Below are 53,045 nucleotides of genomic sequence, written 5' to 3'. Positions count from 1 at the left end.
CCAGTACTTGATCACGTTTGCCTCAAGCATACGTGGATCTGTAATGAAGGATGTAATAACCGCGCAGCCAGGTAAGAATAGTAGGACTGAGCAGTCAGCATGGGTTTATGAAAGGGAAATCATGTTTGACTGATCTGCTGGAGATCTTTGAGGATGTGCAGTAGAATAGATAAGGGGTAACCACAGTGGATGTGGTGTACTTAGGTTTCCAGAAGGCTTTCAATCAGATCAAATTAATGTTAAAATTTTGACAAAAAAAGTGAAAAGTAAATAATAGTTTAAATTCTCATTTTTCTGGTTGTGTATCTGAATTGCAGAAGGTTGTGGTTTGGAGTGAGTGAGCTGCCTATCCTAACTCTGATGACACTAAAGGAAGGAGAAGAATATCTGTGTGGTGTGTTCCTGACACCCAACACACCTCACAGAGAGGCGCAGCATCACAACAAGGTTGCCGTGATTGATTGTATAATGAGATAGAAAACGAAGAAACTCATCCCATCCAAGAGGGACAATGAAGTCCAGATGAAGGATCTTGACCCGAAAAGTTGACTGTTCATTCCCCTCCACCGACGCTGCTTGACTTGCAGAGTTCCTCAAGCATTTTGTGTGTTGCTCCAGGTTCCAGCATCTGCAGTCTCTTGTGTCTCCATGTAGCGAAGCCAGGTTGGTTTTAATGGGTAGTTTAATTTCCAGATAGCTTGGAATAAGCACTCAAGTTCATATCTTAAAAAGTAATGAATTTCTGGGATCCACAGTGACTTGGCCATTTGGATTCAGAATTGGCTTGGAGAAGACAGAGGGTAGTGGTCGATGGGACACTCTGGAGGTCCGTGATTAGTGGTGTTCTGCAGGGATCTGTACTGGGACCTCTGCTGTTTGTGATATATATAAATGACCTGGATGAAAACGTGGATAGTGGGTTAGTAAGTTCGCAGATGATACGAAGATTGGCAGTGTTGTGGATAGTGTAGAAGACTGGCAAAGGAAACAGCAGGACATGGATCATTTGCAGATATGGTGGAGAAATGGCAGATGGAGTTTAATCTGGCCAAGTGTGAGGTATTGCACTTTGGTAGATCTGATGTAAAGGGACAGTACACAGTTAATGGAAAGACCCTTAACAGTTTTGATGTACAGAGGGATCTTTTGAGTCCAAATCCATAGCTTCCTGAAAGTGGTTGCACAGGTTGATAGGGTGGTAAAGAAGGCATATGGCATACTTGCCTTTATTAGTCAAGGCATTAAGTTTAAGAGTCAGGAAGTTTATGTTGCAGCTAGAGTATTGCATTCAATTCTGGTCACCCCATTACAGGAAGGTTGTGGAGGCTTTGGAGAGGTTTACCAGGATGCTGCCTGGATTAGAGGGCATGTGCTCTATGGAGAGGTTGGACAAACTTGGGTTGTTTTCTCTTCAGCGGTGGAAGCTGAGGGGAGGTCTGACAGAAGTTTGTAAGATTATGAGAAGCAAGAACAACCTGTATCTTTTTCCCAGGGTCGAAATGTCTAATACTAGGGGACATGCATTTAAGGTGAGAGGGAGTAAACTCAAAGGAGATGTGCGGGGCAAGTTTTTTTTTACACAAAAGTGGTGGGTGCTTGGAATGGGCTGCCAGGGGCAGTAGTGGAGGCAGAGGCATTTAAGAGGCTCTTAGATAGGCAAGTGAATATGCAGAGAATGGAGGGATATGGATATTGTATAGGCAGAAGAGATTAGTTAGGCGTTTAATTAATTCAGCACAACATCGTGAGCTGAAGGGCCTGTTCCTGTGCTGTACTGTTCTGTTTTCTATATTCTGAAGTTTTCAGGATATTATTCAGCAACAATATGCACTAGGAGCAGCAAGGGTGGCCAACCATAGTGTAGAGCAGTAAGCCACATACTGTATTGTTGAAGCACAGATCATACAAGAACAACAAAAATATTATTGAAGCCAATGTTTAAATGGGAGATTAGTTTCCAAGATTCTAGATTTTAGAGAATTATATCATTGTTGAGGTGTAGGGGAGACCATTTAGCCCATCGATTTAATACCAGTTGTTTGTAGAAGAATCCAGTTAAGCCCATGCTCTTGCTCTTTTCCCATAGCTCTGCAAATTATTTTCCCTATCCACCTTCCTCTTGAAAGCCCTGATCAAAGGGACATGTGGAACTGATCTTTCGAGAGAGATCATATGCGATCTCTGTATAAAACATTTTTTCTCACATCCTCCCTATACCTTTCGCTCATCACTTTGAGTCTGTCTCTCCTAGTTCTTGAACTACCAGTTAATGGGAGCGGTTTTCTTTTATATGCCTTTCCTAAACTAGTCACGATCTTGTGCACCACTAGCAAATCTCCTTTTAACCTTCTTTACTACAACAAAAACTACCCTAGCTTTTCCAGTCTAACTTTTTAGCTCAATTCATGCCAGTAAATCTCTTCTGCTCCCTCACTAATGCGAGGTGCCCAGACTGAATGCAGTACTCCAATTAAAGCCTAACCAGTCTTTATGAAACTTCAAATAACTTCCCTGCTTTTATATCTTATCTTGCTTTCTTTTATGAACCCCAGATCCCCGTATACTTTTACTAGCTACTTTCTCAATGAGTGTGGCACTTTCAGGAATTTATACACCTGGACCATACTCCTGCACACCCTTTAGAACTGTGCCATTTAGTCCACATTGTTGGATTTGGTTAAACTTTGACTAATACTTCACTCTGTATTAAACTTCATCTGCCTTATTTCCATTCACTGTCACCAGTTGCATCCTCTTGCTGTCTATTATTTGCCTCCTCAGCACACCCCTGAGTCTTGTTACATCTGCACATTCTGAAATGTTGCCCTGCATGTCCATATCCAGGTCATTAATATGTATAACGGAATAGCAGGGGTCCTGGCTCTGGACCCGGTGGAGGACAACCACTGTCTGACTACCATCTGCCGATCTGAGAAACAACATTTTACAACACTTTCTGCTTTCTGTCCTTAAGCCATTTTTTCTATTCTGGCAGCCAGTGACCTAACCTTTACTGAATTGCGCTGGTTCAGCTTTACTAGCACAAACTTCACAAAGAGCTGATTGTTTTTTTTCTTTATTATTTCTAAAAGCTTCCCCTTCACTGAGGTTAACTGATGGGCCTGTAGTTTCCTGGCATGCCATTATAGCCCTTTCTGATCTAGGATATTACATTTGCTATTCTCCAGTCCTCTGGCACCTTTCCTCCACCTAGGAAGGAATGGAAGACTCCGGTGAGCTCTTTTGCAATCTTCAGCCCCAGTTCCCTCAGTAGCCTAGAATGTATCCCATTTGGTCTTGGTCTTCCTCCTTATCAATTTTCCTGTTCTCCATTACTTCTATACCACCACTGCTGAGAGTTTGGTAACATTCTCTTGTCATAAACTAGTACTAAGTGCTCATCAATATTCTAGCCTTGCCCTCTGTCTCTATACACACATCCTTATTGGTCCTCAGCCCACCCCACTTCTTCCTAATGTCCGCTGAGTATTTACATACTTATAGAAAACATTGTTCCATTCATGCAGTCAATGACCCTTTTCCATTGGTCTTTGTATTCTCACATTCTTGTTTTACCAATTTCATTTCCCTGTTCATCTTCCCTTTCAGTTTACTAGACAGCCTGATTCTCAGCTTATTTATTCACTGAAATGCATAATTTACTCTTTTTTATTATACTCTCTCTCTCCTTTGTCATCTAGGGAGCTCTGGCTTTGGTTTCCCTGCCTTTCCGCTCTATGGGAATGTATCTAACCCGTATCTGAAACATCTCCTGTTTATAATAGTTCTAACAGCCAATCTTTGGTTCCACACTGCACTAGCCAGATCTTCTCATCCCTTTAAAATTATGCAGTTCTGCTCTAGATGTCTCCTTGCTCTCTCAGTTATCAACCTAAGCTTTACAAAAATTCTTTCAACAGGTTCACAGTGAAGAAAATATGGCTGAAGTGTTGTATGTGGACTTTCAAAAGTATTTTGATCAACCCCACATTAAAGGCTTGTTATTAAGATTACAGACATGCATACAAATTAGGAGCAGGAGTAGATCACTTGGCCCCTTAAGACAGCTCTTTCATTCAATAAAATCGTGGTTGATCCAGCTGAAAACTCAGCTCCACATTGCTGATTCTTCCACATCCTCTCCAAGACTTGACAGGTTCTTTATAAGTTTCCAAAACATCACTTTTCACACCTATGTTTGATATTTTGATATCCAGCACATTCCCAGTATCAGTCTGGTGAACCTTCCCTGAAATGAAGTCCATGGAATAAAAGAAGCAATCGCAGCATTGATACAAAAATGGTGAAGAGGCAGGAAATTGAGAAGCAATAGACGGTTGCTTTTCAGACTGGTGACAAGTGTAGAGAGGAGCTCTTCAAGGATGTAACTAGGAACACTGCTTTCTGTAATGTACATGAAAGATGGATTTAAGTGCATGGACACTATGTGCAAATTTGCAGGCAACAAAGGAACTGTAGTGAATTGTAAGGTGGATAGCAATGGACTTCCAAGAGGTTATAGATGAACGAAGGAATGAGCAAAGAGGTGCCAAATGAAATCCAATGCTAAAAAAATATGAACTGTAACATTTTAGAACAAAGAGCAGCAATACAAGAGGGCACAGCTCAAAGAGGGAACATTAACAGAGAGAGCTTGGGGGGCTTTGAACATAATGTTGAAAATGGCAGGGCAGAACAAAAATGGGATTTTGACTCATAAAATGGAGGCGGGTGCAAAGAGAAGGAAATCACGAACTTCTATAAAATGCTCGTTTGCCCACAACTCAAGCATTGATTCCAGTTTTGGGCACAACTCTTTCGGAAAGGTATGAAGGCTCTAGAAGATGCACAAGGCATTTTCTAGAATAATTTCAGGAATGAGGATACATTGTTACTTGGATAGACTGGAGAAGCTGGGGTTGTTCTTCTTGGAACAGAGGAAGTTGAGAGGGGATCTGATAGAGGTTGTTAAAATCATTAAGGGCATAGACAGAGCAGATCAAAAAAACTACATGCAAAAAATGTGAGACTGTCTAATAGGGAAAAAACAACAGGGGTAATTTTTAAACGATACGAGACTGAAAAGTGCTGGTGTTGAGAGGGATCTGGGTGTGCTTATACACAAATTACTGAAAGATACTATGCAAGTTCAGTAAGCAATTAGGAAGGCAGATGGTATTGTTATGATAACAGGATTTGAGTACAAGTGATGTCTTGCTCCAATTACATTTGGGCCCACTGAGGTCATATCCGGAACACTGTGAACAGGTCTGGTCTCCCTTTCTAAGACGCCCTTGCAATGGAGGGATTACAGCAAAGGTTCACCTGATTCATTCCTGGGATGGCAGGCTTGTATGAGCAGAGATTAGCAGATTTGTGCCTAGACTCCAGAGTTTAGAAGAATGAGATTAACTCATTGAGACAAAGAATTCTCATGAAGCTTGGGTAAATGTAGGGATGGTTTCTCCTGGCTGGGGTGTCTAGAATCAGGGATTAGAGTCTCAAATTGAGCAAATAGCCAGAAAAGAAAGCAGAGGAATATGATCATGCACAGTTTATTTGTAAATCACATCATCGTTTATATGAAAATCAGAAAACACAAAGTAATTTGTAAAGATTTGCATTTATATAGCACCTTTCACCAATTTAAAAACAACCAAAAGCGCTTTATGGCCAATGAGGTACTTTTGAACTGCAGTTGCTGTTGTAATGTAGGAATTATGGCATGCAATGTGTGCACAGCAAGATCCCAAAACAACAATGCAACGATGACCAGAAAATTGGGTTTATTCCCCCACGAAGGAATAAAACTGGCCGGGCTGCCATGGTTCATTTCTCCCCTGTTCTTCAGAACAGTGCAGTGGGATCTTGTATCTTTATCTATCCAAAAGGACAGATAGGACCTCATTTTGATGTTTCCCCTGAAAGGTGGCTTGTGGACAGCGTGTTCCTCCCTCAGTATTGCACTGGTTTCAGGTCTTATAGAGTGGAACTCAATTGCATAGCCTTACCAGTGAGCAATAACTGACAGCTATGTAACAGAGAAGGCCAACAAGTACAAATTAGTCAAGCCCTAGTGGATGATGATGGTTTGAGAATTGTTAGTAGACCCTCCCAAAAAAGCAATTGGTTGAGGGCAAATACTGATCAAGCCTAAAGCGCGCACACGTCAGAATGACTGATGGCTATCTCTATTCCGTCAAATTCCTTTCATGCAAAGTGGTGTCGGGTGTGCAGATGCTGCTGCCTCCTCACGGTCTAAGTGAGCAACCAAATCTCCAACTGGCATTAGGAATCTATAGAGGGTCGGTGTTACTGGTCAGTACTTCATTCTTGTGAAACTTCTATCAATTCCTGAACTGAGATTCAGCAGGATAACATCAAACCATAAGTACAATAGTCTGATTTGAACATTTGATCCAGAGATATCTGGAACATCTCAACATCATATCGGCCAGTTTGGAACAGCAAAATATTTTCAATGATTTAAATATTCCTGTTATTACATAACTGCCTTAATAAGTCTTTCTTTTAAAAACATCTGAACATGTCTCATACTAGTACTGTATTGGAAAAATTAAAAATTTTCACCTATTTCTTGGTTTAAAAAAATAACTAGCAGCAGGAGCCTGTTAGGCCTTTAGGTCTGTTCCACTGTTCAATTAGACGATGGTTGTTGAGCATTTCTTTTCCATCGACCCAAATTACTTCACAGCCCTACCTAACAAGCCCACCGATGTCAGTTATGGCATTTTCAACTACCTCAAACTGTTGAGGCCGGAGCATAGCCCTGGATTTCCTCTACACTGACCTTACCTGTCGCCCTTGGCCTGGGACATTTTAACAATGAAAATGTCTGGTGCACGAGGTCCTGAAACCCAAAATGGCCATGCACCCACTGCTGCTGTAGCCACAAGTGTACAAGCATTTCCAGGCAGTGTCCTCCTATCAAGTTCTTCAACATTTCAAAGAGCTTGATCAGATTTATCTTTAGTCTAACTAATTAAAACTCTCCTTCAGATTCTTTATCTTCTCCCCAACCTCCAATTCAATTATTGTTCCTTTTGCTGCAGCTACCCAGCCTCTGATTATCTGCTGGATGAGCCCAATCTCAATGGGGTTTACAGACAGCTGGGTACGTTCACACCTGCAGCACTACAGGCTGACAGTCTGCAGTGGGCAGCCTGTCTGGCTCCTTTTCCCTCAAAGTCCCAGGGCACAGGCAAATATCAGCTTTTCTAATGTTATGCTGATATAAGCTCACTGCCTAACCTGCAACAGTTCATCTCTGCACAGGGTTTAGAGGAGGGGGAGTGCTGTTCAGACTTTGTGTAAATTATTCACAGAGAGAAAGGGAAGCCTACAGACCCAACTGGTTTTTATAAGAAAATGAAGGGTTCATTATGTGGCATTTACTAGCCAGTGGAATTGTTACCTCTGGCTGTCTCCTATGGGGAGAAAGGAGACTCCGGCACTATGTGACAGCCAAAAGACACCAGCTTAGTTTGGAATAAGTACTGTAGAGTAGCAAATATGGCACCATCATCAGTGCAAATTGAAGGTACAATGTGCATGTGCCACAGAGAGATAAAATTTAACAGTAAGAACATCTTGACAGTGACAATTGCAGAGCATCGACAGTGTAAAGGTTTGCTTTGAACTATTCTGTGTTAATCCACTTTCATCTAAAGAACTGCTCTGGGAAGCAATACAACAGAGGCACCTATGACCTATCTGAACTTGTAGGAAAGATGGTTTTGTGGTGGGGATGATGAAGGACAACAAAAAGAGTTGGTTGAGGTTACCAAGGAGTAACTTATTGAAAATTGACACTTTACTGACAATATTTACTTGAATTCTTATGAGCATAGGATATTCCATCTGCACATTTTGGGGACTCTTCCTTCCCTCCTATCTCACCCCCATATTCCATTCCACATAATTTTAAAAGAATGTGCTCTATGGGAATTTTGTTGCTGTTCAAATGTATGGGAGTCAGGCAATACATTTAACACAATCACATGCCAATGCAGATAAATGCCACAGTGCACAGAAGCCCAAGAACAAGAAGTACTTTTAATACGACTCTTGAATAGCATTTATCCAAGCCCAAGGTGGTTCCACAGTTGTGAACTCATTACCCATTCAGCCTGTGCATAGTGAGACAAGCAGGGGTGGGTCAGCCACTACACAAATGTGAGACTGTTGCAGACAGTCCCAAGTTCTTCAGTCCTGATGCCCGAAACTAAAAACTAATGGGCTGCACCATACTAGTCCAACACCTGGTCCTCAGTGGCTACCTGTGACCCCATCATACATTTTGTTCCCTCATAGCACCCAAGGAAACATTTCCCCAAGAGGAGCAGTTAATGCTAGGAGTTTCTGCGCTGTGAATTCTCACAGAATTTACTGGACATGATCTAAACCTAATCACGGATTCCTCTCTCCTCTACTGAAAGCTGATGGGGTCGGGGAAATCAGAGAGATAACAGTGACCATGGCTTTCAGTAGATGAATAACTGTTGTTTGTTGCACAAGTTGTTTAACTACTGAAAGCACCACAGCCCAGCACAATCCTGGCCATACCTTTGATCTGCACATACTCCAGATGAAAGCAGGAATTTGGTCTTGATTTTACTGATCCTGTGACCAATTGCGATTAGCTGACTCTGGACAGATCAATAAAACTGGGGTCTTGTGGTTTGCTTGGCCAGCAGTGTACCCGGCAGCCTTCTTTACACACCCAAACCATCAAGGGCACTGTGCAGGAGAAATATGAACTTACTAGGAAGTCAAAGGCCCTGAAACCCTCTTTCCCAAGTCCAAGGAAAACAATATTCTTCTATCCTGTGGGGAACAGTGTTAGGTGCAACCCTGTACTTCCAACGTTCATATGGCCCTGCTTAAATCCCTCAGCATTTCTGTGAATGAACAATTTAAAAATAAATCAAGAGACATTCAGTGGTGACCCCGAAGGTGAAAAATACAACAGTGATTGCTAGGAAGATGGATGGGGTGCAGAAACTCTTCATACTCAGCAACCAAAGGCCCAGGGCCCGGCCAACCCAGATTGTAGCACCAGAGAGTGGCAGGCTCCTCTTCTGTCCTCCCTCTTACCACTCCCTCCTCCTCTATTCATCTCTTGCACAAACAGTTCAGGTCAGAGACTACTGACTTAGAGAGCAAAGAACAATATCAGCACCACAACCAGGATGATCAGTAAAACGATGATTCCACACCACTGCCGTCGATCTGAGGAATGAAAGAAAAAGAAAAGCTTAATAAAAATATATCTTGTTTTCCTTCTCTATGTTGACTTCTCGGGAAGTTGGCCCAGTTTATGGCAGGTACAAAGAATGCATAATACAGAAGGCAAGTCTTTTTATAGATAACACTCAGTCTGTGTTGTTTCCTCATTTGGTTTTGATTGTGTGGAGAGTGATTTTTCAAACTCTTTCCCCCTCATCAGCCTGGGTTTGTTGTTTGGCTGCTTCCAGGCAAAGCCAAGCAGGAGAAGGAACTGTTTGGTCACAATGCTCCAAGCTCTCGCACTGAGAAGACTGGAGAATAGCCATTGATGTTACTTTCTGTAAGAACGGCAACAGGGACAAACCAGGAAATTATGGGCCAGAGAGCCTTGCATCAGTGGTAAGGAAATTTTTGGAGAGGATTCTCAGGGCCTGGATTTACTCACATTTGGAAAAGCATTGACTTATGAGGGATAGTCAGCATGGCGAGGGAAGTCATATCTTATAAATTTGACTGAGTTTTTTTTGAGGAGGTAACAAAGATGACTGATGAGGGTAGGGCAGTGGATGTTGTATACATGGACTTTAGTGAGCATCTGACAAGGTCCCTCATGGTAGGTTGGTCCAAAAGAGTAAGGCACATAGGATCCACAGTGAGCTGGTAGATAAGGATCCAAAATTGGCTCGGTCATAGAAGACTGAGGGAAGTGGCACCAGACTGTTTTTCTAACTGGAGATGTGACCAGTGGTGTCCCACAAGGATCAGAGCTGAGACCTCAGTTGTTTGTAACATAGTTTAATGATCTGGATGAAAATGTTGGTGGTCTGCAGATGACATGAAAACTGGATTTATAGCAAGGAAGGTTGTCAAAGGATACAGCAGGACAGATCAGTTGGAAATTTGGGCACAGAAATGACAGTTGGAGTTTTGGATGTCAAATGCAAGAGGAGAGTATAAAGTAAATGGCAGGACCCTTATAAGCATTGATGTACAGAGGGATCTTGGGGTGCAAGTCCATAGCTCCCTGAAAGTGGCAACAAGCTGCTGGGTAAAGAAGGTGTACAGCATGCTTGCCTTCATCAGTTGTGGCATTGAGTATAAAAGTTGGGAAGTCATATTGGAGCTGTATAAAATTTTGATTAGGCTAAAGATTCTGGTTGCCACACTATGAGGAGGATGTGGAGGCTTTGGAAAGGGTGCAGGTGAGATTTACCAGGATGTTGCCTGGAGTGGATATATTAGCAATAAGAAGTTGGACAAACTTGGACTGTTTTCTCTAGAGCATTGGAGGCTGAAGGGAATATAAAATTATAAGAGGCACAGATAGGGTAGAGTCTTTTTCCAGGGTGGAAATGTCAAATAGCAGAGGGATGCATTTAAAGTGAGAGGGGAAAAGTTTAAAGGAGATTTGTGAAGCAAGTTTTTTTTAATTATACTCCGAGAGTGGTAGGTGCCTGGAAATGCATTGCCAGGGGAAGTGGTACAAACAGATATGATAGCAACAGTTAAGAGGTGTTTAGACAGACACGTGAACAAGCAGGGAATGGAGGTGTACAGAACACGTGCAGACAGATGGGATTAGACAGACTGGCATCATGGTCAGCACAGACATGGTGGGCTGAAGGGCCTGTTCCTTTGCTGTACTGTTCTATGTTCCTCCTTGTGAGCTTCCATCATTATAACTTCATCTTCCTGCCCTGTGTAAACAGAGCTCGAAATGTGCCTTTTGTCTGCTGACAAGCGTGCAGGTAGTCAGAGCCAATGAAGACCCATCTTACCCACAGTGGCCATTGTTAACTAAGACTCAGTGGCTGCATTTTGCCCAAGTGAAAAAACAAGTCCCAGAGGTTTGTGCATTGCAATGCAATATGGAAGGACGGCTGCACTGAAGGAGGTACCACCACTGGGATTAGACTGTAGGCTGAGGCATGGACATAAAAGAATCCCATTTCAGAGGAGCAAGGGATTTCTTCCTGGTGCTCCGATGCTAATATTTATCTCAACCAACATCTAAAAATAATTTGTGCTATGTTTGCATATTGTTGATGGTGAGATATCACTGCCTGAGTTGCCCACTGTGTTTCCTATTTAACACTTCCAAAATACTTTTTGTGCAAGGGCAATCCAAGATCATGAAACGCACTGAGCATATACAAGGTCTTCCTCTGTAACCCGTCAAAGAAGAGTCTGCATTGATGTAATCTCCTCTTGTTGGGAGGTCACATGAGGACGAGAGGAGATGCAAGGAGTGAACAGCAAAGATAAAACACAACAAAGATAAGTGAAGCAAACACTTTGCACTGTGTAATAATGGGCATCAGCACCACCACTTTTAAATAAACCCCAACAAGAATACCCTCCCGAATACTGATACATTGAGGCCTATTCTATGAGAGAACAAGGCAGTGAAAGGAATCAGTGCCAGGGGTCACGGATAACTGCATCTGTCCGCTCAGCACACTACATATCATGGTCACTGGTTAGTTCTGTTCTGTAGTAATGCTCATGCAGCAGGTATTGGTCATCTTCAAATAAAAACACTCTCAAAATGCATTTCTTCATGAGTGCCTCAACATTCAGACACAACCAGGCTTCCAGTTACTTCAAGTGTTACCAGCTGGCTTGGAACAGGCATCATGAAAGCCTGGTTCATTTGCTGGTAGGGCCAGAGAGTGTGTCAGGAAGGGCACTGCCAGAGGGGTTATGTGCAGCCTCTGTTACCTAGGCTAGTGAGCAAGATCACGGAACAAAAACTATAACTGGCTATAACTTAGTTATTTCCTAAATTGCTTCTGGCAAGAATTACCTTCTTTTCAGGGCGACCTGGCCTGGATGGACAACTCTCCATGCCAGAATATCCAGGACACTCCCTGTTTAGACTCACCACTTTGTCAGGAGAGCCATGGTCTGCATAAACATGCTCTTAGTACAGAGTGATGACGTTAGTCCTGGTACAACACTATCTGAGGCCTGTCCCGCCACATACATGCACCGATCACACAATGTAGCCCACACAGGAAGCCAGGGCTGAAAGCAGGAAGCAGCCTATGTTATTCAAAGGGATCCTTAATTACTTGCAGGTTTGCTGGAGCCAGACATGGAAGAATGTTTTTTTAAACGCACTGTGGACTAACCTTTGGATCCGTGAGAATTGAAAAATTTGACTGTCATTAGTGAAGACCTCGACACTCCAGCATTACAAGATCATTACATCTGCTGTCTACGACCCAGACAACCCCTCAGCGCAGGAGTTTGAAGATAGAGTAGCCCAGGAATAATGCTCTACAACTACAGCGGCATGCAAAAGTTTGGGCACCCCTGGTCAAAATTTCTGTTACTGTGAATAGCTAAGCGAGTAAAAGATGACACATGTCCTTAATATTGTAAGCAAGATTACTTTTTTATTTCCATCTTTTACAGTTTCAAAATAACAAAGAAAGAAAAGGGCCCAAAGCAAAAGTTTAGGCACCCTGCATAGTCAGTACTTGGTAACACCCCCTTTGGCAAGTATCACAGCTTGTAAACACTTTCTGAAGCCAGCTAAGAGTCTTTCAATTCTTGTTTGAGGGATTTTCACCCATTCTTCCTTGCAAAAGGCTTCTAGTTCTGTGAGGTTCTTGGGCTGTCTTGCATGCACTGCTCTTTTGAGGTCTATCCACAGATTTTCGATGATGTTTAGGTCGGGGGACTGTGAGAGCCATGGCAGAACCTTCAGCTTGTGCCTCTTGAGGTAGTCCATTGTGGATTTTGAGGTGTGTTTAGGATCATTATCCTGTTGTAGAAGCCATCCTCTTCATCTTCAGCTTTTTTTTTACAGAACGGTGCGATGTTTGCTCCCAGAATTTGCTGGTATTTAATTGAACTCATTCTTCCCTCTACCAGTGAAATGTTCCCTGAGCCACTGGCTGCAACACAAGCCCAAAGCATAATTGATCTACCTCCGTGCTTAGCAGTTGGAGAGGTGTTCTTTTCATGAAATTTTGCACCCTTTTTTCTCCAAACATACCTTTGCTCATTGTGGCCAAAAAGTTCTATGTTAACTTCATCAGTCCACAGGACTTGTTTCCAAAATGCATCAGGCTTTTTTTAGATGTTCCTTTGCAAACTTCTGATGCTGAAGTTTGTGGTGAGGACGCAGGAAAGTTTGGAGAAAAAAGGGTGCAGAATTTCATTCTGGATAGACCTCAAAAGAGCAGTGCATGCAAGACAGCCCAAGAATCTCACAGAACTAGAAGCCTTTTGCAAGGAAGAATGGGCGAAAATCCCCCAAACAAGAATTGAAAGACTCTTAGCTGGCTACAGAAAGTGTTTACAAGCTGTGATACTTGCCAAAAGGGGTGTTACTAAGTATTGACCATGCAGGGTGCGCAAACTTTTGCTTTGGGCCCTTTTCCTTTTTTGTTATTTTGAAACTGTAAAAGGTGGAAATAAAAAAAGTAATCTTGCTTAAAATATTAAAGGAATGTCACCTTTAGCTTTATGCCTTTTGGAAATCAGGTCATCTTTTACTCGCTTAGCTATTCACAGTAACAGAAATTTTGACCAGGGGTGCCCAAACTTTTGCATGCCACTGTACATGCAGAAGTGAAGATCTGTGAGCACCATTCCTGGACTGCTCCATCTGTGGAGATCAGGGTCAGGAAGGTCCTGCATCTTGTGGCCTCAGGACTTTTCCAAGCAGTGGCCAGAGATTGATGCCACATCTTGCAGCATTAGCACCTTCAAGTAAACTCGCGACCCAAGGGGAAGGAAATTCATATCCTGCAGCAGGCAGCAATGATCACCGATCTGTTGAGATCGATCATTTGTTCTGTGTGTGGGTGGCACTAAGGGGTACACATGTGAACCATGAGTTATTCATCAACAGAAATGCTCTAAACTAACTGAACCTGCAATGGCCTGTCACCACAGTTAACTGATCCTAGTGATTAATTCTGTGCACCCAAGAAGCTCACACGAATCATTCATTCAGGGCAATATACCATGCACTCACCCCCCTCCCCCAACACAGCCACCATGTTGGATGAGTGGATGGCTCCTGGGGGAGGGGGGGGGGGGGAGAGAGTACAACAACAACCCCCTGTACCAATGGATCCTCTCTCCTGTCCAGACTCCTGTTAGTGCTGAATACTGCAATTACAACTAGAGCCATGGACCACCAGGAACATCTTGGAGATACCTACTGAGGATCTTAGAAATGTCATTGTTTGGACTAGTGAGAGTGCATCCACTTGGCTACTCCAAAGGGTCCTCAGCAACTCTAACCTCCACAGTGCTGCCTATCTTGTAAACATCACATCCAACTGTGCTGCAATAGAAGGGAGAGGAAGAACATGACAAGTGATAAAGAGAGGCACATGATGGCCATGCCTAATCATCCTAGTTCAAGTGAGGACCCAACTACATTGAATGAAGAAAGTAGTCAATGGCCAAATGCTGCAAGATTTTGTCACCATTCACCTTTGGCATACTTGGTAATATACCATGGCACCACACTAGTGCCAATCAATGACTACACTCAGCAACAGAGGAACTCACCATTTCGTCTTGGCGTTCAACATTATTGGGTTCTTTCACTCGTAATATCCTGAGGATTATCATTAACCAGAAACTGATCTGAACCAGGAACTAAACTTAACACGTCACAAGCTGTGCTTTCTGCAGTGTGGGAATAAATTCCTGACCTGTAAACACTTTCTACAATCTGCAAGGCAGGGTTGTGAAAAGTTAACCATGTGCCTGCATGCAAGACAATGAAGATTGAATCCATTTAGGACACCACTTCAATGCACCATCCAGTGTCGTCAGTGTTTGATGCTCTCCCCTATCGATCCATTGGCTGTGGTATGGAGCATCAAATTTACATAAGCAACCCTGTCAAGGCCTTCTGAGAAATACATGGAGAGAACTCAGACTCTACCATCTTGGCAGGAGCAGCAAGGTATTTATTAAGGAAATGTACAAGGGGAGATGATAGAAGTAATGGATGGGGTGAATAGTGGCAGGTACTAGAAATGCTGGTTATGCCAAGATGTTGCAAGGCATCTGATCCAGATTGCTTGCATTCCAGATTGCAAAAGAAAGTTGAAGACAATGCAAAACAGGTGAGCTGGTCATTGAGTTGAAGAAGGTGGGGGGGGGGGGGGGGGGGGAGCACAGCACAGTGCACACACTCTTGTCTACATCAACATTGCTGAGGTCAAGAGGGTTGAGAGCTTCAAGTTCCTAGGAGTGAACATCACCAATAGCCTGTCCTGGTGAAACCACATAGATGCCATGGCCAAGAAAGCTCACCAGCACCTCTTATTCTTCAGGAGGCTAAAGAAATTTGGCACATCCCTTTTTGACACTCACCAATTTTTAATCGATGCACCATAGAAAGTATCCTATTGGGATGCATCATGGCTTGGTATGGTAACTGCTCTGCCCGAGACCACTTCTACGCTAAAGATGAACTTTTGATCTCTCAATCTACCTTGTCATGGTGTTTGTATCTTATTTGTTGACCCGCACTGCACTTTCTCTGTAATTGTAGAACTTTATTCTGCATTCTGTTTTTTTTCTTTGTTACTGTCTTGATGTACTTGTGGAAATGGAATGATCTGTATGGATGGCACGCAAAACAGAACTTTTTCACTGTATCTTGGTACATGTGACAAAAATAAACTAATTTACCAATCTTTCAATTTTCCCCAGGGAAAGAAGGGCAAGAGAAACTTGGAAAGTGGCAAATCTGATACATCTGTTCAAGGATCAGTAGACTGGAAAACCACAAATGTGACACCATTGTTCAGGAAGGGAGAAGACAAAAAGCTGGCCCATTAGCTTAACATCTGTTGTCGGCAAGGTGTTGGAGTCTATAATCAAGGCAGAATTAGCTAGTCATTTGGAGAAGCTTCATGTAATCAAGCCCAGTCAAATCGGCTTTATGAAAGGCAAATCAAGTTTGACAAATTTGCAAGTGTTCTTAGAGAGTGTAGCATGCAGGGTCAATAGAGGGGAATCAGATGCAGTGTTCTTGGATATTCAGAGTGCTTTTGACAAGTTGCTATACAAAAGGCTGATACACAAGAGCTCATGGTATTCAGGAAAGTGTGTTAGCGTGGATTAGTTAATGCATCAAAGATGAGAGTTAGAATAAATGGAAATGAAAAAGAACTGAAGATGCTTTAAATCTGCCTCAGAAATAAGCCAGCATAATTAAGGACCACTCCCACCCCAGTCATTCTCACTTCCCCCTCCCGTCGGGCAGAAGATACTAAAGCTTCAGAGCACGAACCACTAAGCTCAAGGACAGCTTCTACTCTGCTGTTATCAGACTCTTGAACGCACCTCTCATACACTAGATGAACTCTTGATCTCCCAACCCACCTCATTGTGGCCCTTGCACTTTATTTGTCCACCTGCACTGCACTCTCTCTGTAACTGTAACACTATCTTCTGCATTCTGTCTTCCTTTTTACTACCTAAATGTACTTATGTATGGAATGATCCACCTGGATGGCATGCAAACAGAAGCTTTTTGCTGTTTCTCAGTACATGTGACAATAATACACCAATTCCAAATCTAAAACAAAAACAGAAAATGCTGTAAATACTCAGCAGGTCAGGCAGCATCTGTGGGAAGAGGAACAGAGTCCACGTTTCAGGTCAGAGGGTACAAAAAAAGCTCATTAAGCTGCAGAAAGGATGGGGGAGAGGACGTCTTTGATAGGCAAAACTAGGGTGACCATGGGGATAAGATGTAAACTGGGTATCTGTTTGAGTGTGAATGGGAGCAGTTAGTGAGAACATAGACAAAAGAACAGAGACAAAAGACTGTGCAAGTAATGAAATGCAGTGCAGAAGGACACAAGCAGCAGGACAGGGTGGGCATATCCTTCACTGCCAGAGAGACAAAAAAAGGAAAATAAAAGGAAAAAAAAGAAAAACAAGCTGAGCTATTACTACAGATGGCCAGCTGATACAAATTGAAAAATCAAGTTACCTGAAGTTATAGAATTCAACTTTGAGCCCAGGAGGCTGCACTGTTCCCAGATGGTTTCACCCTGGTCTTACCCTATCAGAGACATCCCCCCTCTCCCACCCTCCCTGCAGCTTTACCAGCTTTGTCTCCTTTCCAATTCTGACAAAGTGTCTCCACCTGCAACGTTGACTCTGTTTCTCTTCCCACAGATTCAGCCCAACTCGTTGCGCATTTCCAGCATTTTCTGGTTTAGTGTTAGAATAAGTCATTTTCAGGTTGGAAGGATGCAACTAGTGGAGTGCCCCAAAGATTAGATCTTGGCCCTCAATTAGTTACGATTTATATCAATGACTTGTGAGGTAACCAAGTTTGCCTATGATATGAAAATGGGATTTCATGTTATGAGGAGGATATTTGGACCCTACAACAGGATATAGATTAGTTGAGTGGGTGGGTAAAAAATTGCAGTTTAATGTGTTAAGATGTGAGGTCATACACTTTGGTAAGAGGAAAGTAAAGGTAGACTATTATCTAAATGGAGAAGGATTGCAGATCAGCAAAGTACAGAGATAACTCAGTGTTCTTGTGCACAAATCACTAAAAGGGGGGTGGTGCACGTTCCTGTTTACATCAACGGTGCTGAGGTCGAGAGGGTTGGGAGCATCAATTTCCTAAGAGTGAACACACCAATAGTCTTTCCTGGTCCAACCACGTAGATGGCATGGCGAAGAAAGTTCATCAGTGCCTCTACTTCCTCAGGAGGCTAAAGCAATTTGGTATGTCCCCTTTTGACCCATCAATTTTTAATCGATGCACCATAGAAAGCATCCTAACTGGATCCATCATGGCAACTGCCCTGTCCGTGACCACAAGAAACTGCAGAGAATTGTGGACACAGCTCAGCACATCACAGAAACCAGCCTTCCCTCCACCTGACTGTCTATACTTCTCGCTGCCTCAGTAAAGCAGCCAGCATAATCAAAGACCCTACCCACCTCGGAACATTCTCTCTTCTCCCTCTCCCATCAGGCAGAAGATACAAAAGCCTGAAAGCACGTACCAGCAGGCTCAAGGTCAACTTCTACCCTGCTGTTACAATATTGAATGGTTCCCTGGTATGTTAAGGTGGACTCTTGACCTCACAACCTACCTCATTATGACCTTACACTTTATTGTCTGCCTGCACTGCACTTTATCTGTAACTGTAACACTTCATTCTGCATTCAGTTATTGCTTTACCTTGTACTACCTCAATGCACTGTGTAATGAATTGATCTGTATGAATGCTATGCAAGACAAGCTTTTCACTGTACCTTGGTACATGTGACAATAATAAATCAATTCCAAGTTAGCAGGGCATGTGCAGCAGATGGTTAGGAAGGTAAATGGCCACATTGGCCTCCATTGCAAGAAGGTTGGAGTTTATAAACAGGGAAGTATTGTTACAGTTGTACAGGACGTGGGCAAGGCTGCACCTGGAGTACCACGCACAGTTTAGGTGTCCTTCTTTAAGAAGTGATATACTGACTTGGAGGCAGTCCAAAAGAGATTCACTGGGATAATTCCTGGGATGAGTGTGATGAACTGCAGGATGAAACCAATCATCTACAACAGAATGGGCAAACAAGTGACTGTTAGAACTTAAGAGAGAAGTGTTTGGTGATGTACTCAGGGAGCAGGACTGGGAAGAGATGATACAGACAATTGCATAGTTCTAGGGGGTGCAGGAACAAAGATATCTGGTGGTTCACATGCACAGACCATGCATGCACTTAGCGAGGCACAGAGAGAGAGTACTTACCAAAGCACATTAGGATCTTGGGCTTCATAAACAGGAGGTATTGAGTACAAAAGCAGGGAAGTCAACCTCAACATTTATGAAGATTTATATTGTGGGTAGAGCACTGTGTCCAGATCTGGACACCACACTTTAGGGAGGAGTTGAAGGAACTGGAGAGAGCACAGGGAAGATTTACCAGAATGGTTCCAGAGAAGAGGGAACTTAGCTTCAAGGTTTGGTTGGAGAACCTGGGGTTGTTTTACTTGGAACAAAGGAGGTTGTGGAGAGATTTGATAGAGGTGCACAATATTATCACAGGTTTAGATAAGGTAGGTAGAGAAAAGCTGAGGACACAGTTTTAAGGCTTCAGGGAAGAGGTACAGGGAGATGAGAGGAAATACTTTTTTAGTGGGATGATAGTGTCCCGGAATTTGTTGCCTATGAGCAGGTGGAAATGGAGCTTCATCTGGACTCGCAATCCTGGATATATCGCGATTCCTTCATTATTGTTGCACCTAAATCCTAGAACTACCGTTGTCTCCCAATGGAATTGCAGGAATACCTTCACCAAGAGGAATGCAGCAGTTCAAGGCAAAGCTCATCACCACCTTCTCAAGGGCAATTAGGGATGTGCAATGAATGCTGGCCTTGCCAGCTATGTCCACTCTCCCAGAAGTGAATTTTAAAGAACTTTTCTCAGGGTTCATAAACATGCTCACTATGATACTTCTACGGAGTACAGATACAAGACTCCTGCAGTTGTAATTATCCCAACAGGTGCAGTGGTGCTAGAATTTTATGTTATTCCCCTCCCTAGAAGATGCAGCTTAATGTCAGTATTTTTAGTACAGATTCCGGTAATTCATCACTTGCAATGGATAGTTTACATCCTCATCCCACATTGCCAACACCTGAGATCTGGTGGAATATGGATTCACAGAAGCTTAGATTGTGAGGCCTGTGTGAAAAATAGTCCAGAACTGCTTTGTACAGGGGACTATTTTTCACACTGGCCTCACAATCTAAGACAGCAGGCAGTGCAGTCACGGAAGTGTACAGATACATTACACGTTTCGAGAGGCTGGTCATGGAACACATCAGCTCCAGGCTCCCAGAAAACCTCAACCCACTGCAATTCACCTACCACCAAAACAGGTAGGAGGCAGATGCCACCTCTCTGGCCCTACACTCGTCTCTGGAGCACCTGGATAACAAAGACACCTACATCAGACTCCTGTTTATTGCCTATAGCTCCATCTTCAATACTGTATCCAAAGAAACTCATCTCCAAACTCCATGAGGTAATGTTGCAGCTCCATAAAACCCTGGTTAGACCATACTTATAATATCGTTTTCAGTTCTGGTTGCCTCACTATAGGAAGGATGTGGAAGTTTTAGAAAAGGTGCAGGGAAGATTTATCAGGATGCTTATGTTTCACCATATGGCTTGCGGAACTGAACTTTAAGAACCATTGTTGAACTTGGAGTTTGGGACTTGCCACACACACACACACGAAGAGTTTAGTTTTTGGGGTTAATGTTCAAGGTTTAACTTTTTTTTTGAATTCTAACATAATAACATTTTTACTTTTATTTAGTATTATTATAAGTAATGATTAATAAAATAGTTGTTAACACTGAATCATGACTCAGTGTGTTTCTTTTGTTGCTGGTTCGTGACAAAATTGCACAGCGCATGTCTTGAGGATAGGTTGAGCCAGCTAGGGCTTTTCTCTTTGGAGCGGAGGATGAGAGGTGGCCTGATAGAGGTGTACAAGATGACAAGAGGCATAGATCTAGCAGACAGCCAGAGACTTTTTCCCAGGGTGGAAATGGCTAACACGAGGGGGCATAATTGTAAGGTGATTGGAGAAAAGTACGGTGGGGGGGGGGGGAGAGAGATCAGAGGCAAGGCAAGTTGTTTTTTTTTGTACAGAGGCTGGTGGGTGCATGGAACACGCTGCCAGGGGTGCTGGTAGAGGCAGACACACTAGGGACATTTAAGAGACTCTTAGATAGACGATGATAGAAAAATGGAGGGGTATGTGGGAGGGAATGGTTAGATTGATCTTAGATAGGTTAAAAAGTCAGCACAACATCGTGAGCCGAAGGGCCTGTTCTGTGCTATAATGTTCTATGTCCTAGATCTCAGACTCAGCACCTCTCTCTGCAACTGGATCCCTGACCAACAGATCAGTTAGGATAGGCAGTAACACCTCCACCACAATTATCCTCAACACTGGTGCCCCGCAAAACTGCGTCCTCAGCCACTTACTTTACTCCCCATGCACTCAAGATTGTGTGGACAGATTCCGTTCCAACTCCAAGTTTGAGGATGACACCACTGTGGTGGGCCGGATCTCAAACAACGATGAGGCAGAGTATAGGAAAGAGATAGGGAGCTTACTGGCAGTGTGTCAAGACAACCTTTCTCTCAACATCAACAAAACCAAAGAGCTAGTCATTGACTTCGGAAAACAGGGCACAGTACATGCCCCTGTCTGTATCAATGGTGCTGAGGTAGAGATGGTTGAGAGCTTTAAGTTCCTAGGTGTAAATATCACCAACAATTTGTCCTGGTCCAGCCACGTAGACTCTATGGTCAAGAAAGCACACCGATGCCTCCACCTTCTCTTAGCCTTAAGGAAATTTGACATGTCTCTGATGACCCTCACCAATTTTTACAGATGCACCATAAAAAGTATCCTATCCAGATGCATCACAGCTTGGTATGGCAATTGCTCTGCGCAGGACAACAAGAAATTGCAGAGAATTGTGAATGCATCCCAGTCCATCATAAAAACCAGCCTCCCCTCCACGGACTCTGTCTACACTTCCCGCTTCCTTGGGAAAGCGGCCAACATAATCAAAGACCCCTCCCACCCTGGGCATTCTCTCTTCTCCCCCCCTCCCATCGGGAGGGGGGGAAACATGTACCGCCAGGCTCATGGACAGCTTCTATCTTGCTGTTATAAGACTCTTGAACAGACCTCTTGTAAATGAAGATGAACTCTTGATCTCTGTCTACCTTGTCATGCCCCTTGCACTTTATTTGTCAACCTGCACTGCACTCCCTCTGTAACTGTAACACTATATTCTTCATTCAGTTTTATTTTTCCATGCGTACCACCTCGAGGTACTTATGTATGGAATGATCCGTTTGGATGGCATGCAAAACAAAGTTTTCACTGTATCTAGGCACATGAGACAATAATAAACCAATTACCACACAATCCACAGGTTCTTGTCAGTGTCAGGAATGGATACCTCAGTTAGGAATTCCCTCCAAGCAACCACACTTATAATATTGCCACTACATGTTGCCTTTGAGAACGTTGTTCTACCAATACATTTAAAATAAAGGTAATGCAATTCTATTCTTGCTCAGTCTTTGTTACAAGTGTCTAGTGCTACAAGCCTGTGTTTACAGGGACTACTGGTACAATGTGCAGTTAAGGCACTAATTTCTGCAAGTTTCTCAGGGATTTAACAATGAATGAGTCAGTGACCAGGCAGGAAACAAATTACTTACACCCTGGTGTCATTTCCTGGCAAGATCCCCCTTCACACTTCCTGTTCCATTCTGCGACTTCCTGCTGCGAATCAAAACCCCCACCATATTTGGGCATTTTCAACCAGCTGGCTACATATTCGGGGTGATAAGCAGATACTGTATAGCACTCCACTATTAGAAATCTGAGCAGCCTCAAACTTAAAAATCATATTTATCATTTTGCTTCTAAGACACTGATTTGAATACAGCAATTCATGAACATGCCCAGATCATGAACGCTGCATAAATTAACGAGGCTGTTTTAGTTAGAGAAGACCGCTTGTTTCTCAGTAATAAGCAACATTCATGCTAGGATTTTATCTGTTTTTAATTGGTCTTCTCCTGAAGGCAGGACTTCCCTAAGGAGGAATAGGGAAAAACAAATGTACAGCAGGCTATATAGCTCCTGTGAAGAGAGATTTAACATTTCAAATTGACGATGCTTCGACAGAAATGTAAAACAGAAAAATTGTGTGTTTTAAGTTGCAAAGTGGGGGGGAATGAACATCTGTGACAGGATGGGGACCAAGTGACACAATTGCTTTCAGTGCCATCTACAAGAGGGAAATGGATGTCTGTAAATGACAGCGGATCTCTCTGGAGGACTGTGAGTAGAGGAAGATAAGTGAAGGCATCAGAGAGAAAGAAAACAACAACAAATGGGTCACTGGGCTTGTATGTTAGTTGCTAACCTATCCTCTCAATTGGAAACGGATGTCTGGATCTGTGAGATGTAGAGCACAGTAGCTGAAAAACATGGTGATGCTGGAGGAACTCAGCAGGCCAGGCAGCATCCGTGGAGAAAAGCAGGTGATCAATGTTTTGGGTCAGGACCCTTCTTCAGGACTGAAGATAGGAAAAGGGAAACCCCAATATATAGGAGAGAAAAGCAGAGCAGTGATAGGTGGATAAAAGAGAGAATGTGGGGTGGGCACAAGGTGGTGATAGGTAAATAGGTAAATGCAGTTAAGAGAGGGTGATAGGTAGGTGCAGGGGAGGAGGGGAAAACAGATCCACTGGGGGATGGGTCAAAGGTAAGGAGGAAAAAAGGGGGGTAGAAAAAAAAGAGATAGGCTAGGAGAGGGAAGAAGAGGCATGGTTGGGGGTAGGTGTGGGGGGGGGGGGGGCGAGAGAGAGGGGTTGTTATGGGAATTACTTAAAGTGGGAGAATGCAATGCTCATGCTGTTAGGCTGCAAGGTTCCAAGATGGAAAACGAGGTGCTGTTCCTCCAGTTCGTGCTTGGAATTCTCCTGGCAGTGGAGGTGGCCGAGGACTGACATACCTGTGATGGAGTGGGAGGGGGAGTTCCAGTGACTGACAACAGGGAGATGCAGATCACGGTTACGGATGGAGCGCAGGTGTTCTGCAAAACAGTGACCAAGTCTGCGTTTGGTCTCACCAATGTAGAGGAGGCCACACTTGGAGCACCGAATGCAGTAGATGATATTAAGGAAGGTGCACGGAGCGATGTGCATAGCAGGAAGGGCGAGGAAGCAGAATCAATGACTATTTTAAAAAGTAAAATGGATATATACTTGAAAGAGAAAATATGCCCAAGTATGGGGAAAAATAGGGGAGTGGAATAACTGAATAGGTTTTGTTAAAGAGCCAAACAATTGGTCAAATGCCTTTCATGTACCAAAATACTTTCTATCTGAAACATTAACTTTGTTTTTTTTTCCCTCCACAGATGCTCCCCTTTCCATTAGTTTATTTCAGATTTCAGCATTGACAACATTTTTGCCACATAGTTATCACCCTGTTTGTTGTTGACTTTGATTTATGAACAAAACCAGATGTTTTAATTCTGTTCATAATAAATAAGTTTACTTAGATGTGATTAGTTAAAAACTTCCATAATTTCAAGCATATTAAATAATTCTCCTCAGTTTCTCTTCAAGAGGAAAGACCTGGGGAAGGCAAATCTTCCTATATTATTCTCTTAGGCTTTGGATCAAGGAGTGTTTAACTAAATTCATACATTTCAGTCTACAGGGAAAGTTTAGCTCCACAAGCTTACCACTGGTCATGTGGGACACTTTGGCCAGCTTCTTCATTACATTATCCATCCGTGACTGTGTGCTATCCAACTCATAGGAGAACTCATCAAGCATACTGTGGGAAAACAGAGCATACAGTGAAACCTTAAGCTAAGGAGTGGGGTCCAATTTCACCCTCCACACACACTAAATAATTTATAGAACTTGTTATTGGCTCCACTTTATATGAGATTTTCCACTTCTCGCTCAGATGAGGAACCCAGTTACAATGCCTTGCCGTGACTGTTCTAGAAATAAAGCTACTGTGACTTCATCCTTGGTAACAGCCCCACCAGCATACACCTTCCTTACCTTTCCCTTCAAACAGATACACAAAGAAAACCACTCTCCTTCACCAACAATAAATATATTTCATCTCCTTATATATCCATGGTATTCCAACACCTACAAATAAACCCCATCACACCCACCATCCCCTCAAAACATACACATGGACAGAAACATCTCTGTTCTAAGAACAAGGTAAAATATGTGGCATCATGGTTCCCCCTGCACACCATGCTTATACTCTTAAGTTCTTGTTCTTCACAATTATACAAGACTCTCTCAGTCAATTCCATCTGTATATATCACTGTCTTTATTTTTTTTAATGAAAACCCAGTTCTCACGCCAAAGGAGTTCCATACTGTCACAGCTCTGATGCTATTCCTGCTTGTCCTGTCACTCAAATGAATAACAGCATCATTCCCCAGAAGCTGGTCAGCAGAGCACTGAAAAGGCAGGAAATCCCCAGTAGGCATTAGCAAGTGTTGTATTTGTTTAGGCTTAAGGGAAATGGCTCAGGAAGAGAACAACCCCCATCCAAGTCAGCAGTTTAATGCTGAAACTAGCATCACTCACTCCTAAAGGCTTGTATAAAGGCACTGTATTCTCTCAAGTTTCCCAGTTCATTTCATACCTTATCCTGTAAGCAGACAGCACCATGATGGGCATCAGACACTAAACCAAAAACGCAATTCTGCCAAGGCTCCTTTTTTTTAAAAAAAAAATTAATTCATTTCTGGGATCTCAATGTCACTGGCAAGGTTACCACTTATTGACCCATCCCCAACTTCCTCTGAATTAAGTATTTTTACCAACCCATTTCAGAAGGCATATAAGAGTCAACCTAATTACTTTTGGTCTGGAGTCACACAAAGGCCAGGCCAAATATGGATGGCACATTTCCTTCTCAAGAACATCAGTGGACAGAATAGGCATTTTCAAAAATCATGTAGTTTCCTGTCACCATTACTGATCCCAGCTAATTTTCCATTTAATTAACTGAAATTAAATTCCCAGCTGCCAAGGCAGGATTAAATCTCGGGATGACTGGTCAAAGACAGAGAGATACAGCACAGAAACAGGCCCTTCTGCACTGAGTATGCCACCCACTTACACTAATCCTACATTAATCCCATTTTATTCTCCCCACGTTCCCATCAACTCCCCCAATTCTACCCCTCACCTACACACTAGGAGTAATATACAGCAGCCAATTAACCCAGCAACCCACATGTTTTGGGATGTGGGAGGAAACCAGAGCACCCGGGGAAAACCCACATGGTCACAGGGAGAACGTGCAAACTCCACACAGACAGCACCCAAGGTCAGGATTGAACTTGAGTCTCTGGAGCTGTGAGAGAGTGGCTCTCCTAGACAGTGCTGTTCTGGCCTCTTTAGTTACTTCTCTGATGTAACCATTCTGCTACTTTGCCTGATTTCATTCATACCCACCTGAACACAGCCTGCAACTGTTCAGTCTTATCCCACTTCTCTTACCTCAGGAACAATTCCTGGCCTCCTCTCCTTACTCCTTTGTTTGCAAAATCATGAGCTATTAACCCAATATTCTCTCTTATTAGTACCACTTCCTTCAACCTTCATCAGAACAGAACAATGACATTCAGCCCCTTGCTTCCACCACCATTCAATTAATTCACAACTGTTCTGTATCGCAACTCCATCCAATCATCTTGGTCTGTCTCCCCTGCCCAATAAAAATGAATCAAAAGTTTGAAATTTCCAATTTATCCCTTGCATCAACAGCTTTTGGAGAAGAAAGAGCACCAGACTCATTATCTTTGTGCAAAGGTCACCTCCTTTAGTTGTTGTAACCTCAGGGTTGATGACAGTCAGTCCACTGTCCTTACCAAGTACATACATGCACTGAACAACAATAGGGTATGGTTGGGCAGTGGAATCTGTCACTCTAGCTATCTAGACTAGTACATGAGTGGGCACTTTGCTAAAGGCTGCTGCCAGTTGTGGGACTACAACACGTCAGTGGAAATTAAGGATACTGAAAACAAGAGGGTTGGAAAGAGATCAAAGCAAAGCTCATTTCCTTGGGGCCGAACAAGGCAAGCACTGCAGGGATGGGAAAGAATGAAACTTAAAGAAAGCACATTGCTGAAACAATACTCACACTGCTTGCTCATCCAGCTCATGGCCGATCTTCTGCGACATGTTCTTCAAAACTCCAATGCTGCCAGAAACCAACTCCAGCTGATCATCCTGCTGCTCCACGATCAACTATGTGGGATGATTAGCACAAAAAAAAAGTTGACAAGACCCAAAGCGCTTAGCTCCTCCTCTTCACAGTTAACCTCCCTTTCGCCAGGATAGGTTCTCTCCCTACATAAAGCCATCTTTCACCAAAACACGGCTTCTCAACACAGGACTGTTACATTTCTATACCCATCTCTGGGCTCTCCATAAACTCTTCTTTATCTGCACAAAGATTCCTCACTTGATCCAAACTATTTTGTAGTAAGTGGCAGTTTTTCTACTCTCTGGTGTTTCTCCCTTCATTGCTCAACTTGTTTTCCTTGCTTTGCTGGACATGGTTCCTTGGGTCTTTGTTTTCACTGTGACACCTCACACAGAAGGCTACTGTCATGACAGACTTCACAGCCTAGCTTTGTCCTCAGCTTGTACCTACAAACATGCACACTGCAGAACACATCAGGAGCAGGAACCTAAGCTGATTTCACTCTCAATTCCCATTTCTCCCTGAGGGCAAAGTACACCTCTTAAGATCAATGCACTCAGAACAGCCTTGGAATCTGATCTGTAATCTGGTGAAGGACAGGGCAGTCTTATCAACTGGTTGCACCTCCTTCTCCCCCACCCAAATGTTTTTTGGGAGGCCATCATGTCTGAAGTCCAGACCTCATTCCCCAACCATAAATGCATGCAAAAAGTTATCCTTCCACTTCTATTTCCCACCCACTGCTGTCAGCTTGCAGCAACTGTGCTCTCACTCTGCCCGGTTACCTGCTGTTGGATGTTTTGGTCCTCAATAAACTGAGAATTCACTGTTTGCAGTTCTTGATCAAGTCGGCTGTATTTATCTGAAGTGGAGCTTGGTCTCTGGCTTCCCCTGGTGCTCAGCAGTGCCTGCACAAACAGCAAAGAGCCAGTGTTATTTTCCACACAGCATGATCCCATATCAAAGACAACAGAATAAAAGAACTTGTGTTTATACAGAAAATCCCAAAGCAGTACACGAGAAACCAAGCAAATAAGTTTCTAAAAAACAACGTGATAATGACCAGATCAGCTGTTTTAATGACAAAACCGTAAGATGTAGCAGCAGAATTAGGCCATTCGGCCCATTGGGTCTGCTCCACCATTCAATCATGGCTAACTGGTTATTTTCTTTTCTCAACCCCATTCTCCTACCTTTTCCCTCTAACTCCCTTACCAATCAAGAACCTATCAATCTCTGTCTTAAATACACCCAATGACTTGGCCTCCACAGCCCTCTGTGGCAACAAGTTCCACAGTTTTCACCACTCTCTGGCTGAAGAAATTCCTCATCTCAATTCTAAATGGACATGCCTTTATTCCGAGGATCTGCCCTCGGATCCTAGACTCTCCTACTAATGGAGACATCCTCTCCATGTCCACTCCATCCAGGCCTTTCAATATATGGTAGGTTTCAATGAAATCCCCCCCTCGACCTACTGAACTCCATCGAGTACAGGCCCAGAGACATCAAATGCTCCCTCTAATGATGCTAATTAACATAAATATTGGCCAGGACATCCGAGAGAACTCCCCCATTGTTTTTCATATAGCGCTGAGAGTTTTTTTTTACATATACCGTGGAAGGCAAAGGGACCCTCTTGCTTAATGTCTCATCTAAAAGACAGGAAGCACACTTCAGCCTGGTTTAAGTGTTGATGATCCTGAAAAGGAACTTGAACCTACAAACTTCAGCCTCTAAGGTGAATGGTCCCCACTGAGCAATAGCTGAGTGAATAGCTGTGTTCAGTTCTGGTCGCCTCATTATAGGAAGGATGTGGAGGCGTTGGAGAGGGTGCAGAGGAGATTTACCAGGATGCTGCCTGGATTAGAGAGTATTGAATATGAGGAGAGGCTTAAGGTGCTAGGGCTTTATTCACTGGAAAGGAGAAGGATGAGAGGAGACATGATAGAGGTATATAAAATATTGAGAGGAATAGATAGAGTAGACAGTCAGCGCCTCCTTCCCAGGGCACCAATGCTCAAGACGAGAGGGCATGGCTTTAAGGTTATGGGTGGGAGGTTCAAGGGAGATTTTTCACCCAGAGAGTGGTTGGTGCATGGAATGCACTGCCTGGGGTGGTGGTGGAGGCAGATACATTGGAGAGGTTCAAGAGCTTGTTGGATAGGCATATGGAGGAGTGTGGGATGGGGGGATATGCGGGAGGAAGGGGTTAGGTAGTGTGAGGGTGGTTTGATGGATGGCACAACATGGTGGGCTGAAGGGCCTGTTTTGTGCTGTATGGTTCTATGGTTCTATGGACATGGTATGGTTCCAGGGGAAAATTCTACCAGAACTCAGGGCTGGAAAATCATAAAACCCCAGAATTCCAGGGTTTTCAATTTCCAGCTGTGGTCATTCGAGCAAACATTTTCTTCCCCTCAGGTTCTGGAGTCATCTGTCCAACAACATCCCAACCAAGATCAGCCAACAGCCCAATGAGCAGAACCACTAACTTTTTGACCAGGGCATCTTGATACTACACCAGTCTGTGCACTACTATTAAGGGCACTTCTCCAAACAAGGAAACCTTCTGAAGAGGAAAAACAGCCTTATATCAGTGAAAGTAATATTAATGAACATGCGGTTCTGATTAACCGTGGCAATCAGGTTAAAGTGGGCAAGAGCTTGCTGTGTTGAGGAATGCCTTTAATTTTCCAGGCAGGGGATTCTGAGCGAGGGAACAGAGCTCTTGGCTAATCTGCACAACCATGAAACAATGCTGACATCATCAACGATAATCACATCAGGAAAGCCCACTAAGAGGCTGCGGCTTGTTTATCCCACTTCGATATCTCGATGTTATCCAAAGGGCCATGAGAAATCCCAGCTGTGGTGCCTGTTATTCACGAGGTTTCTTAATCAATAATAGGTAAGGGTCAATGAAAGCCACACACCTGCCGGTTTTTCTGTTCCACCAATGCTTGCATCGAAGAACTGGACATGTGATCTTTCATTTCCTGTAAGTACAACAGATTCAGGTTTTGCTACAGTAGGTAAACTGCAAATCTCACCAAAAAGGAGTGTTGACCATGGCACTGAACTGTGCTTCTTCCCTTTAACTATGCATTTTGTTCTATAACTGCATACATTAATGTAACTGGGTGGAAATAATTTTGCATTTCAAACTCTGGACTAACCCAACCACAACGAATGTTCTGAAAATCTTTAAGGAAGGAAAGGCACAGATGGGTTAAATACACAGCCAATCTCCCTCTGCAATCTTTCAGCAACTTTCCCAACATGTTTTTGCACTTCCCACACCAGTCACTGGTACTATGGTCTGCATGACCAATAGGATTCTAATTTTCCCTCAACCTCCTTAAGCCAAGATGGTCACATCCACTTGCTTGGTTGATTTACAAGCTGCATGAATGGCCTCAGATTATAGAGCTAAATCATAGCTACAAACACAGTGTAGAGCATGTGGTACTTGTAAAAAAAAAACAAGAAAACCACACTTGCAGGAGTTATGGATCAGCAATATCATGACCACCACACAACATCAGTATACTAAGATCTTTCATATTTAACATCTTTGGCCTATCATTTATCATTTCCTGACGACCAGTGGAAGTGCTGGAATGAGCCAGAAGGCACTTTACAGTCAAATGCACTTATAGGACTGAAAGATTGCAGAGGGATCTTTGCTGTGTGCTTAATCTATACTCCACCTGCCCTTTCCTTCCCTAAAGATTTTTAGTATAGGCAACACAGGGTAATGACATGTTTTCCTTCCCTAAACAGTATTAGAATATCAGTTGAGTTTTTAATTACAACTTGACTTTTAAGGTGTGTGGGATTTGAACCCATTCTCTGGATTATCCATTTAGCTTCTATATAGGCAAACAATGTAACTACTACCTTTCACCAAAGTAACTCCAGACACAAATACATTTTTAGTGATAAAGCATTAGTGGCACAAGTGAGAGAATAATAGCACATTTTGTTCTCCCTCTCCTCACAATCTTCCAAGTTCTGCTCTCTAGCCCCATTGTGTCCTTGCCCAACATTAGAAGATGCTAGATCATCAACTTCCCATAGACTGGGCCTCTGGATTCCACTGCCAGAGTTCACATAAAGCACTCACTTTCATCCCTTTTTATAAATGCATCAGCAGGGCTTACCTTTACAATTTGTTTTGTACTGGTGATGAACGCTTTCCTTTTACTCAGCTCTGCTGGATCGAGATTAAACTTGCGAGGGTTTGTCTCCACGATACGTACATTGCAGTTGAGGCAAATTGACTGACGCATGTAAATTTAAACTCAGCAATAACTTGTATTGATATGTTGTCTTTAACATGCTTTGCAGAAACATAATCAAACCCAGTGAACAATAATTACTCAGATTGTAGCATTATTTAGTTTCCCTTTCGAGGGAAATTTGCAGTTCAACATAATAATGACCTTGGCATACTCCGAAAAGAAACATGTGCCCTTGACATTGATCTTCTCAACACTGCTTCTTTTGCTCTCACTCTTCCCACATCATCCCAGCTTAGGATACAAATAGCAAATTCCTCTCAAGTTACTCATTTTAAAATATGCTTTAGGTCTGTAGGCAAGAGGGTAATTTGTCCTGCGACCTTCTAGCCCCTTGCACAATGCATCTTTTGATGCCACCCCAAAGCACAGCTGTTACAAGGATGCAAGGTTCTGTTCTGCTTCTACTCATCCTTTCGTAAAAATAGCTTATTCTAACAATTGACTTTTGTGTTTGGTAACTTGGCTGAATCTAATTCTCTTTCCAAACAATGGTGGTTTATTGTAGTTTAAAAGCAAGAACCAGAGATGCTGAAAACCTGAAATAAAAACAGAAAATACTAAAGATACTTCTCGATTTTAATTTCTATTTTAATTTCCAATTTCCAGCTTCTGCATTTTTGTTTCAGGTCTTGGTCTCCGTCCTGTCACAAACATTTTTCTGGTACTCTCCATCCCTCCTCTTTCTCTGCAACTTTTGCAATTGCACTTAATTTCCACTTCTCAGTTCTGATGAAAGACCTTAAATGTTAACTCTGTTTCTCTCTCCATGAACACCACTTCATCTGGTGAATAGAAAAGAGAACGGTACAGCACTGGACAGGCCATTCAGCCCACAATGTCACAACGTTGTGCCGATCATGATGGCAATTTATACTAAATGTCCTCCTGTTTATCATCCATATCCCTCCATTCCCTTCATATTCATGTGTCTGTCTAAAAGCCTCTTGAACCCCATCAAACTGCCTGATTCCAGTACTACCCCTGGAACCCATTCCAAGCACCTACCACTCTCTGCGTAAAAATCTTGCCCCTCACATTGCCTTTAAACTTCCCCCCTCTAATCTTAAAAGCACTTCATCTGGTGTTTGACATTTCTACCCTAGGGAACAGATTCTGAATATTTCCAGCATTTTCTAATTTTATCATGGATTACTACAACTTGTTTTAACAACACTCACAAAGTTCAATTTGCTACTATGCTAACATGTATTTTGGGAAATTATTCCAGTTACTCAAGTAGTAGCCATTGGAAATTCTGATACTGGAGATTTTACTTTCAGTATTTGTGCTGGTTGTAAGTTATTACTTTCATTGGGTGGGGAATTTCACCTCCAGTTGTAATCATTGCAGGATAACACGTGATTGGCATATTGCAGTTCTGTTCACCAAATTACTGGATGGATGTGGTAACACAGAAGGTACAGGGAAGATCTATGAAAATGTTCCCAGTATTGGAGAAATTGATTTATGGTAAAATTGGCTGAGGTTAGTTTTCTTTGGGAAAGAGAAAAAGGAGAGTTGAAGTTTTCTTATTTGTTCATGGTAGGCAATGTTGCTACCACTACAGCATTTATTGTCCATCCCCGTTTGCCTCTGAACTGAGAAGGTACTTAAGAGTCGACCACATTTATAGGTCTGGAGTCATGTATAGGCCATACTGGGTAAGGATATACCAGATTAGTTTTTCTTTAAATATCAATCCAGTTATCAGATTTTTTTTTTGAACTTCCACCTGTTGCGATTGGATTTGTACTTGTGTCTCTGGGTCAAGGCTGCTGATCCAGCAACTTAACCATGATGTAGCAGTACTTATACTTCAGGTATGTAGAAATTATAGGACACCCAGGTGGGGTCAATGGAAAGGACCTCTAGCTCCTTAGAGGGATTAACAATGAGAGGGCATAGATTTAAGGTAGTTGGTAGAATTAGTGCACATTCCAGGAAAAATCTTTTAGCTCAGAGTTTGGTGTGGTCGGAACCTCACTTCTTTAAACAGAAATCCTTGGCACATTTAAAATGTGCCTGGGTGAGCATTTGATGCAATGTAACCTACAGGCTAAAAACTGGAAAGAGGGAGTAACCCAAATGGCTTTTTTTCCCCCAGTTGAATGGTGACCACAAAGCCCTAAATTTCTGCAATAACCTAAAGTGAATTACAAATTATATTGAATATGTTACCGGCATCAAATCATTTGCAATTCTGTGCCTAGTTACACAGCAGCCTTTGAAGAGGCTTTGATAGGCAACAGCTCAATGGACAGAAAGAACCCTTAGGGCAGACCTGACCAACTGGACATGTGGATTTGACACAAATGTTGTAAACTCTCACTGGTCATTAGTCGATATGGTTAATGAGTTAAAACCAACAGAATGGTGTTATAAGTGACTTTAAAAGCAAGATCAAGACAGTGCACCTGCAGTTAAAGGATATTAATAGTCTCATCAAGGTCCTCCAGGTCCCACTCAATACTACGCAGACTGTTCCTCAGCTCATTGGTTGTCCAGTCACACTCTTCCTTGCTGGCTGAAGAGGGATCAGTCAGGAGTTCGGTCCATCGTTGGTACAGTCCTTGGGAAGTATTCACTGCTTTTTGCACTTCACTGCAAGGAAGACAGAATCAGTAAACTGATACTTTTTGGCACTGACTAAGCAGCAAAGTCTACGTAAGCCATAAGGGCAGGAGGAGAAAGAGCCTTGACAGAATGGGGCAAGAGAGGAATTGGTGAAGCAGGGGTGAGATGGGGCACAGTATATGAGGAGAAGGGAGCAGCAGTGAGAGTGTGAGGGGAGGAACAAGTCAAGCAGAGGAGTAAGGGAGCAGCAGGGGAGGCAGCATGAAGGGGAGTGACAGCACTGGGGGATGGGGCAGTATGGGAGTGGAGTAGGGGGCAAGGAGGGACAGGGGCCATGCCACTGGGGAGGGGGGAGACGGGGGGGGGGGATCATTGGGGTGGGGGGAAGGGGGCCGTTGGGGGGGGGGGGGGGAGGAGGAGGGGGAGGATGGGGGACGGGGGCCGTTGGGGTGGGGGGGAGGGGGAGGAGGGGGGACGGGGGCCGTTGGGGGGAGGGGGAGGAGGGGGGACGGGGGCCGTTGGGGCGGGGGGGAGAGGAGGGGCGGGGGGGAGAGGAGGGGCGGGGGCCGTCGGGGGGGAGAGGAGGGACGGGGGCCGTCGGGGCGGGGGGGAGAGGAGGGACGGGGGCCGTCGGGGCGGGGGGGAGAGGAGGGACGGGGGCCGTCGGGGCGGGGGGGAGAGGAGGGACGGGGGCCGTCGGGGCGGGGGGGAGAGGAGGGACGGGGGCCGTCGGGGCGGGGGGGAGAGGAGGGACGGGGGCCGTCGGGGCGGGGGGGAGAGGAGGGACGGGGGCCGTCGGGGCGGGGGGGAGAGGAGGGACGGGGGCCGTCGGGGCGGGGGGGAGAGGAGGGACGGGGGCCGTCGGGGCGGGGGGGAGAGGAGGGACGGGGGCCGTCGGGGCGGGGGGGAGAGGAGGGACGGGGGCCGTCGGGGCGGGGGGGAGAGGAGGGACGGGGGCCGTCGGGGCGGGGGGGAGAGGAGGGACGGGGGCCGTCGGGGCGGGGGGGAGAGGAGGGACGGGGGCCGTCGGGGCGGGGGGGAGAGGAGGGACGGGGGGAGAGGAGGGACGGGGGCCGTCGGGGCGGGGGGGAGAGGAGGGACGGGGGGGAGAGGAGGGACGGGGGCCGTCGGGGCGGGGGGGAGAGGAGGGACGGGGGGGAGAGGAGGGACGGGGGCCGTCGGGGCGGGGGGGAGAGGAGGGACAGGGGCCGTCGGGGCGGGGGGGAGAGGAGGGACGGGGGCCGTTGGGGCGGGGGGGAGAGGAGGGACGGGGGCCGTTGGGGGGGGGGGAGGAGGAGGAGGAGGGACGGGGGCCGTTGGGGGGGGGGGGAGGAGGAGGAGGAGGGACGGGGGCCGTTGGGGGGGGGGAGGAGGAGGAGGGACGGGGGCCGTTGGGGGGGGGGAGGAGGAGGAGGGACGGGGGCCGTTGGGGGGGGGAGGAGGAGGAGGGACGGGGGCCGTTGGGGGGGGGAGGAGGAGGAGGGACGGGGGCCGTTGGGGGGGGGGAGGAGGAGGAGGGACGGGGGGGAGTTGAGTGCGGTTGTTGGCAGCGGTGGGGGCTGTAGAAGGTGACAGGTAGGGGGTAGGGTGGGGAGACCGGTTCGAGTCCCATCCACTCCGTCCAACGGCGTTGCTAACCCTTTCACCACGAAGAAGGGATCCTCCATCGACATGACGGCGGCTGGTGACCGCGGCTCTGCAGCGAGCTCCGCCGCTCCCCGACCGACGGCCGATCTCCCCTCAGTCCGCTGCCGCCATCTTACCGCCTCCGGCCGCCAACAAGCTCCACCGGGTCAAAGGGCGCGCGTTGCCCCAGGTTACGGGGGAAGCTCCCGGACTCCGCGCCCGCGCGTCAACAGGCCCAGCGGAGAAATGGCCACAACCTTCCTCTGTAACAACCCCCTCTCCCCCTTCACTGCCCTGTGAACTACACCCTGGCGACGTGTCCGTGCGGCAGCAGCGGAGGAGGGTCGGTGAGGAGGGAGGAGGCCAATCTGTTGCAGCTGCGGTCTGTGCCTTGGAGGACGTTGTCATCTCTCCCCAAACACCGCCTCCATCCCGGCATCTCTGAGCAAGTGTTGGGAGGCGCATGATTCACTGGTAATTGGTTTATTATTGGCACGTGTACCGAGATACACTGAAAAGCTTTGTTTTGCATGCCATCCAGACAGATCATTCCATACATTGAGGTGGTACAAAAGGAAAACAGAATGCAGAATAAAGTGTTACAGTTACAGAGGGAGTGCAGTGCAGGCAGACAGTAAGGTGTAAGGCCATGACGAGGTCAATTGAGAAATTAAGAATTTATCTTTATCATACAAGAGGTCTGTTCAAGTGTCTTATAACAGCGGGATAGAAGCTGTCCTTGAGCTTGGCTTTGTACCTTCTGCCTGATGGGAGTGGGGAGAAGATAGAATGACTGGGGTTGGAGGGATCCTTGATTATGTTGACTGCTTTCTCAAGACAGCGGGAAGTGTAGGCAGAGTCCATGGAGGGGAAGCTGGTTTTAGTGATAGATTGGGCTGTGTTCACAACTCTCCACAATTTCTTGCGGTCTTGGGCAGAGTATTTGCCATCCCAAGCTGTGATGCATCCCGATAGGATGCTTTCTGTGATGTATCAATAAAAATTAATAAGGGTCATTGGGGACATATTGAATTTCCTTTGCCTTCTGAGGAGGTAGAGCCTCTAGTGTGCTTTCTTGGCCATAGTCTCTGCGTGGTTGGACCAGGACAAATGGTGATAGTTACATCTGGGAACTTGAAGCTCTCAACCATCTCCATCTCAGCACCATTGATACAGACAGCTGAGGGTTGAAGATGAGAGAGAGTCATATTAGTTGGGAAATCAAGAGCTGCTTTAGACTATCAGAAGGTCTGTGTGCAACAAATCCCTCATCGTCATCATCAACTTTAATAGGCTGTTGACTTGGAAATTTCAGGAAAGCCTCTTGAATTCGTGACCACCAAGAGATTCGTGGTCTGCTGAGGCCTAGATCTATGGTGTTAAAGATCAGCCATCCAGAATCCTACAAGAAGTCCAGGTACAACCTAAGGAAGGCCGTCACAAAAATGAAAAGGCAATTCTGATTGAAGCGGGAGACACAATCAGATGCATGATAGCTGTGGCAGTGTTTGCATGACATTACTTCCTGCATGGCAAAATCTAACAGCATAAATGGCAGTGATGCTTCACTTCCCAATGAGCTCAATGCCTTTTATGCAGCTTTGAAAGGGAGAATAACACTACACCTCTGCAAATCCCCACAGCATCTTGCAACACTGTCTCGGAGTCCAATGTCCGAACATCCTTCAAGAGGGTGAACCCTCGCAAGGTGTCAGGCCGCAACAGTGTACCTGGCTGGGTATTGAAAACCTGTGCCAATCAACTGGCTGGAGTATTCAAGGACATCTTCAACCTCCCACTGCTGTGGTCTGAGGTTCCCAGCTGCTTCAAAAGGGCAGCAATCATACCAGTCCCCAAGAAGAGCAGGGTGAGCTGCCTCAATGACTATCACCCAGTAGCACTCACATCTGCTCTGAGGAAATGCTTCGAGAGGTTGGTCATAGCTAGAATTAACTTCTGCCTGAGCAAGAACCTGGACCCACTGCAATTCACCTACCACAACAGATCTACAGCAGACACAATGTCACTGGCTCTCCACTCGGCTTTCGAGTGCCTAGACAACCACAAGGCACACATCAGGCTACTGTTTATCAATTACAGCTCGGCGTTCAGCACCACCATTCCCTCAGTACTAATCGACAAGCTTCAAAACCAGGGCCCCTGTATCTCCCTCTGCGACTGGATCCTCAACTTCCTTATAGGGAGACCACAGTCAATGCGTATCGGCAATAACATCTCCTCCTTGCTGACAATCAACACAGGCGCACCTCAAGGATGCATGCTTAGCCCACTCTGCTCTCTCTACACTCTGGTGTTTGAACTGTGCCTGGACACACAGCTTACACACCATCTATAAGTTTGCTGATGACATCACTGTTGTTAGTAGAATCTCAGATGGCAATGAGGAGGCTTACGGGAGTGAGAAAGATCGGCTGGTTGAGTGGTGTCACAACAACCACCTCGCACTCAACCAATGCACTGATTGTGGACTTCAGGAAGGGGAAGTCGGGAGAACACACACCAGTCCTCATTGAGGGGTCAGTGGTGGAAAGGGTGAGCAGCTTCAAGTTCCTGGGCGTCAACATCTCAGAGGATCTGTCCTGGGCACAACACATTGATGCAGTCACAAAGAAGGCACGCCAGTGGCTCTACTTCATTAGGAGTTTGAGGAGATTTGGTACGTCACCAAAGACTCTTACAAATTTCTATAGGTGTACTGTGGAGAGCATCCTGACTAGTTGCATCACTGCCTGTTGTGGAGGCTCCAATGCATAGGATCGCATGAGGCTGCAGAGGTTTATAGACTCAGCCAGCTCCATCATGGGCACAACCCTCCCCACCATCGAGGACATCTTGAAGAGGCGGTGCCTCAATAAGGCGGCATCTATCATTAAGGACCCTCACAATCTGGGACATGCTCTCTTCTTGTTACTACCATGGGAGGTGGTATAGGAGCCTGAAGACCCAAACTCAACGATTTAAGAGCAGCTTCATCCTCTCTGCCGTCTGATTTCTGAACGATCCACGAACCCATGAACACTACCTCATTATTACCTTTATTTGGACTATTTTTGTAATTTATAGATTTTGATGTCTTTGCACTGTACTGCTGCCACAAAACAACAAATTTTAAATCATATGTCAGTGATAACAATTCTGATTCTGTATTTTTCATCACTACTGAATTATTTTTGATATGCTGTCATTGTTGTAACAAAGGAAATGCGGCAGCCAATTCATGCATACAATAAATAACATGACAATCGTTTTACTGATATTGGCCAAGAGATAAATATCAGCCGAGCCACTGCGATTTCTTCCCAGCTCTTTTTGGGAAAAGGATCTCTCACTACCATCTGAACAGACACTTAGGACTTCAACTTATTGTCATACTGTGGCTCTGATAGTGCCGCTGTCCCTCAGTACTACACAGGCGTGTCAGCTTGGAAAATATGCTCAAGTCTCTGGACTGGGGCTCAAATTTACAACCTTCTGATTTAATGTGCAAAAGCCATGGTCACACAGCATGTTACAACTCCACACTACTTCTCCACACTAAAAGGTTCCAGCTGTACTGTGCTCTTTCAATTCTGGTAAATATATAGATAAGGCCTTGTAAATATGGAGGGACCTCAGAAAAGAGGTTCCACTATACATAAGTATTTTGAAAACACATAGCATGACCAGACTGATTCTTCACAAAACACTCCCCCGCCTCACGTCAGCCTGGAGGAGTTCAATTACCTTGTTAAGCAATAGCAGATACTGACCCACAAACTCCATGTATACCAACTAGATAAAGGTCAATAAAATTACCAATGCAAATTAACTCACAGTGGGAACCTCCTTTGTTGTTGAATATTTTTTAACCAACATTCCACACTTTAGTCTGTCAAAAGGGGAGGATGTTAAGGGAGTGTTACTGATGCACCAGATATTGGAAACATGTATGAGCTATGTCATTCCCTACACAGGGAGCTTGAGAAACATGTCTGCATGGTGACAAAAGGTCCTTTGTATCAGTTTCCTTTTCAGAGTGACTGGATCTAATCGGTGTTTGTTTATTTGGTTATGCAGGGGTGGATACTGCAGTTACTCATCTCCTCCCCACTTCCAAGCAACTCTATCACTTTATAATTGATTAGTCTCATTACAACCAAATCAAATGGAAGCAGTTGCCTAATTATCCAAAGCTATTAGCTACTCAAATAAGTGCACTTCTTAAATTCATATTCCAGGACACTACTGTTTGTGAGTGGCTTCCAGGTCTTTAGTATGGTAAATTTAACTCCCATGACGCATACAGAATCATTGGATGTATACATGCTGCCAGATATAACAGTGTTAAACACTAGATTAATTAATTAATTAATTGGACCATTCACGGGAATCCTAATTAAATTTTAAAACTTGCATTTATGTAGCACCTTGCACAATCTTAGTCCCTCCCTCAATTCTTTACAAACAACAAAGTGCTTTTACCAATTTATAGGAAACACTAAAGCCTATTTGCACACAGCAAAATCCCAACAACTGCAATAGGATGATAACCCAATAATTGCATTATATTTAATGATGTTAGTTTAGGATTCATTATTGGGCAAGATACCAAAGAAAACTAGAAGTTTAGGTGGGTTCAAACTCCACTCCAGAGACCTGAGCACAGAATCTAGGCAGGTATTCCAGTCAAATACTCAAGGAGTGCTGCAATGTTAGGGACCCTATTTTCCAGATCAGATATTAAAAACTTGGGAAACAAAGGACTGCAGATGCTGGAATCTACATGAAAAACATAATGATGCTGGAGGAACTCAGCAGGCCAGGCAGCATCTGTGCAGAAAAGCAGGTGTTCAACGCTTCGGGTCAGGACCCTTCTTCAGGACCTCAGATAGGAAAGGGGAAGCCCAATATATAGGAGGGAAAAGCAGAGCAGTGATAGGTGGAAAAAAGTGGGGAGGTAGGGCGGGCACAAGGTGGTGATAGGTAGATGCAGGGTAAGAGATAGTGATAGGCAGGTGCAGGGGAGGAGGGGAGAGCAGACCCACTGGGGGATGGGTCAAAGGTAAGGAGAGAAAGAAAAAAAGGGGGTAGAGAAAAGAGAGATGGGCTAGGAAAGGGAAGAAGAGAAGAAGCATGGTGGGGGTGGGGTTGTGGGGAAGGGTGGTAGGGATTACTTAAAGTGGGAAAATTCAATATTCTTGAATCTGGTCTCTGTCTCAGGTGAAAAAAGGTAAAAAAATGAAATCCCACGGCACCATTCAAAGAACAGCAGATGTGTTCTCACAGTATCCTCGACAAATATTAATCCTCAACCAAAAATAACAGATTATCCTGTCATTATCCTAATAGCATTTGTGGGACTCTGATATATGCAAATTGTTTGCCACATTTCATACATTACAATGACTTCAAATATGGTTCATTAGTGATGGAACACTCCAAGACAGCCTGAGGTCAGGCAAGGAAAAACAGAAATGCAAGTCCTCCTTTCTAATAGCAGTTATGTTGTTCGTGACTTGGAGAAAGTTTAATCTTCGTCTTTTGACATTTAGGTTAGAAATTAGCAACAGTGGAAGTGAAGGTGATGACAAAGAGCCAAAGCTGAGTGTAGATGACATCCTGAAGGAGGATGACTGCATGCTCACTGATAACATTGCTGAGAGATAGTATAAAGGGAAGAAATATTGGTTACAATAGAGATAACTGGGCAAGTACAAATAACGTAGTTGAAGAAATGTACCAACTTCATTAGGACAAGGAGGAATTATATATCCAATCTGCTTTCGTAAGTTTTTATTGAATCTGTTTTCACCAGCCTTTCAGTCAACCCATCTTGTTACCTGTATTAAATCTGTGTCCTCCAACTACCCATACCCAGCCACTGGAAATAGTTTATCATTTATTCTGTCAAAGCCCTTTATAATTTGATCAACAACAAATCCCTGACTTTCTTCTAAAGAGTTCAAGTATCTCCAGTTTCATCCCACAACTGAAATCCAACCTCACAGCTGACAGCCAAGTGATCATGTGAGTGAACATGGGAACTGATTTGCCATGTTTTTCATGGCATTAGACAGGGTAACACAAGCCTGCCCCATTATACAATTAAATGACCAGGCTTTGGATTTCATATTGAATTAAAAGACAGCTCCTCCACACTGTCAGACTGGGTTACAGACTTTAAATCTCGAGGAGAAGATCCTTTTTAATTCAAAGTGACTAAATATATACCAAAAGAATTTCCTCTGTGCCTTGGTTAGTAAATTATGGGGAGACTACTTTTGGTCAGCATGAACATTATGAGCCAAGTGGCCTCTTCCTGTGCCACATACGTCTATGATCACCTAGTCTGGCATTACACTAGAGAGGTCAAAGATAAGATCCTGGAGGTTGTTCTGATTTAGCTAATTGTGAAAGGTTGACAGTGGTGAGTGGGTGTTGGAGGCTGAGGGGTGACCTGATAAAGTGTATAAAGTTAAGAGAGGTGAAGATAGGTTAGACAATCAGTGTCTTTTTCCCAAGTTGGAAATGTCAAATACTAGGGGGCATAGGTTTAAGGTGAGAGGGAAAAAGATTAAAGAAGATATGCAAGGCAAGTTATTTTTGCACAGAGAGTGTAGGTGCCTGGTGAGGTGCTGGAAGCAGATACGATAGCAACACTAAGAGGCATTTAGACAGACGCCTGAACATATGGATTACATGAAGGAAGATGGGATTATGAAGGAAATTGGCATCATGGTTGGCACAGACACGGTGGGCCAAATGGCCTGTTCTTGTACTTTTCTATGTTCTATTCCCAAGCTCATCTCATTTTACCCATCAGAATTACATTGTTACCCACTGCCCCCTTTCCAAATCCTCCCCCTCCCCTCCTGACACTCCACATTAGAGCATCCGACCACTTCCTAAATAGCTTCTGGGTATTTGCTACTCAGTCATGAAGTCCATTGGAGGTTTTGATAATCGATCTTCAGATGAAGAAGAATTTTCTGACATCAAGACTTTACCTTTTTATGTGGCTGTATCCCCATGTTCTGTTGTATCAGAATAATTTGAAGGAATGGTGAGAAAAGAAGGAGCACATTGAGCCTTTCTTGCCACTTCATTAGATTATTTCTGATCTGCATCCAAACCTCCTTGGATTCACGACCCTTAATCCCCTCTGATCCCCAGCCAGGGCTGCACTAAAGACATGGATACCCCAACACTTCACTTCCTCAAGTGCAGGGAAGCATCAAGGAAAACGTAATTCCACCCCCCCCCCCCATTTATCCCATCCAATCCCATTTGATCCTATCTGAACTGGGCAACACAGTGGTGTAGCTAGTAGATTCACTGTGTCACAGCACCAGCCACCAGGGTTCTGTCTGTGTGGAATTTGCATGTTTTCACTGTGACCACATGGGTTTCCTCTGGATGCTCTGGTTTCCTCCCATATTTTACTCAGAGAGTGGTGAGTGCATGGAATGGGCTGCTGGAAACGGTGGTGGAGGCTGATACGGTAGGGTCTTTCAAGAGACTGTTAGATAGGTACATGGAGCTGAGTAAGATAGAGGTCTATGGGTAAGCCTAGTAATTTCTAGGGTAGGGACATGTTCAGCACAGCTTTGTGGGCCTGAATTGTGCTGTAATTGTTCTATGTTCTATCTCAGAGACATGCTGATCAGTAGTTTAATTGGGGGCTGTAAATTGTCCCTGGTGTGCAGGCGAATAGCAGAATCTGAGGGGAAGACGAAAATTAGTGAGGGCATGGGAATGGTCTGAGAGCTGGCATAGGCTCAATGGGCCAAATGGTCTCCTTCTGTGTTTTTAGAAAATACAGAAATTATGTCCTAATGTACAGTCTCCATTCCCTTGATTACAAAAGCACTATCCCACATTGTTAGCATGCAGCCAGTGTGTAGATGGGGTGTGATGTCCAGAGGGAGCAATTCCTCCTGAGAGGGAAAGATTGACAGTATAATCATGCTGGTGGTGATGGAAATGGCCTAGCAAATATGATATTTGATTGGCTGGAAGATGATAAACTACTTGGGCTGCAAACTCAGACATATTTCTATAAGTACCTCTATCCTCCCAACTCTAGTAAGCAGCCATTTTGCCCATCTAGGACATAGAGCAGTACAGCACAGGAACAGGCCCCTCAGCCCACGATGTTGTGCTGAACTAATTAAACCAGTAATTAAAAGCCTAACTAAATGAAACCCTTCTGCCTACACAATGTCCATATCCCTTCATTCTCTGCACACTCATGTGCCTATCTCAGAGCCTTTTAAACACCTCTGTCTTGTCTGCCTCTGCCTCCACCCCTGGCAGTGCATTCCAGGCACCCACCACTCTCTGTGTAAAAAAACACTTGCCCTGCACATCTCCTTTGAACTTACCCCCTCACCTTAATACTAATTAGACACTTCAACCCATCGCTAATATTTTTCTAGCTAATAAATAAAAGTATTAAAAATGAAAAAAAACAGTTTGTATATATTTTAATGTTTAAGGTTTTGGAATCGGGGTAGGGGTGGAACCTTTCTTATTCAGAAACTGGCTCTGCTTCAAAGGTAATTAGAATGAGAGGACAGAAGAGGCCGGTACTTGTGCTGTTAATTGTGAGTGCGTTTGCCTCTGTGTGTTTGTGTGTGTGACTAGAACAGAATCAGACTACAAAACCAACTCAGGTTATGATTGGCAAGCTCTAGCCCACTAGCAGTGACCTCGATTGACTCAGGTAAACGAGCTCTCCTCCAGCTGCTTAACAATGAAGCCCCCTAACATTGGAGATTATAATTTAGAATTGTTTAACAATGGCAAAAGCAATATTATTTTGCATGCACATTTAAAAAATATTAGGATAAATCTGCTGCTGTTGTATATGGCACTGAATGTGTCTGTTCAAAGAAGATATTCGCTTCCATTTCCCCAATGCGTTTTGGCACTTACTGCATTGTAAATAATGGAAAGTTACGCCTTTCAGCATGTTGAATCCTGACGTCAGGACTATGGAAACTATCCTCTGGCCTCACATTGTGTTTCTCATTTATTTAATAGCATCAGCTGATGTGGCGCCAGAGAGGAACCGCCCAGTTTAGTTTCAATGGATGAAACGCATTCACGCAGGCACCACCCCACTCTTCCTAGCTCTTCTCTCCGCCCCCTCCCCCCACACATATATACACATCCATGCCCCTCCCCACACAAGCAAGGAAATCTAAACAAATTGAATGGGTATCGCTTTATTGCTAGAGTTGAAACACTTGCGATTAAGAGTTCACTGAATGTGCAGAAATATCAGGATGCTCTGAAGCTATCGAGGGCTTTTAAAAAGTGATGTAAGTTAACAAAAGTTGATCGACTTGGGCACCGTGTTTGTAATTTTGCGGTGTACTATCCGAAATGCAATGAACAAATATTTTAAAATACGATCTCCCATGTTATCCCGCGTGTTGACAAACTGTGGATTTTCGAGTCCTTAAGTGTTGTATTTTGATCAACCTTTAACAAACCGTGATGAATAATTTTATTATGGAAAGGAAAAAAAGTGCTGAATAGGCCCCTCCTCTTCCCCAGCACATGACTGACTGAAACTGACAATAAACATTACATCAGCGGAAATTCCTCATCAAAACACTACTCTTAAAGGGGGCATCGTTGGCAGAGGAGGAGGATGCACTCACACATGCAGGTGAGATTTTTTTGCAGACTCGTTTTAGAAATGGTGGTGCCCCACTTCGAAGGTAGCTCCTCCATTTTAGGAAGATAGGAACATAATGCTCCAGGTACCAGACACAGTCTCATGTGTCTGCAGGAACAGGAGTCAGTCAGTTAGGCCTCCAAATCATTCACTAGCATCATAGCTGATCTGTTATTTAATTGCAAATGCTCCTTATTTTGTCTCATATTCCTTTATCTTTGGTTATATAAAACAAATTATTTCAGATTTAAAATGAGCATCCTGGATTGTCAATAGCTCGCCAAATTGCATTTAGAACATCGAATAATACAGCACAGGAACAGGCCCTTCTGCCCACAATGTCACGCCAAACTAATTAAGCTAATGACAACTAATCTCTTCTGTCTGTACACAGTCCATAATCCTCCATTCTCTACATATTTATGTGCCTTAGAGCCTCCTAAACACTTCTGTCATATCTGCATCCACCACCACCACCCCTGGCAGCACATTCCAGACGCCCACCACTTGGTGTGTACAAAAGAACTTGCCCCGCACATCTCCTCTGAACCTTCTCTCTCACCTTAAATGCACGTCTCTAGTATTAGACATTTCAATCCTGGAAAAAAGATACTGACTGTCTATCTATGCCTCTTATAATCTTATGGACTTCTACCAGGTCTCTCCAAAGCCTCTGCCGCTCCAGAGAAAACAACCCTAATTTGTCCAACTTTCTTTATAACACATGCCCTCTAATCAAGGCAGCATCCTGGATTGGATTACGTAATTCCTTTCACAATCTCAACACATTTTAAATTTTAAATTCACTGTTGTAATGAAGGAAACACAGCAGCCAATTTATACACAGCAAGATCCCAGACAGCAAGATGATACCAAGCAGACAATTTGTTCAATGACATTTGCTGAAAGATAAATATTTGCTAGGACACTGGGGCAGCTTCTTAACATGTATACACACCTCTTTTTAATGCCTCATTCAACTCATGGCAGCCTGGCCTAATAACTGTTTCCAACTCTGTTTTTCTTACTGCTCTTCATGGACTATCTGGTGATAGTCAACAGACCATCTTGTCCACGGGTCAGCTTTCCTTGTCATCTTTCAAATCTATGCCTGCTTTTCCTTCTAATCGGCTTTCCATAAGGATCCAACAAGGATCTGTCCTTGACTCCCTCCTTTTTTTTCATCTTCCTGCTGATCCTTTGAAATCACACTTTCATGACCCCATTCCATTCTTAGAGTCATTAAGGCATTGAAGAAGGTCATTCGACCTGTCCAGTTCTTGCCAGTCAATTCAATTCCCCTACTATTTCCCCCATCCCCCAAGTGTCTGTACTGTTCCCTTTTGAAAGCCCTGATTGAATCTCTCTTCAACTTCATTACAGGTGGTAACATTTTGCATTTAAAAATAATGCTTCTTAAATCCCTGTGATTTTAAATTTGTGTCTCCTGATCTGTGAATGACCTGGTGATGGGACAGTGTCTCTGTATTTACGTTGTGTAAGCCCATCATGATTTTATGCATTTTTATGAAATCCTGCCTCGGCCTTATTTTGGGGAGAAACATCCTCAGCCAATTCAGTCTATCCAAGGAATCCGTCATGTCTGGAACCATTCTCGTAAAACCTTTCTGCACCTTCTTAAGGACCACTCACAACTCCTCTATTACTTTTGCTTTCTCACCTGCATTTCTGCTACCCAACATCAGATGAAGAGAAACTTCATCCAAATGATATCATTGTCTTTGGTCCCTGCCATATGTTCTATTTCCCAGCTATCTCACTCCTTTGCAATTGTCTTTGATCCTGAGTTGAGCTTCTGGCTCGGATTATCCATTATTACTAAGAGATTATCCATTATTCCCATCTCCATCACATCACCACTCCCATCCCTGCCTTAGTTCATCTTCTGTTGAAACCCACAACAATATTCCTTATTTCACTCAACAAACAACATACTGGAGGAACTCACCAGGTCGTGCAGCATCTGTGGGAGGAAAGAAATTGTCGATGTTTTGGGTCAAGATGCTGCATCAGGACTGAGAGTGGAGAGGCGAGATGGCCGGTGAGAAGGGGAGTGGCAAGAAAGGATTCTGAGCTGATTGGTGGACTGAGGAGGGGTGTAAGATGACAGGCAGGTAGTGCCAGGTAGGGGAGGTGAGTGGAGTTGGAAGACAGTGGCAGGTGGATGATGGATGGAGGCAGACAGAGAGAGAGAGAGAGGAAAAAGGGAAAAACAACAGATGGAGCAAGGTGGGGGGAGGGGAGGGTGAAGGTAGGAGACTGCTGTTGGAGGGAGATAAGCAGCAACACAAAGGGTGGCCAGTGCTAGATTCTCGGATAAATTGGTAAGAATAGGAACCATTAGGGGAGAGGTGAACGACAGTTGAAACCAGATGGGGTGGGGTGGGGTGGGGGGGGGAACTTGTCTGTGAAGTGAGTGGATGGAGCCAGGAGGCAGAAGGGGATGAAGATGGATGTAGAGAGGCTTGGGGGGGAGGGGGGTGGGGAGGAGGACAAAAACGGGAGGACTGGAGGATCAGAAGGTGGGGGGGGGGAGGAGGGTAAAAAGGGGTGTTACCTAAAATTGGAAAACTAAACATTCACACCATTGGGTTGTAGACTACCTGGGCGGTTGCTCCAGATTCCAGCATCTGCAGTCTCTTGTGTCTCTCTTATTTCAATGATAGTTTACTGGATAAAAATCATGACCCCAGTTCTGTGCTTTTCTCTCACTTTTTTGTCATACTAAATATTTATTTTAGAATAAAACAAAAAAATAAAGGTTTAGTTTACCAATTATTGCACATGAGTCACTCAGGTGCCTACCAATCACGGAAGGGCTTGAGTTTGCAAATGGATATTGTGCTTTTTCTCTCCAAACACAGCCTTGGAAGAGGGGCAGAAAATCAAGCTGAACAAATCCCAGATGGCCAACCTCCTGGACCTGTTAATAGCGACTTTGGCTAGCACCTGGCAAGGAGATTCTTGGACTGTTCAAAAATCAGGATTGTGAGACTGGGTGTAAACAGAATTTGAGGATTGGCCACTTTGATAAAGTTTCTAGGTCTCAATTTTTTTTTAACATTGGCTAAAGGTATTAGCTAAATGCAATCTAGAAGAGACTCTGTATTTACTGATCTTTACAGGATTTGAGTTTATCATTGGAAGTTATAAGCCACGAAGAGAGATATTCAGCTTGGACCTATCCTTGCGATTGGAATTGAAATCAACTAAATTAGCACACTCTCAATTATTTTTGTACTGCATAGCTCAGGACAATTGCTGGACAATGTCTTTTCCCATCAGTAAGGCAAAACAACAGAAAGGTAATCACCTTCCCTCTTTTCGGGATCCATTGTGTTTTAAGGTGTGCACCTGAAATTCTTTATGACGTGGTGGGGGGGGGGGAGGAAATGCGGACGGTGCCGCTTTAAGAGCGTTTTGGTGACGGCTTCTATTCAAATAAAGCTGTGGCGGGCTCGGACGCCTATTGGCCAAGATTTGTCTGTCTGTGGGCGGGGTTTGCGCCTTCGGAACGCCTGTGGCGACGGTGATTGGCCGGCGTCGAGTCGCTTGGGCGGTATAAATAGCGTGCTATTTTTAAACGGTTACTATTTCCCGGAGCGGCGGTGGCGCGGTACGGTGAGCGGAACGGAGCTCACAGGCGCCTTACGGCCATCGGTTAACAGGGGACCCCCCCCCCCCCCCACCACCCCATTGGTCTTAGCTTCCCAGCTCATCCCACAGGGGGAATCGGCTGACATCTCGGGGGAGTCCCCGTTCGGTTACCGGGCGCGGAAAGTTGCGAGCCGGATCATGGCGTTTAAGGTGGAGGCGCACCGCATCATGACCATCTCCCTCGGCAAGATCTACTCGTCCCGGGTCCAGCGCGGTGGCATCAAGCTGCATAAGAACCTGCTGGTGTCGTTGGTGCTTAGGAGCGCCCGGCAGGTCTACCTGAGCGAGCAGGAGGAACTCTACCTGCAGGCGCAAGGCCAGTTCCAGCCGGCGGGCGGCCAGCAGCCTCCCAACTGGGCCGAGATGGAGGAGAGGATTGCCGGCGAGAGCCCGTGCGAGCAAGGGCCGGGCCGGGCGGAGGCGACGGAGAGGACTGAACCGCAGGAGCCGAGTTGGGCGGAGGCGGAGAGGACTTTGTGCCCGCCCTCCCAGGACCAAGGTCTGGAGGCGAAGGCCACCCAAGAGCAGCACGTCCCCCGCCAGCCCCCGGCGGCTTGCGCCCAGCAGCTGGAGGCCAGGGTGTCCCGAGAGCCTGGCTCTCCTTCGGGCTGTGGCCGGAAAAGGAGGAGTGGAGAGCAAGGGGGCGCCGAGCCTGAAAGCCCGCTCAAAAGGCCCAGGACCGAGCAACATCTGACCATCCCGGCCGCCACCCACCAGGAGGAAGAGGAGATGGAGACCTCCAACGTCTCCAACCTCATCAACATCTTTGGCTCCAGTTTCTCTGGACTCCTGAGCAAAGAGGAGAGTGACGGCGAGAGCGGGCAAATTTGTTGCGATCAAGTGCTGGGGAACATGGGCTCCTGGAACAGGGCGATTGTCGCCTTCTGAAAGCTTCGTCCTTTGGGACGGGAGTGATAGAGACCAGGACTTTGTCGGCTTCGACTGGTTCTCACTTCTGGAGCATGTGCAACGGCTGGGGAGGTTTGGTTCGAAGCATCCTGCACCTCTCTGAAAAGGCGCCCTCAGCACCACGTGGAGAGCAGCTTCATTCACCACCCCCAATGAGGAAATGGAAGGATAGGCGGGCCCTGACAGGCGTGTTCAGACTCGGGCGGAGGACATTTCTTTGAGTTGGGAGTTCCTGTGGATTTTTTTCTGGTTTAATTGTGTAGCTTTGCAGCCCGACTAAATATTGAAAGGTAGCAAGAGTACTTCGAAGTTTTACTGTATATCGAAACCAAATACAACTTACTGAGTCAGTTGCCTTTTTCCGTCTGTTCTACGCCCTTTCGCAGATATTAATTTGCATTGGACTCGTACTGAGCAGTTTGGGCACACTTCTGTACGTTTTATTTACGTCTTTGTTTTATAAAGACAAGAAAAGTGTTCGATTATTATCCGTTTTTGTATACTGTTTTCATTGTTGTATGAATGGTGTAATTTACAATAATTAAAAGGTTATTTTAAATCTTGCTCTTTGGGCTTGTTTTCCTGTACCTACGCATGGGACCTCAATGGGTTAACTCTGCTGCCGTTGTACTGACTGGGGGAGGGGAGTTTCCTTTGTGGCTATTGTTGGGAGGAATGCGTTAGGCTCTTTAAAGAGACAGTGCTGCTTTTGTCAGCTCTAAGTAGGGTAAAGTTCACCCAGCTCCAACCGCAACTTTTTTTTAAACATAACCACCCGCCCAGAGTTGGCAAATTTTTCCACTTTCAAACGGGCTCTCTCGAGTGGCTTTTCAATGAACGTTAAGTGTTGCAACCACTTTCCTCCACTGCCCCATTCCACGTCGTCCTGTTTAGGGACTGGTTATAAAATTGTTTCCTCCCATTTTTTTCTCTTTGTACCCTCCCCCACCAAGGAAAGTTGGTTGAATTTTCGGTTCCGGCGGTGTTGAAGCTATATCCTGCACTAGGATTTGTTTGCGTGATCAGGAACAGTGGGGTCCAGCATTCTTCTCTTCTTCCCCCCCCCCCCCAAAAAAAAACAATCCGCTAGCAGTTCACTTTCATCTTTACTGTTTAGCTTTTTTTGTGCTGAAGAAAATTGGGTTAAGAGGGACAGAGGGTTGTATTTAAAGTGGCTGAGCAGATACCCAGGAGCACAGCAAGAAATGCATGGATGGGACTTCTGGTAACCTGTAGCTTGTGTATTGCATTCTGGGTGGAAGTTTAGGGCACAGTTGAACTCGTTACCCTGGGCTTCTCTCTCGGATCACTGGCTTTGTGATGCCCCCGGCCATGTGCGATCTAAATAGGCCTCAAATGCGTCTCCAGCCCAAGTATATGCTTTAATTTCAGTTTGGTCTATTAAAGCTGTCAAGAGTACTTGAATAGCCATGAACTGCTTTTGGAGAGTCTTGGATATAGGTGCTAAATGAGTTTTTAGCAATTTTGAATTTAAACTACTTGAGTCTTCAATAGTAAGTGATATCTTGTGGCATACTGATGCCAGCTTTTTTGTTAGAATGCTGGATTTTGTGATTGGTTACCTTAGTTCTGATCTTGGTTTCACTAGTCACTGATGTTCAATTTGCCAGCTGGATCAAGTAGGAATGGTAGCTTGTTTAATTTTTGAGCTTGTGGGCACTGGGACTAATTAACTACCCTACTTCATACACCAGTGGCTCAAGGGCATTCTAGTTGGTAGGACTTGGACAGTGGGTTCTGCCTTTCACTATCTGTACCTTGCAAAAATGTATTTTAATAATTGGGGAAATTGTATATCAAAGAATTTCTGGTCCTTTCAATCCAATGTAAAGCAATTATATTAGATCTTGAAAACACTTCCTAAGGGTTAATTAAAGATTAAGACCAAGTCAATAGCTCGTGATGAGAGATGTGGAACCAAGTAAATTGCAAGGAGGTAAATTATAGATGGGGAAATGGGCTCCCTGTTCTTGAGCATTGTCTTGTAACTGCTGAGACTAATTGGTTTAACTGGTTATGCATGTCTCTTTTTTTGGATATGGTAACTGGGTGTAAAATCAAAAAAAAACTGCTGGGGAAACAGTGGGTCAAACAGCAACTGTAGAAGCAAAGGAATGGTTGATATTTTGGGTCAAGACCCTGCATTCCTTTCCCCCACAGATGCTGCTTGACCTGCTGATTTCCTCCAGAAGCTGCTTTTTTTGCTCCAGATTCCAGCATCTGCATTCTCATCTCCAGCTGAGTGCAAAACTTGTCCATTAAATTTTCTCCATGATCTTGATAGTTGGGGGTCTCTTGATCTTGCATTGACTGCATTCCTTTGGAAGAACATATAGAATTGAGTGTTCTATTGGCTGCAATATTTTGGAGCAAGTTTATGCACATTAGAGTTACAATAAGTGTCTAGTTTAAGAGCACCACAGTAGTGCATCAGTCAGCTGCTGTCTCACTTCTCCAGTAAACAGGCTTGATACTGACCTTTGTACTATCGTATAGAGTTTGCACGTAACTGAATTTCCCCAGTGTTTCCTCTTGCATTCCAGTAGGTTGATAGGGTAGGGGCAACTTGGAGCAATGTGGGTGGCATGAGGGATGGTGGTTTGCTGGATGCTGGTGAAGGCACTTGACCAAGTGGCCTCTGATGTTGCAAGGAAACATAGGGGTTTGATATTGGGTGAGCTCAGTGGAACTGGGCCTCAGGTTATGAAGGTGTTAAGGAAATCTGATAAAGAGAACAGGAACTGGCCCTTCAGCCCATGATGCCAATTTAGACTGCACATCTGGAACATGGTCTATAATCCCTCAGTACCTTGCCTATTCGCATGCCTGTCTAGATGCCTCTTGAATGTTGGTATTATGTCTGCTTCCACCACTTTGCTAGGCAGCACATTCCAGGCACCTACCACTTGCACATGTGTATAAATACATATACTTTAAAACAACAATTTGCCAAGTAAGTCTTTTAAACTTTCCCTCTCACCTTAAACCTATGCCCTCTAGTATTTGACATTGCCTCGGGGGGGGGGGGGGGGGGCTGGGGGGAGGAGAGTAGAGAAAGACTTGGCTATCTACCCTGTCTATGCCTCTCATAATTTTATATAACTGTGTCAGCCTCTGCTCCAGAAACAACAATACAAGTTTGTCCAACCTCTTGTACTC

The 53,045-nt window shown here is 44.6% G+C and overlaps 2 protein-coding genes across 3 annotated transcripts; one reads left to right on the top strand and one right to left on the bottom strand.

Moving 5' to 3' along the window:
* Positions 1-5,545: 5,545 nt before the first annotated feature.
* Positions 5,546-36,161, bottom strand: LOC127567925 (syntaxin-6-like). 2 transcript variants are annotated; one of them, XM_052011137.1, is made up of 8 exons: positions 35,603-36,158; positions 33,822-33,991; positions 31,250-31,344; positions 30,020-30,082; positions 27,869-27,991; positions 27,018-27,124; positions 24,570-24,664; positions 5,546-9,252 (listed from the first exon to the last, which is right to left on the bottom strand). In XM_052011137.1, the coding sequence occupies exons 1-8, from the start codon at positions 35,635-35,637 to the stop codon at positions 9,176-9,178; spliced, it is 765 nt and encodes a 254-aa protein (XP_051867097.1). In that variant the 5' UTR covers positions 35,638-36,158; the 3' UTR covers positions 5,546-9,175. The 2 variants fall into 2 exon arrangements, with proteins under 2 accessions (XP_051867097.1, XP_051867098.1); XM_052011138.1 differs by lacking the exon at positions 5,546-9,252 and adding an exon at positions 22,860-22,907 and having other exon boundaries at positions 35,603-36,161.
* An 8,647-nt stretch (positions 36,162-44,808) lies between these two features.
* ier5 (immediate early response 5) lies at positions 44,809-50,428 on the top strand. Its single transcript, XM_052011136.1, has 2 exons — positions 44,809-45,269; positions 48,164-50,428. The coding sequence occupies exon 2, from the start codon at positions 48,666-48,668 to the stop codon at positions 49,842-49,844; it is 1,179 nt and encodes a 392-aa protein (XP_051867096.1). The 5' UTR covers positions 44,809-45,269; positions 48,164-48,665; the 3' UTR covers positions 49,845-50,428.
* Positions 50,429-53,045: the final 2,617 nt, after the last annotated feature.

Source organism: Pristis pectinata, chromosome 3, assembly GCF_009764475.1.
Source record: "Pristis pectinata isolate sPriPec2 chromosome 3, sPriPec2.1.pri, whole genome shotgun sequence".
In the NCBI taxonomy this organism is placed as follows: domain Eukaryota; kingdom Metazoa; phylum Chordata; class Chondrichthyes; order Rhinopristiformes; family Pristidae; genus Pristis; species Pristis pectinata.
Note: the sequence above shows the minus strand (reverse complement) of the source record. Positions and strands in the feature narration are given on the sequence as shown.

What these genes read in the sequence shown, in the direction of transcription:
- LOC127567925 (XM_052011137.1), bottom strand. Translation starts at nt 35,637, where the DNA reads ATGTCGATGGAGGATCCCTTCTTCGTGGTGAAAGG. An exon ending in GGACCTTGATGAGACTATTA is followed by an intron (nt 31,345 to 33,821) that starts ATATCCTTTAAC and finishes ACTGCAATGTAC; the next exon opens with GTATCGTGGAGACAAACCCT. An exon ending in GAGCTGGATGAGCAAGCAGT is followed by an intron (nt 24,665 to 27,017) that starts GTGAGTATTGTT and finishes GTTTTCCCACAG; the next exon opens with TATGCTTGATGAGTTCTCCT.
- ier5 (XM_052011136.1), top strand. Translation starts at nt 48,666, where the DNA reads ATGACGTGGTGGGGGGGGGGGAGGAAATGCGGACGGTGCCGCTTTAAG.